Source organism: Idiotropiscis lumnitzeri, chromosome 16 (genome assembly GCF_059441095.1).
Source record: "Idiotropiscis lumnitzeri isolate Australia: NSW breed Sydney's pygmy pipehorse chromosome 16, RoL_Ilum_1.0, whole genome shotgun sequence".
Lineage (NCBI taxonomy): Eukaryota > Metazoa > Chordata > Actinopteri > Syngnathiformes > Syngnathidae > Idiotropiscis > Idiotropiscis lumnitzeri.
In genome coordinates this window covers 8335936-8408024 of record NC_142406.1, presented here as the reverse complement: position 1 = coordinate 8408024, position 72089 = coordinate 8335936, and the positions used below count along the sequence as shown (strand labels likewise).

Genomic DNA, 72089 nt, shown 5'->3' with positions numbered 1-72089 from the left:
ATCTCCCCTTGACTGGCCAAGGCTCTGTGAACTCTCGCTGCATCCGCAGGGTCCATGTTGGTCGGATTATTCTGTAAGGGGCTGCTTTTCCACCCGTGGCTGGAAAAGCAGTGTGGAAGGGACCCTTTAACCGCGGACACAGGAGATGCAGTGCTTAACAGAATGTTTATTAGCACAATGGTACTTACAATACAAACGGGCGCGGAGCCGACAAAGTCCAACATAAAGCGCTGGAGGGAAAGTCCACTCCAGGAGGAAAACATTAACGATAACGAAAAACGCTTGAAACGCAAGGGAATAGAACAAGAACGGAAATCGCTTGCCGCAGAAGAGCAAGGGGAGTCAATTGGGAACGAGCAAAGGAATCCGACAAGTACAGGGCACGAGACGTAGTCAATTGGCGTAACAAAGGTCATAACACGAGAATCAAGGAAACGAGGAATCAACACAGACGTGGCACGTAGCGAGAGCAATGAGGAAGGAATAATCCGACGCTGACCCCTCAGCGTCGGAGGCTTAAATACACTGAATAATCATGGCTAACGTGACACAGCTGTGTGGCCGGTGGGCGTGTCTCTCCGGCCGTGAAAACATGGCATGACGAGAATGCCGGGAGGCACGCCCACGGGCCAGCTGAGAACATAAACAAACTAAACACAAAGACACGTGGCATGACAAAACACGGATCATGACATGACCGGATTAGAAAAATAACACAATTGATAAGAACTTGAAAGAAAATCTGAAATCTCAATTGTGATAAAGTCACATATGATTTTGGAGTCGCTAATTTCAAGTAAGTGAGTATACAATATTTTATAAACTTCAAACTTGACAAGCTATTAACGGGAAAATATTGACTACATACTTCTAGGTAAGTGTTAGGGTTAAATTGACCAAAATAATAACTAGGAAGATGTGGATATGTTTAAAGATGATTCTTTTAATTATTTTTTACATAGCTTAATTCATATAGTGATAAACCAGAAACCGCCTCACAAAAAAGAACAATGGCTGAAAAGAGTGACTGACATTGTTTGTGTTCCAAAGATTCACTCCGCATGGAGACACACAAAAAAATATTCTTTCAAGAAGGAAAAACAACAATATTGCAAAAGTATCTTACAGTGAGACTGTGTGGAGAATATTTGTCAACGCTTCTCTTTTATTCATGGGGAAGGATTATGAAAATGCCGCCCCCACATTTAACTTCTGCAGCCGACCCGCATGATGTACCGGTCAGCCGGGATTCCCAGTCTCCACCAGCAACACCACAACAGCACCTGACAACCACAACACGCCATCGGAAGACCCCCGGTCTCACGCCGGTATTTTAGTGGATGACTCCTCTGTCCCGTGGATCATTCTCCAGCGCCAATGAAACCCTGAGCGAACCGCCCCACCACTGAGACCACCGGACAAAAAAGAATTCTCCTCTCATTCTTTCAATGATTTATTTCATACTTTATTAAGTTTAAAGTAGAAGAAATAAACTGTAAGCTAGTTAGCTAGTTTTGCCATAATGTGCCTTGTTTCAAGTACCCACTTCCTGTCGCCCATGACAAAAATGAGTTCTGTGTGAAAGTCGCGCCGCATTTAAAGCGAATGAGATGAGCCCCTTTGACTATTCTAGTTGGTTGAGGTCATTCCCACGGTGGTGCAAGAATTGCACTCTCATTTCCGCCGGCCTGCGCACCTCTGCGAAATTACTAACACTGGGTCTAACCCGCCTCTGCTTCCGCTACGCCTTTCACAGAACTAGACAAGAGTCTTGATGTTTTCTGAGCTGAAGTCAAACGATATGTTGAATCTCTTGTTTCAAGACACATATCGTACGAGAACATTTTAAGCAATATTTTAAAAATACGACAAAAGATAAAAATGTGGACGCTTTTCAAATATTTGACTTTGGAGGTTCCACTTTATTTGAGGTATAAATCCTATAGAAAACTAAAACATATTGAGTCAATTAATGCGATGATGAAGAAATGATATAATTCTGGACAAAGCATAACAGTGCATGCAGATTGTTGGCATGTGTTCAGTCGAAAACATATGTCATATTGTACCCAGTCATGTGCCTGCGTTTGCTATTTTCGGCGCTACCCCACAGTGCAGTTCATAAAGCCGGGGGAACAGCTCCATCCTTCAGTCAGGATTAGAGATCAGGGTAAAATAATGATATTCAGAGCAAAATAACAGTTTATTGCGCGTGTGACAAAAAGACTTGGAAACAATAGCAATCCAGACTCCAAACTGGCTTGCATGACTGTGACAAAGCGTGATATCATGGAGGGGTGTAATGCGACTCAAGAGACAAAAAGTCGTGACAGAGAAGGCTTTCATTTGTTTTTGGCCAATGTTGTGACAGTCATTGCAGGCTGCACAAAATGCATTCATGCGCTACGGTCCATGATCACAATAATATTTAAAGGAATACATCAAAGGGAATGAGAGTTATTTACAAAGGCCATTATTATTAGTTTGATTTTAGTTGTGACATCTTCTTGTCTTTTTTTCTGCTGCTGGACTTTTATATATATACAAATGTATTTTTATTCCATATTATTTGTTCTATTTCTGTGCTGGTTGACAGTCAATCCATTTTATTTCTGTTGATCGTTTTATCTCTGAGATGTTGGACAAATGTTTTTTTTTTTTTTTTTTTTTAGCATTGTTTCGTCAATCCTGCGGCAATCGCTTTATACAAGCCGTCTTTCCCTCTCATTTTACCCTCTGTCCTCTCTTTACCACTCTGTCACTACCCAACCAGTCAAGTCCGTTCAAAGTTTCTTCCTTAAAGCAATTTACGCACCCCTCTCTTGCCTCTGCAATTCCTGTTCATGAGGGGTTCATCCTGTTTAGTAGCGTGTTGGGAACATTCTTCTCGACATATAAAGTGCCTGCGATAACTTCTGCTGCAGACTATGGTGCTATATAGATAACATTGACTTGATTTAACTCACGGACGATTGACGACGTAAGAGGTGGGTCATAATGCCTACCAAAGCTGAAAAAAAAAATTAAAAAAAAAATAAATAAAAAAAAATAAATAAATAAAAATAAATAAATAAATTTTAGCAACTGAATGGAATGTTTCCTAAAAGCTGCAGCATGGAGGCCAAAACTTGTATACTGTAAGAAATTGTCAATATTTATGAACTTGAACGACAGATGTTAGAGCCTCAGTAAATCACATGTAGAAAAATCTGCAGGGAATCAGAACAAATCCATATCTGCCAATATCCCTTTGCGTGCCTTGAATCAATTTCCAAGAGATGCGCTGCTGGGGCTCATCTCAATTTTATTTGTACTGTGATGAATGACAAATGTTGCACTTTCTGACTCGCAATCAATTTGATGAACGCACACCTGAACTTCTGTTAGCGGGCAACCAAAAGGTTTTAGAGTTTTGAAGGTTAGCCATTAATTTATGTTTTGAAGTTGTTTTGTGAATTTAACTTGAAGGGTCCTACAGATTAAGCGCATTTGCTAAATGAAGTTAATCTCATGACCGGATTAGGAAAAATAACACAATTGATAAGAACTTGAAAGAAAATCTGAAATCTCAATTGTGATGATAAAGTCACATATGATTTTGGAGTCGCTAATTTCAAGTAAGTGAGTGAGTAAATAGGAACACTTCTTGTTAATTCGGCATATCCAGTCTAGCTGCTAAATGTTAAAAGGGCTTGACATAATGGATTTCGGTCTTTCAGTCTGAAGGTTGCCTGTTTGATCACTTGCTTCTTCAGTGTCCTTGATACTAAATCTGTAATCTCGGCTGATGCTGCGTCATCACTGTGTGTGTGTGTGTGTGTGTGTATGAAGTGTACTGTATTCAGAGACGCAATTTCTTTTTTTTTTTAATATAAATTATAGTTTTTAAATCACGTTAAAATGTTGGTGAATCTGGAGACCAGCTAACTAGAAAGACAGCCAGTGAGTCACCGGATGAACTATTGCAGAAAATTCAACGGCTGCCATAAATCAACACATCAGTGCGCGATGCGCTTGATGAGTCAGCGGAGATCACATTTAAAATGGTCATGGATGAGGAATGATGCTTGGGCTGCGGACGGTTTACTCGATGAACCACGAGTCGGTGAAGCCTGCAGGCACTGAGCAAACATGATTTTGTGGCTGCAGTGCATGAGAGAAGTGAGAAGACTAGCTGAGTGACCTACAAGGTCAAGGTCAGAACCATGCAGTGATTTAGTTTCACGTTACTTAGTAGTGGGTTTTCCCTTTTTTTTAACACCATAATATTTCCCATAAGTGAAATTCTCTGTTGACAACCAAATCAAAGCCACAACACAAATGTGGTTTTACATTTCTGAAGGGGTGAATTTTGTTGATTGCTGCAAATTGTCAGTTGGTGGCCTCATTGCAAGCCAGTGGCCAATCACAAAGATGAACAGTGGCGCTCCAGGGAGAATGTCAACCTGATCACAGCGCGCAGGACAACAGTAGCCACAGGGAAGGAGGACGACAGGAACAGCGAGCCTGCTTGTCGTGAGACGCATTGTACCTTTTCCCTTACTGTCCCTCATCATCTGTGCATCTGCAGGAGGATCCCCGATAAATTGTGAAGCAATGTGGCCCAAAATAGACATTTTGAGTCCACATGAATGCATGCTTTAAAAAAAAGTGGATGAGATATCCTACAGAACACTCGGGCATCATCCTGAACATGCCAAATAGTGATCCCAAACTTTTTCATGAACATTTAAAAAACATTGCTAACAGTTAGTTAAAGGTTCCAAGGCTCAAAGTAAGCGGTTTGGCATTGCAGTTTGCCAGGAATGATTTTTGCGCCAAACCACTGAAGAGCAATACTGCAAACAGCCATCTTTGTGGCAAGCAAGCACTTTGGTGTGTCATCAACATAGACGTTTGCCCGCCAATGTTCATTTGAACCCATCTTGGGTCATATGGCGTCTTTATAGAGATATTAATGTCCTATCTTATTAACATATTATCTCTTGGTTATTTGTGGAGATTGTCGAATTTGCAGCTTGTTTGAATTTTGTCCATTACACGCTAACTCGTTACATCTGTATTGTTTCGGATATTTTAAAAAAATAATAAAAAAAAAAAATCTTGGGTGAGATTGCATACTGATGAGTTAAAGCTACTGAGAACATTTTACGACCAACATTTTGAAGTAGATCTCCGTGTCCAGTATTCGATAAGGACGTTACATTAAAACAAACCGCTTTAGCACTTCTCCTAGGTCAAAATCGTTAAACCAACCTTGGGTGAATGTAGTCCAGTCTGCTCACAATCCACAGCGACTGGATTAGGAAAACTACAATTTTTTTTTTTTTTTTTAAGTCTGTTTTAACACGAAGATTGACAGCCGTTCTGTGTTGCACTAACACAACCCAAGTCATCACATTCTTTCGTGAACGTTTGCTTGGCCGCTCGAATGCACCATCACCACAGCCACAGGCAACAGTGGGAGCATAAAATAACTTCCTGGGCATGTTGCCTAGAGTGGTTTGTGAATTGCATTGATAGAAATACCCTTGCGCAAACACTCACAGGGTAGTTTTTATAGACGAGTCAATTGTCTATGTGCAAGACCCCATGGGAAGCAGCCCAATCACAACTGTGCACTTTATGTTCAGGGGAATTTATAAATCTCAGGGGAGCTCACTGGGATATTTCACCAACTTCTACCAATGGCACGTTTCGCCTTCAACCAGAGCTTTATTGATTTAGATCGTCTTATTACTTCATATGACTTGTGGTGAAAATTACTTCAACCTTTGTACCACTTTAGTGGCATTCAGCTTCAGACGTTTCACTGAATATGCATTTCCCCAGCAATCAAGTCGAGAACTTTTAGCGGTAGATGCCAAAGTTACTGGGATGAGACAAGGTGCACTTTCAGCACACTTGACTTTTACTGCCTGCAAACGTACTTGTGACTTATCGACCGTGGAACAGGTAATATATAGCATTTGGAATTATTTAGGGAGCAGCTTTTATTCTGAAAATGGACTCCAGCCTTTCACAGTCATTTTGCTTTGTTTTATTCAAATAATGGGTTCCGGCAGTTTCCATCACTTTAGGGCGCAATATCAAGTGGCCTAATGAATAGGAAATGGAAATGTCGGCCTGCCATGTTTATTCATTGTTGCTAACTCTGCCAAGGTGGCAGCGGGTTCACCTTTTTTGCTAATCATTTGAAGGACAAATTGTTTGTGTTGATGACACAGCAGTAAATGACTATGTTATATTTGAAATAAAACGTTCGCACAAACAGCACGTTGGAGCATAATTCCACAGTTGGTGTCACAGGGATGTTGTGAATAAATAAACACTAACCTCATCCTCTGAATTTCAATTCCATGATTTCTATTTAAAAAAGAAAAAAGCATGAACCTGTGTCAATTCCTGAATGGAGCCTCTACTTACGGTTATCATTTATGCAAATAAAGCTTTCAACAGTTGAACTTATTTGAGGCAACATTTTCGAATGATAAAGCAAGATATGGATTTGAAATAAACGTGCATTTGGAAAATGCTTCAATGGATCTTGTTCTGACCGGAGATAAGGGCTGGTTTGTTGTACACAAAGTGTTCAAAATGTCTGCGAGTAAACTTCAGAATTTTGCTGAACTGTGACATCAAAAGCTTCTCGTAACTAGTCCAAATCAGGTTTGGAATAGTTTAGAAGTTTTCAGTAGAGTTGGATTTTAATTAGTTTTGACATTTGTTTTTAAATTCAGTTAGTTTTAATTAGTAGTTTTTTGGACGGGTTTGTTATTATTTTTTTTTTTTATTCCTTTGAAAATGCTTTATTTTGGTTTTGTCTTGGTTTTAGTTTTTTTTTTAATATATGGAGTCAGTGCAAGTGCAACATATAAAAAAGGTTAGTTATAATTTTTGTGTAAAGAAAATGAAATTCCTTAACAACTGCTAGAGTTTCCTCATTACCAAAATAAATTAATTTAAAATTAATTGGAAAGCTCATGTATGAAATTTATTTACAAATGTAAAAATTAAACCACACTTTCTACAATTACACGTGAAACTTAGTGTTCCATGTTCTTCCAATTTTATTTTAGTAACTTTGTTAGTTTTCATAACCTTGCCACATACTAAAATTTTGGGCTAAAGCTATATTCACATAGCAGCTGAATTCCAATTTATTTTTTGCTATTATGTAATATGTATCAGAATTTTTTTCATGCAGTGTGAATGAATCCATCATGGGAACTCTTGAGAGTAGAGTCTTCACATTGACACTTTGTGGATTAATGCAAGAGAAAATGGGATATATTTAGTGTTTGTGAACTAACAATTCAAAATTGTAATGAAATTCGGTCTATATGTCTACTCTCAACCACAATAATGTCCAGAGAGGAAAAAAAATTGCAGTGGCGATGCTTGCACTGCACTTTTGTGGATTGTCACAAGGAGTAAACATGTCTGATTTGTGAGCTTTACCTCAAAATCAATCCACTGAATAAAACGGCTCTCCCGGCTACGGTCGTATTGACTGAGATGATTTGTTATGCTGCATGGTTGTGCCTCAAAATATGGTCATACACTGCATCATAAACCAGTTATTAGTTAAAAAAATTCAGATAAAATCGCAGGTGTATGATGAGGTTCTTTCATTTAGAGAGATAACGGAGTAATTCATTCAAAAGAATTATGGCGAGTGGTGTAAATACATCACATGAGCAATTAGATTCCACGTAACGAAACAAACTTCATCACAGCAAAGACGTATTATTGCAGATTTTCTTTTTCTGTTTAGAATGCAAAAAGCGTTTGAGGCAGTATTTCACAGGAATTAGTCTCGTCTAGACTGCTTTGTTTGTATTCCTTAACCTTGGCATATTTCAGCCTGCACAAGTGCATAAACATCAGATGGCAGTTTCAGAATGTCATTAAAGTTTGTTTTCTCCATTTTCTATTGTCGTGCAAGAATACAAAACTGAAAAATCAAGTGTTATTTTGCTGCTTTCAAATCAGAGGTTGTAATAACTTCCGATTAACTCGGCGTTGTCCATGATGCTTAAAATGTGAACAGCCTGATAGAGAGGACGGCTTAAATACTAATTCTAATTGAACCAGGACATTTATTGCGTTATAGATTTGTTGTCATTTTGGATTGATTGGACTGTCACTCCTTAAAACACAAATGTAAAACCTTCCAGGGACTGACACCTTATTGATTAGCAAAGATAGCCGAGGCAAGACGTTTGTATACACGCAGTGCTGTGAAAAAGTATTTACACCATTGATGATTTTAGATCTTTTTTTTTTTTTTGCACATTTCTCACATAAAAAAAATATATTTTACAATTGCAACTTACTAGATACAAAATGCAGTTTATAAATGATCATTTTATTTATTACACGCACACCCAAAAAAAATCTAATAAAATAAAAGCAGAAAAAGTACTTGCCCACCTCATGTCAACTGATGATGAAATATTTCACTGGCAACATCCAAGCCTGATTAGCGCAATATTTGCTGAACAAAGAAATCACTTATATTGTACTTGTCAGATGATGTGAGCTACAAGATCACAAAAATGAAACGTAGCATGCTAAAAAAATTCAAGAACCAAAGAAATTCAAGAACAAATGAGAAACAGGGATCGAAATCAGAATCTTGAAGTCCGGAAAATGTTGCAAAGCCATTTTTTCAACTTTGGGATTCCAACAAACCATAAATACAGAAAAGTGGTGTGATCTCCCAGGACTGATTGGACCAATGCTGAATTTGTGACTCTTTTATTAAAAAAAAAAAAAAAAAAAGAAACAAAGTAACAACATCCAGAATATCCCAAGTTATTTTCCTTCTGCAATAAAGACCTTGTTGGGTTTATTTTAGCTTTGACAGTTTTCAACTTATCTTTGTAAGGCTTTGTTCTTTATGACTTATTTGGGTTATGTTGAAACAACTGAAATTTTTATATTCCAGGAATTTCATCTAAGGTTCATAGTGGGATGTGAGCGCAAGTGCATGAACAAAACACGATATACCCTGACAGATACTTTTGAAGGATGGACAAATTTAAACATTTATATTCGGACCCACACCTATTGCCACAAAAAAAAAAAATTAAAAAAAAAAAAAAAAAAAAAAAAAGGGGGGGGGGGGCTACGATTTGACTTTAAATCGGCGAAGCAGTTCTGGCTTTCGGCCATGATGAAACATATTACAATTACACGATTACACGTGAGTTAAGCCATTGCAGGTGACCTGACAGTGGCAAACCTTCCCATGAGTGGTGGACCAATAGAGATTATTCAAGAGTGGGGTTACGACTCATCCAAGACTCATCGCTAATTAATGCAATACATTTGATTTCGCTAATTGTCGCAATTACTTTTTTTCACATAGGGCAAGATAAGTTTGTATTTAATATCCCCCTTGGTAAATCAAATACTCATTTAGAAACAGCATTTTCTATATCCTTGGGTTGTCTCAGTGTGATATTAAATTTTGGTGGTTTGATGAAATGAAACCATTGTGAGTGATAAATGTGAAATCAGCAAGGGGGCAAATACTTTTTCACAGCACTGTATTCATTTGTAACCACACACTGGTTAAAAGAGATAACACGGAAAATTTGGTTTTGGATTTGGGACGGATTATTAGCCTTTCCATTTATTACAATGGGAATCATCGCTTTGAATTATGAATCTTTCAGGTTAAAACGGGCTCACAGAAACAATTAAGTTCATAACTTGATGTTCCACTGTATGTGAAACACAGTTATGAGACAAAAAGAAAAGTTTTGAACAAGCAACCTCTAAAACCGTTCAAGTGCTAAATTTTGTAATTAAAATGTCCAATTATTTGAGTCAACTTATTTTTCTGAAATCAAGCACTTCATTTGAACTTAAATAATTTCCACTTTTTAGAGACTTGCTCTTATTTTGAAATCGATGTTTTTTTTGTCTGTTTTTATTTGCTGTTGAGTTTACCTTTTTCTTGATTTCTTTACTCAATTACTACTTAACATGATTTGTTTAGTTATTCGTTTTAATCATTTGGTGTTGTTTAGCAAGTAAGTTATTTGAAGTTATCGACATCGAATGAGCTACATGGACAACATGTAGGGTATGTGAAAATATTTTTGTCTTTACGTGCGTTTGCTTTGCCCCAACCCCCCCTCATAATTTGGGCTGTGATTCCACAAGAAGTCTTAGGTCGCCATGGTAACAAAAGCCGGACTTTCCATTTGGGCTGCGGTTAATACACGTTCACTTGCATGAGACAGGTCTGCCCTGTTCTTAATTGTTGTGGTAGCTTTCTTTTCGGAACGTCTCGGAATATAACAGTTCAGTTTGTCATGTTTCGTTTGCGCACATGCAAATCAAAGCTATTCTAACGACAGCATTACATCACCCGATGACACCAACACCACTTGTGCATTTTCCCGCTGAGAGTAAAATCAAGTAGTGGACAATGAACAGGAGAAAATACATTTTATTCAGTGCATGGTGCTCTTCTACTACGTCTTTCTCATGATGATGTGGGTCTACAATTAACAAAGAAGAGAAATGTTGCTCGCTTCCAACAAGAGAATAGAGAGCCACAATAGAGACAACAGCACACTGAACAATCAACTACCTTTGAAACAACTGTACAGAATATTGCAACATGTTGCAAAAAAACATTATGACATCAGCCATACTAAATATGTTGGCAGTGGTTTACCAAAGGGGAAATTTTGTAAAGGAGCTCTTAACACTAATTGAATGTAATGTAAAAATTTGTGTGTACAATAACATGAAAACTCACACAAAATGTACACCCTGCCATAAATTGTACAAAAGGATGGCATAGAAAATACATTTTTTGTCTGATTTATTAAAGGCATTTTTCATTTGCCCGTGCTATTTTGCTAAATCGACTAAATGTTAAATTTACGTTACGCTGTAATTCTGGAGTACTTTTTAAGTATCAAGTACAGAATGATCGACTGTACATCACTTGAGTGTTAAACCTTTCCAGCAATGCAAATCACATGACGTGGGATGTTACTTAGAAAAATACCAGTTTTTCGTATTCAAAAAATAGCTGGGAATCATTTGTAGATGTAGTTACACATGTACATGGAAAAAAAGTCGACATATATGCGAGTCTGTTCTAATTGAGGTAATTCGGCTCACTTGAGTAGAATATTTAATGGATAAAAACTTTTTAAACAGATTTGTACGATTGCGACTGTTGGTCATCATAAGTTTTGTAATCGGGATAAACAGTTCTGTAAATTCAAATCTGTTGGTATGGTAATTTGGGAATTAAAAGAATGACAATCAATGGAATTTGAGACGCCAAATGGAACGCAAGAGGTTTTAACATTCAGATGGTACGTAAACATATGTCATTATAATGGTGTTAATCATTTTATTAACCCTATTAACACGCACACACATTTTTTTTTGTGTGTGTACAGTGGCTCCTCTCAGGCCAAACATTTCTGAACAATAAAGTAGCACAAAAATGAACCATCATTCGGAAATAATCATCTTAGTGGGCATCTAAATGATGTTTTACATGTTGTCTAAGAGTAATGATGAGCATAGAGCGCACCTGGGGCCTGATGAAAGCTGCTCAATACAATACAGTCTATTTAAGTGAAAATACTCAGTCGCACGCAGTCATTGATCTCCTTCGGCACACACGAAAACATTCGATTGGTGTCTGGTCAAATTTACAGAATACCAGCTGTATGCAGTTATAGCAATGTAACAAGGAGCTGCCATCTTGGAAAATGTTTCCTCCCAAAAATAACATGGAATGAATACTTCAAAAACCTCCCAAAAAAATTAATTAAAAAAAAAATTAAATAAAAATAATTGATTGATTCTATTGCCCAGATTGCTCTTTTCACCAACACTGTTCTATTTGCGTTATTTAAGTCCAGGTTTTAAGTTCAAAGTCTTTTATGACTTATGAACAGAGCTGGGCAGTCCGTCCCAAGTTCTGGCCCTCCAGATGCCCATTTTCGGGGTGGGCGGCGAGGGGTGAGAAATTAAAAAAAAAAAAAAAAAGGTTTGGATTAACAAAGACCTGGCCCATGAATCGACCCTCGTGCGTGTGATGAACCTACTTGCAAAATGGGCAAACGACAAAATTTGCTTCTGAACGCGACAAAAGCACAGAGAATTTTTATGAATACGGCCGGAAGGTCGAGGCCGGAATCGTACTAAAATCGCGGCCGCTGGCCGGGGGACTAACCAGCAAAAAAGGGTCAAATGCCCAGCTCTGCCTTCGGTGCTGACTATTTTAAGTAAGGGTCACCGTAATGCATTAAATAAAACAAGTCAGGCGAATGTTACTTATTATCAATGCAGGGGTTCTTCATCTTCGTTCTGACATTGGCAACGTAATGCAAATTTGTAAATGAGTATCCTTACCACAGCAATAAAATCTTAATTGAGTGAGCGACTACTCTTTCATTGCGCCTTTTGGAACTTTGAACTTGGTATGTGGGAACCATGGCAAACTGACGACCCGCTGTACCGTCTTAATCAGCAGAAAATCGAATTCTTGGGCGATAGCGCTAATAGTTTTTGTACATCAAAGAGAAACAGTCCATTTAAATCCCTTAATCCCAAACGAAGCAAACAAAACAACAATCTTACCTCTTCTGCACTCTTGTCATGCTCGAGGCTACGAGAGAACATTTAAAAAAAAAAAAAAAAGTTACACTAGATTCGTCTGCCACACTCTGTAGAAATGACTCACATTGGATGTGGAAAATTGAATGGTGGAAATAATAAAACAACATTCGTACTTTGAGGACCTACAAACAAAATTACGCAAAAACAAGAGGTGAGAATAAATAAATGTAAATTCACAAACATTATAGCAAGTGTCAAACAAGTGGTTAAATAATGTGTTAAGACGGAAAATATATTTTTTTGACATTGAAAAACGAATATTTCTTCACATTAAAAGGAGGAAGGAGCAACTATACATGAATAAAATATACTGTACAAGAAAAGAAAGCGAACGGGAAGGGAACCTTGAGTCTTGATGTGTACAATCCCAAGAAAATCACCCACATTCCCTGCGTTTGGATTGCTAAAAAAAAAAAACTTGACTGCATTGCTCTGCATTGCCGGTAACCAATTCTGCTTGTAAGAAAAGCTATACAAAAATAAAGTTCAGTAATCTCAAAGATTAAAAGACCAAATGCCCCGTTGAAAATTTTTCGTAAAATCTCCAAAATGGAGACGTATCATTTCACAACTGTTGTACGTTATTTTGTTTCCTTACAAACATTTTTTTTTTTTAATTAAATTGTCCGTCGGTAGGTGTTTTGGCAGTAAGTAGAACAGGAAAGGGAATTGGTTGGATTCGTGGGAATTTTCCGGCGACTCTCCGGTGACCCTTGGAACACAACTTGACACTCACGGAGGTTAAAGTTCGTGGTTCCGTGAGGAAGTTAGTCCGTCTGATGCCGTCCGGTGCTTTATGTCGAAGGCAGTGCTGTTGGATGTGTCAGAGCTCTGAGGTAAGAAGGGTGTGATATGGGTGGGAGAGGGCTGATGGAGGCATCTGAGGAGATGAGAGTCGCAGGAAAAGGAAATTGATGGGAAATAGAGAAAGGATAGAATCAGCAACAACATCCCTCCAATTTGAATTTTTTTTTGAAGATCCTTGAGTTTTGGCTGAGAGGCGGAAAAAGTCTGAATTGTAATATCGGCATATGCCGATATTCGATTCTTGACAGCAGTATGATAACCGCGAGTAAAAACATCATGGCATTAAAATTGTTTCTCTTAAATAGAATTTCATCAAATATTTAGGAAAAATAAACAAATAAATAAAAAGAAAAATCGAACAATGTATTTTATTTTGTGGTCCAGGGACAAAGGACAAGATTTTTTATTTTTTTTTTAAATGGACTAAGCAAGGATGGAAGTGGGTTTTCATCCATCCTTTAAACACCCCTAACCGGGTCAAGTTACTATCTTGGTTGAGACTTAAACAGTTGTGAACAATTCAATCCACTCATAAAATACTCGCAGCCTGTTAAGAAAACTGTCTGTGTTGCATGCCTTCAAGACTGAAAGCCCAAAAAGGAATTAGGTAATCTACTACATGAGCCTCCCTCCCACAGTCATGTTTTGTTTTTGTTTTCAGAATCAGAATGCCCTTTATTGTAATTGTACTCGGTGCGCAACAAGATTAGAGAGCTTTGAGGTTAAAAGGTAAGGATGAAAGTACCTCAAAAGGACGACGACAGAGGGCGATTATTTTTAGGAGTAAGGACAGAGGGACGATGACAGAAGGGTGCCCAAATAACGGACGGAGGACGGTACAGCAAAATTAGGAACGCACAGAAATAGAAACGCAACCAAGTTAGATTTTAAAGAAATAGAAAATGCAAAAAAGAATCAGAAGTAAAAAGAATGGAAAAAAAAACATTTTTTAACATTATTCTTCAGATGTAATTCTTATTAAGTCGGCATGTCCTATCACTGTTGAGCTATTTTTATTTCAGGCATGTCACTCGTGCTGTTCTCGCAAGCCAACTAGTTCCTGCTGGCAAAATATTACAACACAGCGGCAGTCAGGCAATTTGCTTCCGCCTTCTGCTTCCCAGGAGTCGGTGACATAAGCACATTTCAGCAGGTTAACACACGTGCATCCTGTCCAGTAAAGCTTTTTGGGACCATCACCACAGATCGGAAAAAAAATATATAATATCTTTTATTCGCAGAAGTCCTATTCAGCTTATTTTGAATGAAGCGCAAATCTTGACACACTAACTGCAATGCTAATTTTTAGACTTGAACTACATTAATTTATAATCCCAATATATTTGTTATGGATCTTGGTGGGCAAACGATTTATTTATTTATTTTTATTTGTAATCACTGCAGAATCTTCAGTTATACAAACGTTGTTATGCGTCAAATCAACGTACAATTTTGTCTCACTGCTGTTTACATCTTGGCAGTCTCGCACAGTCTTTTGTTGGCCATTTTACAATAAGCATCCCAAAAATATTCATCACCAAAACAGAAGGTTAAATTCTAGCAATGTTCTGAATAAAATAAACAAAAATTCAAACATTACACAGAAAATAATCAGACGTTGAATGCAATAATGGAATAATTGCAATGCTTCCAAAAAGGTATGACACAACAAAATTTTCAGAGACCTAAAATAAAAAATAAAAATAATTTAAAAAAAACTGTGGAGGACTTTGATATAAATATTATGCTGACAGACTTTAAAACGTCATTCTAACACGTCTGTCAGCCGCCGATGACGTTGACCTCAGCAAAGTAGGGAATGCCCGTCCCACATCTCCACTAAAGAACAAAGTGGGAGGTAGGACTTTGTTTACATAGCCGCATAGTCAGCCCGCTAAACAGTTCCAGACTCCCAGCCTGGACCTTGAACGTCACATAAACAGGGCTCCGATTAAAGCCACATGGGCATCGTTATTTAACGTAGCTCATTCCGAGAGGCTTTATGTTGGAGTACACCACGCATTCTATTGGGACACAAACGTAATGCATACAGAGGTGCAACGTTTTATTTTCCGGTGTTTATCACCATCACAAATTTGCATAACCCATTTGTGCTCACTCAGTAATCAGAGAGAGCGCAACTAGCTCAGTTGCTCGCTTTTATTGTTACCGCGTTGGCTCATTAGAGGTCCATTTAGTGTTTAACTACTTGAGTGAAATGCGATCCGAGTGTCCCTGGTAGAGCAAACCCGTCTGGGCAATTTCATGTTTGCAAACGGGAGAAATTGTATAGCTACAGCTAAACAATGCACTTAATTCGAAATCACAGTCAAGTGCATCAAGTTTTATTTGTATACTTTTTTTGGGGCAGATTTTGTGAGATGTTGGTGGTTGAGTTGGAGCATAAAGTGAGAGCAGTCAATACTGAGGCGAGGTTCTTAGTTTTAAGAATTAAAGTTTCAAACAAAACCATCTGCATTATAGCATCTTAATGTCTTATGAAAAATAAACAAACTCAGATTTATAATATATGAATGTTTTTGGTCATTGTAATATAAGAAAACTGATTAATATACCGAACTGTGCCATTTGTGTATGCAAGTTCCTGAATGCATCATGTTGCCTGTGTATATTCTTGCTAATTTGTGAAAAATGAATATTAAGCTCAATCGCAAATTTCTTCTTCTACTTGCATCTTTGTAAATGTGCATCTCGATTCATGCACTGCACCACACTGCCTCTAAGAGGCCAAAGTCGGAACTGCAGGAAAAAAATAAAATGTCACCAATTCATTTTCTGGATGTTCTTTCATGGAATACTTAAAAATGAATTTTGGTAGCTGAAGAAATGCGCAGTTCTGAAATCAATGAATAATTGTGATTATTAATTGTGATTTCACAATCAATAATAAAAAAAATAATTTCCATAATCCCCCAACTCTATATGACGCATATATCATTTTTTGTCTTATACAATAGAAATGAAAATCAGCCATGTCGCTGAGTGTTTTGCAGTTCGATGAACTCAAGATTCTGTTGTGGGACATTATTTTTTAAATATTTCTTAAATGGTGAATAAAGGAATTGTCCTCACCGATGCAGGACTTCTGAAAGGGATCTTATGCCAAACTTGTGGCTCATTCTGTGTGATGCTAAAAACTTGAACATGATCCAACACTGTACCCGGAGAATAGATGATAAGAGGGACACGAACCTTTCAACTCGTCTTACTCAGGGGAAATCTCCGTTTCTTGGTGGACAACCACTTTGGTGACGGACATATCCGGGTGTTGTTCTTTCGCTTCTTTTATGGCCTGAGCCAAAGCCTGAACAAATGAAACAACAACCACAGCAGGCTTGATGCATGGCTTTAATTAAAACCGTTTTACTTGATATACATATGCAATTGCTGAATAAGGGGAAGGAAGCTTGCAAATGTTTCCTGCGTTATGAAAAATTAATTTTCCCATTAAAGTAAATATCGTGAAAATAGATAAATCCCAGTGTAGTGAAATCACCATGAAGGATTTTTTTTTTATTATAATATACATAACCTATGGAGTCTAACGAAACTTCAGCATCGCTAAATATTTGTCATAAAAATATAAAAATTATCTACAAAATATTTTAAATTTTGTGGCGATGATAATGGCTTTATCTCAAGGAACTCACATTTAATGTCAATAAAATGCAAATATTGGTCTTATATTTTCACACAAAGTGGACAAATGGTCACCTGCCTCGTTCCCTCACTGACGTAGTCAGGCGGAGATTTAAAAAATAAAAAGAAAAAAAAAAAAAGCAAGCCACGCCCATAAAACGAGCATTATTTAGATATGTTGAATGTAGTCATGAAATCACTTGTGAGATTTTAATCCAAACAAAGCACAATTTACCTTGTCATGATCAATTTCAGTATCTCCAGTGATGACGATCCTCTTCTCAATGCGAGTTTCGGAGATTCCTCCTTTCACCGTCTGCAATGGACACGACACGGCTGAAACCAAACATTTAAAGGAGGGTGGAGGGTTGTCGGGAGGAAATCAGACAAACAACGCTGCTAATTGCCAACATCGGCTATAAATCTAATTTTAATCTGATCACATTTTTAAAATTTTTGTTGCCCCTTCTTGCAGTCTGTAGGAGCTTTTCTTTTTTTTTTTTTTCTTCAACAAACTGAGTCGAATCATCTATGACACGAGTCACCGATTTGACCTACAGTGTGCAGTGCTTCATCTCCGAATGCCTCTTAGAGAGCATCATTACTCCAAATGTCAGGTCAGATGGTTAATGTCCTGTCAAATGAGGGATGTTGGAATGCGGCAGAGCCATGTTGTTGCTCGATGATATACACGGCTAGACCTTTGTGATCTGCGTAGTGGTTGTGGTGCTGATCGTCTCCGATGTGATGGTCTGGGCACTCAGCAGCACTCCCGAGTCCCGTTCTGCAAAGGTATCCACCGGCTGTGGCAGAGACACCTTTTCAGTGTTAGAGATGTTTTGGTTGCATGCATTCAGAAAATTCTAAATGTTTTTCATCCCCAGGCTCGGAATGCCTCTTACCTGGGCTGACTCATATGTAATGGTCTTGGTCTCAGTGTGAACCAAGGGGATGTCCTTGTAGGCCACGGTTCCTCGAAGAGAGTTGGTGACATCTGAGATGGTGATAGTTTGGGTCTTCAGCACCGGTGACTGCATAAAGCAAATAGTCAGAGACACGCTCAGTGAGAAATCGAGCAAGGACAATTTGAATACAATAAAGCTATTTAATAGAACCATGAAGCTGTGTTGCAACAAAAAAAAATATATAATATAAAATTAATAAATAAATAAATAATGATGAATAAGGATAAGTGATTAAATAAATCACCAAAGTTGTATATACTTAAGAAACAATTTAATCCCACATGATTTAGCACAAGCACCTGTTTTTACTCAGTTAATTTCAGGCTTTTTTCCCCCCCTTCAAACATATTTTAGCATTAGTCAAGTCAATAAAAACAGAGATGAACAATAAAGTGTCGTAAATCCTATTCGCTTGAAGTCTCTAGGAGTCTTGAATTGACACATTCCATCATTTGGATATTGTCTTTACCGGGGATGACAGAGCAGATTTGTTAAACAGTCTGTTTTTTTTTTAATGCAGAACGAAAAACATTAAAAAGTGTCTCAAAATCGTCCTTGTTCAAAGACAAAAGAAAAAAAAAATTCCAAGTCTTGTCATCTTTATGACAGTTGTCTCTAATAGATGTACATAGAGCATTTTATGCAGTAATAATAATGCATTAACTATCTTTACTTTACAGCCCTGGAATGTTGGTACTCTGCCTGAGTAGCAATTGTTTCGAAGTGGGCAATCGGAGATATTCGCTGTCGGCAGCACAATAAAAACACCCAGAGTGATGGGCAACATAAGGGAGGCAGCGCATGCATAAGGAGGCCTCGAAATGACTCTGAGTAATAACACCTGTCAGCTCAGTCAATACCGCAAGCATTTGTTTAAAGGGCCAGCGAGCTCAGTGAAAAGCATTTGGAAGATTGTGACTTACTAAAAATAGCACATCCAGATGATGCATACAATTGGATTTGAATGATGAGTGAGTGACCTCTGTGCTTTATCTTAACATTGGAAAGCAGTTATTTACCAAAGTTGGGCAGTCCGTCACGTGGGAGGAACGGTCCGACCCGCTGGCACATTTTGCATCGCATGGATGGCCAATGTAATCTCTAGGACTATCAGCTTTTTTTTTTTTTTTTTTTTTTTTTTTTTGCAAATAATGCCGTTTAAAATTCTCCCAAAATGTTCATGCTGCATATATATATATATATATATATATATATATATATATATATATATATATATATATATATATATATATATATATATGTGTATATACATAGATATATATACATATATATATATATATACACATATATACACACACACATATATATATATATATATATATATTTATATATACACATATATATATATACACATATACACATATATACACACATATATATATATATATATACATATACATATATATACATATACATAAATGTATATATACATATACATATACATATATATATATATATATATTTAACAATTTGATCATTACAAGTTGTGGAACAGACAACTCTAACATGTTGCCATCAAGTTTGAATTCAACTCAAGCAGACGATACACAGCAACATTTCTACACTGCTTTATTCCTCAACTTCAACATATTTGCATGCTTCGTCAGCCTTGTTAAATTAAAGGGGAAGTCAACCTAAAAAAAAAAATCTTGGCAATAAAATGTCTAAACGCCTTCACTAATCTGAACACGGCCTTCGGATTAAGATCGTGTTTGTGAAATATGAGTTAAGCAGCAAAATCCGCTCGTTTTTACCCATCTCAGGCGGCGGCCATTTTGTCACTTTCTGTTGACTGAAAATGACATTGCAGTTGCTCAGGACAAAGGTTACGACCGATCACGGTTCACCTGTTTTTTGAAGCCATGATTGGTCTTTATCTGAGCCTTGAGCAACTGTGATGTCATTTTCAGTCGACAGAAGTGACAAAATGGCCGCCGCCTGAGATGGGTAAAAATGGCTGGATTTTACTGCTCAACTCATATTCCGCAAACGCAATATTAATCAGAATGCGGTGTTTTGACGAGTGCATAGAACATATTCTTGCCAAGTACATTTTTGGGTTGAGTCCCCTTTACGCCTGATAAACCGAAACAATCAGCTAAAAACAACTGTTCCCAAGTACAGTGGAAAAAGCAATTCATTCTATTTTGTTTGGAAAAGGTATTGGGCCACTTTTGTTTCATTGTCACATGTATCGGATAACGCATCAGGTCATGTAGCAGACATATTGCGAAAGAACGGGTTGTTGAAGAGCATCCCCAATTGGAGCACAATACCGTAATGGAAGCTACTGTTGGAACAAATCAGTTTAGTGTCCTTTTGAGTGATGAATCACACTTCTCTACTTGGCAGTCTGATGGATGAGTTGAGGGTTGTTGAATGCCAAGAACATTACCTGCCAGTCTACATTGTGCCAACTTGAACGTCTGCTCGAGGAGGGATAAAGCTCAACTTGGCCACCACCTCGCATTCCTTATTGATTATTCATCTTCCCAAGGAATTTTAGACCCTTGTGGGAATCATTTTGGGAAGACCTTATTGAGTTACAGTACCATTGAAGAAAATTTTGTCCGAGGCCCAATACTTTTGTCCAAATTGTGTTATAGAGTGAGCAGACATGAGCAAACATTCAAGGGACAAACATGATTCTTTGCTTACAATTACATTAAAAGGAAGTCATCCCTTAGCCTCTCTGGTCAGTTTGCAGTAAAAGTTTGTATCTAAACGTTACAATTTTTTTTTTTTACAGTATCTTTAACCGTCATGCAGCCAACATTAAATTCTGTATATGGCAAATACAAAAATGTCCTCTATTGAGGCAATAACATACACTTATGTTGAAATACGTTATATTCGTAGTGGGCATTGCACCACATTGTCTTTTGCGGAAGTGAGTATTCCGTCTTGCTGATAATTGACGGGATACCTTTTTAAAAATGACAGAAATATTTATTTATTTATTTTTTTGGGTGGGGACAATGGATTTAAGTGACTGACGAGCACAATTCCCTTTGTCATGAAAAATTGCAACATCTAGTAAAACACCCACATCTGGTCTTATTATTTTAGTGCAACAACCCCGCCAAAAATGTGTTTCGCTTTAAAATAAATGCATATGCGCCATGCTTTTATCCTCAAAATGATTTGGAGTCTGACTTGGACATTTAAATGGCAAATGTCATTCAAGGCTTAATGAAATTAATATCTGAATCCAATTCGTACCAGAATGCTTGGGTTATAGTCCTGAGAAATGTATTAAATCCAGTGATTATGGTGGCCTTTGATTGTCTGCTTCAACTTGGTCCAACATGAATACGAGAATCATGCACGCCATTTAAAATTTGAATCACAAACCAAATTGTGTTTTCACAATAATGTCGAAGATGCGTGTTTGCTCCAAAACAATTGATTGAATTTTCAGATTCAATTATTGTCAATGGATCGACACTTTATACAGTTTTAACCAACAAGTATGCCGGAGATTATTCGAAATCTGTCAAACTATTAATTACAATAGATTTCTGTTAATGAATATGTAATCACTCAAAGAATGAGTTTTAAAAGCTGATCCGGGTTCGCTGGCAGGACGAACAGCAAAAAGTTGCAAACGGATCAGAGAGAAACAACATCCATACATGCTTACAGATCCAAATCAAACTTTGACTTGTTTTGCTCACAAATCTGCCGACGCATCAGGATGACCGAGGTAGACCGACAAAGACAGAAGCCTTTAGACAGCTGACTTGGACAATTTGAACTAATCAAGAATTTTTGTGTTTCAAATAAAAGCCAACCACAGCATGGTCAGAGCCATCGCAATCAGGCCTGACAGGAAGAAGGACATCCGAGAGTGGCGATAGTGTGTGTGGAGCCTGGAAGGGCTGACCTCACCAGAGCTGTCCAAGTGCCTGGCCTCATCTGGTACCCCGATAGCCACCTCTAAAGTGTGGCCACAGGCTTGTTCTTCCTCCTCCTCCTCTTCCTCCTCACCTTCATCTACCCAATGTACCTCACTGTCCTCGTCATCCAGCAGAAAACCATGCCTGAACAGCGGCGACTCCCCTGACGTCGGGGACAAGCTACATGCTCTTACCTTGGGTCCAAACAGTGACTGCTTCCCTCGCTGTGCTCAGCAGTGGAAGACCAGGAAAGACAAATAACAATGAACAAGACAAGTGGAATATGCTCAACTCACAGGAGGAGATAGGAAGTGGATCGAGGGGAAAAAGGAAATGGACCAAAAACATTTTTTTTTGGGGGGCGGGCTTTGGCGGCTTTGCAAGGAGTTGCTTTTGCTGCTATGATTTAGACAAAATATGACATGGACAAAAATATTTGAACTGTCACAGATGTTCTGGAAAGATTATAAATTTTGTGGTGGCTCTGCTGGAATTTTTGTCTATTCCTTTCAAAGTGAAGTTTGTGAGGTCAGGTGAGCGTCTATTTAATTGTATCGGCTACAGTGGAGCGGTTGTCGAGTAAGTCAAGTTGTGTACATTTTAAAATGGCTCATTTCATGCTCACGTTTAGCACAACCTGGCACATTTGTCACTTTTAAAATACTTCATATACAGATGAGTTTAACTGCTGAGCACTTAGTCCAAAAAAAAAAAAAAAAAAAAACATGACGGAGGTATGGTGGCAACTTTTGTGTTCTCAAATTATACCAGCGTCACTTTGAATTGGCACAGAACAATCACAAGTAAACATTTTTACAGCTTTCAAAATTCTTTATTAGTAATTTGTGGCAGAACCTGTCAAGATAACTTCCTATAGATTTATCTTTATCCAGATCCTCAGCAAAATGTGACAGGATTTTGTCTTAGACAGTTTTGACATTTTTTATGTATTACTGCTTGATTACTGTTTAATTACGTCAAATCACAGATGGGGAAAATGTTATTGAAATAAAAAAAAATACATAATAGTTGTTTTGGAGAAATGCATATTTAAAAAAAAAAAAAAAGTACCATTAACAAGAGTGTTTACCCAGTGATACAGTAGCTAAGATTTCTCATTTTCATCTTGCGTGTCATCATAATTCCCACCGTTCTGCAATAATATAAAACTGATCAGAGTTTTGCCTCAGGCAATGTTAAAAAAATAAAAATAAAAAGTCTCATTACGACAGAATTTAGCATGAGAGTGGGTAATTTTTTTATACTCCATTTGTGCAGATCTTGTCTGTGATTATAAAATGAGTCTTCAGCTTTAGATAAATGCTAACAAAGTTATTCTTTATTTCCCCATAAAGTTTATTAAGCGAGCTTTTATTTGTAAAAATAAATCTCTAAAACCCTTCCACAAATGTGCCGCTTCAATGTTATACTACAAAGTTTACTATGTTCTCAGGTAAATGGACAGAATACTTTGGAGTGAACAAAGTCTACTAGAACACTAATTGCCAGAAAGTCACATTTTCCACATCTTTACTGCTCTTCGGGATCTCATTTACAACTGGCAAGTTGGACTTCCACACTTTCATTAATCTCAGATTGTTTTGTTTACTAACCAAGTTCAAATGGGTCTTTTAGTTCCGTGTTTTTCATAATTAAATATATAAAACTGATTATAATTCCTCCAAGGGGATTTCAATTAATCTCTGCTATTTTTTTGTTTGGCACTGCACACACGGCAAACCAGATCAAACACATTATATTATTATAATAATATATATATATTTTTTTTTTTTTTAATTATTTTTATATTTGGGGGGGGCAATGAGGGACTAAGCACTCAGTCGTTAATCGAAATATGAGAATGAAGGCCACTATTTGTGATAATGGAGAATGAGGAATATCTCTAACTTATTTTATTTGGATGTGAATGTTAAACATTAAATTGACTATTTTTGGGCGTAGGACGGGACAACGATAGAGACAAAAAAAAAAAAAACAAGGACCAAGAAATGGTAGGAGAATGAGACAGACTACAGATGAGGGAAGGAAAGTCCTAGTTCTTATCTATAGGTCTGTCGTTTTTTTTTTCCATTGTTCTTTTTGCCCTTCCAACTCCAACCAGGCTCAAAACATGCAACAATATCATCCGGGTTAACCCAGCCATGCGGCTCATTGCTTGATGAAGCAAGATGACACACTGTGCAGCAGCCACTGGAAGAGCAAAGCCAGCGCAAGGCTATTAAAAAAAATAAAATTGGGATCCAAGAGCTGACACACACCATCAGTATGCTTCAAGGTGATTAGCAACATAGTTGACGTTCCAACTTTCCCCAATATGTTTCTCATTTATAATCTTTTGTTTTGTCTTGTGTATGTCCTACTTGGAACAAGACTCAAACTTTTTGCCTTTACACACCCTCGTACTGAATTTTTTTTAAATTTTGCAGCAAAGCGCAGTGCAAAGATGTTAGAAATGGGATGTCATTCTCGCCAGTAAGCCATGGCCTCGGGGTGCCATGCTGGGTTTGGCTGTGTTGACCTTTTCGCAGCCTGCGCCAAAGACGACGGAAATGCAATGCGCCTTTTTCCTCAGATGCAGCACACGGCTACTTTGTGTGTAGCTAGAGTGGCACAACTGTGCACATCCTCACATCAAACATGAAAGAAAATAAAAAACCAAGAACAAAAAGGCCCTTTGAGTTACTCATGCAGAAGCATTAGAATGACAGAAGCCGGCAGCGCCATCAAGTGGAATATTTGTGTATTGTTTAAAAAAAATTTAAAATATATATATTAGCAGGCTTTTGGATTGTTTGCCAACTCTCACCCTCACCATGCCTACATGCAAGTGTGTAAATCACATTTGAAACATTTCAAATACAAATTGAACACAAAGTTTTGACCTGCAGCAGGGTAGAATGATGAAATTTACATCACTGATAAAAAATGCCAATATAAAATGATATATCCCGACAACTTCTGAAAAACGAAATGGCTGTAACTTGAGTTGTCGCTTATTAAGATAATTGCAAACCTCCGCAGACAGCAGATATGTTAAAAAAGGCGGATTTATCAAACACAACATCTTGTGCTTGGATTAATGCAATCTTCACATTAATTCTGTATCTCTGTCCCAGAGGTTTAGCGTGACATATTCAGTGGGGCTTTCAAATATTTATAGTTAATTCCCTGCTTTTTCTTAATTGAGCCATTGACAATAAATAAATAAATAAATCGCTACCTTATTTAAAGTATACAGTACAGCACTGCCATGCCATTTTTGTCAAAACAACATGAAAACAAATAAAATCTGCTTGGGATTGTTTAGGGCTTAGCTCTAGAAGCATCTACAAAATATTCAGCTTTGTGTATGTGCGTTTGCTATTAAATAAAGTAAACAACCAAAGTCCAGGTAGTGTATATACTAATTAGTCACAAATTAAAATACGAAAGTAATTGTATTAAGTTTGTTGGAAGAAAAAATGCTGTTTGACAGCAACAACAGAGTCAGGTGTCATTCTCCACCGGCGCACTCACCGCTGGTTGCAGTTGGCCGTTGATGCTGGCCGTGCGGAAAGGCGAGTTGGTGGAAAGACGCTTGTCCCACTCACTGGGTCGGGGCTCCGGTACCGACTCCATGAAACTCCTCTTCAGCTCACTGATGCTTGTGTGGTGACGCATGATCTCCGTCTGGGTCTTATCCACATCCTTGAAAGAGAGCGAACAGGTTAGGTAACAGAAATGTGAAACATATAGAGTAAAAAAATGAGAAAAAAAAAATAAAGAAAAATGTCAGAGGAATAAGAACAAGAAAAAAAAAAAGGTTACATGAAAAATAAAAGTAAATGTGCATCCTGCCTGGTGTTATACAGCCCAAATTACTTCATGGTCATATAATGTCGTTTGTATAAACAACTAATAATCTTACTTCTGTAACTTGAGACACAAGCGGATGGATGGATACTAAATTAACAGAAGCCACCATGCCTCTCCTGGCATCCAAATCAAGAAACTCGATTATCTTGATGACATTCTGAGTTAACAGTCAAAGCAAAATAGCATCTGATGACCACAGGAAACATTTGAGTGATTATGCTTAATTAAAGCTCAGATAGGTTCCACCAAGCAGAAATGCACACACACCTGGCAAAATATCACGAGCACTTACACAATCAATCAAATCAAATCAAATATAAGAGCAAGAGAGTCAAACGGATATTCATTTCACAATGTTCAGAGCAGAAGTACAATGACACGGACAAACAATATGTGAGAGTTAACGAAGCAATGCAGATGAATGCGATGGAGAAACAAAAGCACCAGAAGTAACCATGACTTTTAAATAATGCGACTGCACAATGAGAACAACAGCGTCCACTGACACACACGCTGTATGACTGGGGAGCAGAACACATTTAATTATCTCGTTCCCCTAAGGAAGATTATCAGAACAGAGGACCAATTATGTCACTAAGCACATCATAATTAAATACTTGGAAAACACTTTTTGTACACTACTGTAGTCTAATAATTTCCATTCAGAAATTCTATTCGTAGTGATTAAAGGATGGATAAAAATCCATAATACTACATTAATACTTGACCGGTGTCTAATTGAAATTTCAGCTAGCAAGGTTGCTAATGGATGTAATACGGTACTTCACATGATTCATTTTCAGTCTGAGGAAATAAGTTAATTAAATTAATTCACAATATTTTGAGGACATAATTTCGCCTTTATTAGTGTATCAATCCAAAATAGCTTACTATTCCAGATCGCGATCCGCGTTTATATTAACAAGTATGAGATAGTTAATATGGACAAAGACATCAGGCAAGTAAGATAACATGGGATAAGACACTTTATACTTAACAACTGGAGACGTCTATTCAATTACGTAAGGTCGGATACATGCAAACTGTCCATTCAGACTGAGCTCGCATTGCAAAAAAATCAGATATGTATCCGAACTAGGACCACATATGAAAGTGGCGTAAATTGGATTAAAAAATGGAAATTGAGCCATTCAGAATGTCAAAAAAAGAAAAAAAAATCTTCATTACTTAGTGTACTGAAACTTTATGCTTACGAGGCTTTCCCAGGTTACTTTGTTGCAGTTACAAGTAGAACTTGTGACTTATCTTGTAGCAAGAGGGTGTAATCTAGCTACAGCGTTGTTGTTTCTATTTGTGTATTAAATTATTGCGACTTGGTGACATTCGTAGTAACAAAAGGTAGCGCAGTCAGTGCGATATATAATATGGTACAATTTAATGTTTTAGTAGTACATTAGTACAAGGTGGTGAAAGATTTAGATTAAGTTGTGGACACACTTAGTTGATTTCAAAACAGATCTGTGTTCCAGAGGAAATTATTGTGCTGGCCGGAATAGCGACCCAGAGCAGCGCTTATAGCATCCCGGCCCACCAGGAAATTGCCTGATCGTCAGATTACCCACTCCAGGTTTGACAGTTCATGTCATTGAGAGAATATAGAGATGCTAGGTTCCATGGCAGATCAAATTCCAGATCATTCTAGTACAAACCAAATCTAATTTAATCCTTAGATCAGGGGGTGGGCAAACTTTTGGATTGGCGGGCCACAATGGGTTCTAAAAATTGGACAGAGGGGCCGGACCAGGAGCAGATGGATGGAGTGTTTTTGGAACCTCACCTCATCGGAGAAAAAAATAATACATTTAATTTTAATTGAAAGTGAACAAGAGCATTACGACAAAATATATATCTTTGAAAAATCACACTAAAAACAATAACAAGGTTTACTCATTTAATTTTTTTCCAAGTTCGGCGGGCCGGATTAAAATGTTTAACAGGCCGCATGTGGCCCCCGGGCCTTAGTTTTCCCACATCTGCCTTAGATGGAATCTAAAACACTTCACTAGTATTGTTTCTTGCAACACAAGTGAGCTGCAAGCCCAGTTTAACATTAGGATTAAGGAGTCCATCTTGTTTTCTTTTTTAAATTAGGTTTGAAGTTTATTTTTTTCCAGACGCTTTACACTCCTTTACGGGGATGTAAAAAAAAAAAATTATCTGGAAAAAAGAAACATGAACAACACTAACGTGAGCATTAGAAACAACACCCAGTCATACTGAACATGAAAACAATACATGAAAATGACAATGTCAAAGAGAAGTGAAGTTACTTGCATCAGAGTCAGAGAGGAAAATGGTGCATGCCAAGCCTTTAGGGTTAAGCTGAAAACATTACAACGGATAAAGAGAAACAGAAGAGTCAAAGAAAAAAAAAAAGCTCTACAGCAATATGAAGCAGGCAGAAAAGGATGAGCACAACATTCAAAACAGAAGTGAAGACCATACAAACCTCCAACATTAAATTGCTATGTCTGATATAAATAGTTTCACCCTCAAGTTTCTTAGCCCGTTTCTGTAGAAAATGGGGAACACAGAACATTTGATTGATATTCGTTTTTGCACTCATTCACAACATTGAATATTGCATTTGCCTTGCAATGGAATCCAATCAGAAGCAGCAGCCAGGGTGAAAATCATGAACCCGGAAAAGTAAAAAGGTTGCCATGAAAACGGAGTGTGATGCAGACGCATTCAAAACACAAAAAAAAAAAAAGGTACCGTAAAAGTCCATACACACACCCTGAAGTTGTGTGTATGAAAGCAGTGAGCAGGGAGCCGCTAGCAACTGTGGTGGGAGTGAGAGCAACAAACACCGTTTGCATGCAAAGCCTGCTGCAGTGTATTCGAGTTGCAGAGTGGGCTACGGCCACCATTCATCAAAGTCGTCTTGCGTTTTTATAAAACGAGGTCGGCATAGAAATGGAAGATGACATCCGTCTTGATCACAAATTGCATGAAGTTGTTTTTATTTCATTAAAATGAATTTATAATAATGCATTTATTCCTTGGATTATTGTCCTTAAAGGGGGATGTCAAGCCCGCCCAAACATTTTTTGCAATAAAATGTCAAAACATGGCCATTTTGTCAATTCTGTCAAGTGAAAATGACATCACAGTTGCTCTGCGCAGATAACGACCAATCAAGGCTCAGTTTCAGAAGAGAGGAGAGCTGTGATTGGACGTTGAACAAAATGGCCGCCGTCTGAGATGGACAAAAGCGGGTGGATTTTATTGCTTAACTCACATTCAATAAACGCAATATTAATCAGAATGTTTTAGCAAGAAAGAAAGAAAATTTGTAGGTGGTCTTCCCCTTTATTGAAAAATTTGTAGTTATGAAAAAGTTAATAGACATTGGTTATCCTAATTATTATCTATAAACGACAGAAAAATATAAATGCACTTTTCTAATTCTGCACTCCGATCCAAGTCAAGTTTATTTGGATACACCAACCCCGAATCACAAAAGAGTCTGAATTAAAAATCCATTTCACAAAAAAGCAACAAAATAAATGGGCAGCCAACACATTCTCGTTGTGATACAAGAGTAAATCAAAAGTGGAACTGAGGCAAGCATGAACAAAGCGAGTTAGCAGACGCATGCTAACCTTCCTCACTCGCATCATCTCCGTCTTTGTTTTGTCCTGAGGAGAGTGCTGCTCTCCCCCCGGAGGAAAAAAAAATGTTACGATTGTGTTATGGTTCTGCTTCTCAAATCATTCCTAAAACTGATGAAGAAACCACTGAGTCTGTCCTGCCACAATGATGTTTTAATCTCATCATGTTGGGCTCATATTTGATTTGGTCCGATCATGCATCCCGTAAACAAACCTGGGTCTTTTTCTCTCGTTCCCCATTGGCGGCGGTCACAGAGGGGGAACGTCTCCGTTCTCGCCTGGCCAATGTCTGGTCGTACAGACACAGCTCACACGCATCAGGATCGAGTCCACGCAAACTTTTTATAGATATATTTCGACTTGAATAAAAAGCTGCAGGACTTATTTAAGATTCTTGGCATTGATACAAATAAGAAGCCTTAGTTGACATCAGTAGCGCAGTAATGGGCAATACCTTAATTTCTGGAGTGGACTCTGGTCTGGGGCTGTGTGTTTTGGTGGATTCCGTCTTCCGACTGTGGCCTTTGAGCTCTGCTTTCCTGTCAGCTGAGCGCTGGAACTTGGGTGTGGAGCTGCTGCTGCGGTTGGCGAGATGGAGGGTGTGTAACAGCGGCGATGGCGTGTTTTCGCCGGGAGATAGCGGTGACATGATGGGTGCGCTGACTGGGCGGGTGGATTTGTTGTCTGGCGTGGACGCCATGGCTTGAGTAAACACAAAAAGGGAGATATTAAAGAGAAGAAAATTTAATAAGTGTTTGCATTCGTTTTTCCGAGTTCTGTTCGAAACCAACCAGAAAAGTGAGATGCAAATAAAGGGGCAATTGTAATGCAGTCAATTCGTAATGCAATGCAAAAATCATGATTATTACGACTCCCACACAGAACATATTAGGGAAGGGACAAGACGTACATTTGGCTTGTCTGTAAACAAGCTAAGTGCAACTCAGCTTCTTGCTAGCAGAATTAAAAAAAAAAAAAAATGCTAGCGTAGTGCAAATGCAACATTTAAACAGCACTTTTTTCCCAATGCCATTCAAACTTATAAATTTAGAACTTGTAACTCAGGACATGTAGTGTATCACTAAAGTTGTAGAACATTTAATTACGGTAAATATTTGTTTGGCAACGCTAGTAAATCTAATACAACCAAAATGAAAAAATTGTAAGCACCGTTGTAACTGAGCACACTTTTTTGTCACATGTAATCTTGAAACCATGTCATGATGACCGTTACGTATATGTTTGTTTTTTATGCTATGCTATAATGACCATACACCAGGTGTGGACAAACTATGGCCCGGTGGCCAGATGCGGTCCGTTAAGCGTTTCAATCCGGCCCGCCAAACTTGAAAAAAAATTAAATGAATAAACCTTGTTAACCATTTATTTTCTAAATACTGTGGTTTTTCAAATATATATATATATTGTTGTAATACTTTTGTTCACTTTCATTTCCAATGAAATGTATCCATCTGCTCCTGTCAAATTTTAGAACCCATTGAGGCCCCCAAATCAAAAAGTTTGCCCATATACAATCAGACTGTCTGTTTTTTTATGATTAAATGTTTATTTTTATCATTATTTTTATTATTATTATTATTTTATTAAAAAAATGAAAAATCTGAACAAACAAATACCAAGACTACTCTACCTCCATCCATGCTGCGGGAGTTCCTCTTACTAGAAGTGCGCTGGAAAAGAGGAGCTGGTCTGTCAATAAGAGAGCTGGCCTGTTTGGTCTGAACCTGAGTCCGACCGCTGTACCGAAATTTGGAACCCAGAGCTAGAAATTTCCTGGGAGTTGCGACCAGCTCTGTGGATGTCAGCCTGCACACACATAAAGTTCGCTGTTGGAATCATGTGAACTTCAAACTGTGAACACATTCTCGTGAGGAGGATGTCGAAACATCCTAATACGATACCTGAAAAAGGTGTGATGTTCCACAGACACTTTCCACAGTTTCTTGGCCGCTTTATAATTCGGTAGTTTGAAGCCTATAGCGCTCTCATATTGTTCTACCTGATAGAGAAGATGGCAAGATTACTGACCACAACCTGAAGACGTTTAAAACAGTTTGCAGAAGAGACTGATTGTGAACCTCTGACGGCCGTATCTTGATGAAGAAATTGCAGCGCTTGTATGAGACCTTCAGGACTTTGGGCCAAGGAAAACGATTGATCCTCAGTTTGTCTTTATAAACCATCAGCCCATTGGAGCAAACTCCAAGCATGATGTCAACACCATCGAGATCCTGGCACACAAAAAGATTCGGTATTATCAATGTGTTATGGTAATGTTTCTTTTTTTTTAAATTCACTGCATCATGAATGATTGAAAATTTCGAACATTGCTAAATTTAATTGGATTGCATTAGATAGCGGCCAGAAATGTGCTTTGCAGTTTGAATGCGTGTCCTGTACTGTTTACTATTATCCACAAGGGGGCAGCATACTCTTCTAAAAGGCACCACAACGGAATTAAATCCCTGGTCTGATGCAAACAGATTGACCTGATTTCTGCTATAAAGTCTGACAAGTCACATGTCTTCCTGTTGTTGGACCCACACAGGCAGCATCATGACATGTGATGAGATGCCGGATGTGTTTTTTCTCCTATGCATGCCATTTGTTGATCAGTATAATATTGTTACAGACTGAGGAGATCAAAGCATCATAAAAAACATATTATTTATTCACTTTATCATGGAACTACATCAACTCTGCTCACCTTAGCCCGGTGGAGGTCAACTCCATACATGGACAGCTTCTTTGCGTTCTCCAGGAACATCATGTCAGCCTGAGCTGGACTCATTGACCTGCAAAATCAAAGCAGAGTCAACTCAACACGCAAAGATGCAGGATCAGAGCTTTATAAGTAGAATGAACATGACTTGATTTATTGTGACTGAAACACTGCAAATAACACAAAAAAATTTAGGTTACCATTTTATCCTGAGATGGATCATTTCAAGCGCTCATATATGAATATGCCATATTGAAGCATGACTTGAATTTATCCGAGCACTTCCTCCAATGACGAACGGCGCCAGAGTTCTGACCTGTAAGTGTGGTGCAGCTCCATCATCTTGGCCTCAAGCTCCTTGGTCTGCCCATTCGCCATCTTCATCTCCTTAGCATAGTCACTGCCATGCACTTCAGGGTCATACTCGCCCAGCTCGGACTGCAGCGCGTAGGAGCCAAGCACGGCCAGGGTGACAAAAGAACAGGGAAGACGCCCTTGCAGGATGTCCTTCCGCAGTTGGAGACATAGGTAATACCTTGAAAATTAAAATGGGAATAAATAACGCAAGACTTGAGCTCAGAAAAAAATCATTAGAAATAACAAAAAATTTAAATAATACATCTCACCTCAACTGTATTCATAAAGCACTTTAAAGGGGAAGTCAACCCTCCAAAAATATTTGCAAAAAAATTTTCTATGCGCCTTCATGAGTCTAAACATGGCATTCTGATTAATATTATGCTTGTGGAATACGAGTTATGGAGCAAAATCCACCCATTTTAGGCATCTTAGGGGGTGGCCATTTTGTCACTTCTGTCAACTGAAAATGACATCACAGTTGCTCAGGGCTCAGCTAACGCACAATTTGACCACACCCATTATCTAAAACGCTTATCCCCTTTTCAGGATTTTTTTTCCAATGACACCCAAAACTTCAGGCAAGATTTCAGTATAGTGCGTTGACAAGCTGCTAAAACAAGCTTATTTAATCTTATTTGCTTATTCTGGCGCTTACACCACAAAATCAGAGAAGAATTTACGTTACATTAGGTCATTACCTGTCAAGCAATTTGCTTAAATGGTAATTAATAGCTGCAAAATGCAATGTGTCAAGACTCAGGCATACTGCATTTAATTAAAAAAAAAAAAAAAAGCTATTTTGATTGACCATTAATGTCCAGTGTGACCACTCCCACAGCGACGCTGACCTCCCTGTTCGCTGGCCAGCGCTCGCCGGTGAAATTACCATCACCGCTCTAACCAGCCTCAGCGCAGGTAAGCCAAGCATGGCACAGCTGACCATGACAAGTTTCAATGGTTAGTCTTTTTATGCATCTATATGGCCATTGACAATTATAAATGATAACTTCTTAAAAAAAATGACTGGACAGTTTTTATGACTTTCAAGGGAAAAATGTTTCAAATTTTGAGGTGGACCAGGCTCCCTAAAAGTGTTAGGATAGAGGTTACATGTACCCCACCTGAGACAAATAAAGGCTATCCAAAATAAGCTTTCAATGCAGTAAAACAATGTTAGTCTGACCCAACTGCACTTATTCTATACCTGGTGATGTCTTCAGACAATTGGGCTGGATCCGGAGGGTAGAATTTCACATTGAACGTGAAATCATAGTTGGTACCTTGAAAAGGGATAACAAATGATATTGGAATAGCCTTAAACGAAGAAAAAAAATGATGGACGCATTCGGGGCTCATATTGAGCTTACCTTGCACTTGCCTGCGGATCTCCTTGGCCAGGTCCATCCAAGTCTGAAAAAGGAAACCAAACATGTCAGCACTCAGAAGTTAATCTTCTTCATAATGACATTTTAACATATTCAAAGCTGCTTTTGATCCTTTTGAGATGGAACGCTGAGTTCGCCATTGCTCGCTGTCAGTTCGACACCGGCTCACCTTGACTTTGGGTGTCTCCCAGATGACCAGCCCATAATAGTCCCTCTCCAGCAGATTGAGGTGATCGCATACTTTTGTGAACAGCTCCTGGCCTTTGGCGTGTTTCTGACACAAGCACAAAAAGAACAAGACACAATTTCATTTAGTGTTCGTCTGATAATGTTACAGACAGTGACTTACAGGGAACGGTAATTTCATTTTAGTGTCAAACATGGCTGAGCGGATGGTGAGAACAGCGGATCGGGCTCAGGGGAACGCTGTCCTTGCCCAAAGGACCGCTAACAGCTTTTAGTCAGACTGAAGCAGGTGCTCAGCAAATGAAAGATGGTTCTTTCTAAAAATAGCACAAAGGAGACCTGTAGTTTTGCCTTTCTATGAGCATATTTATTAGATTTATGATTGCGGCTCCCGGAAGATGAATTGAGCTATTCTGTGTGATAACAGAAACATGATCCAATTGAAAGTGTTCCATTTAGGTTTTTTTTCTTGGTTTATTGGAGTGATGTTGAGGTCTTGATGGATAGCTAACAATGACCTGCTGGCAGGAAGTCACCACTTTATTTTATTTTATTTTTTAACAAAAATTGTCAACGGCTAGAAGGAAGATAACGTGGTACGATTGTGATTGTTCATGGTTCGACCTACGGTCAGGTTATAGAAGTGGCCCATTGAAGTGTACTTAAATTCTTAAGGATTGTGATTGAAGGGCTTTGGAGTGTTTAAGGCGAGATTTCACTTCACTTCAATATAGTTAATGGTACCATTTATGTTTGAAGTTGATAAGTGTGTGATAGGAATTTTAGTGGCTAAAACACTTCTAGCAATTTTTTAATTTATTTTTTTTGTTCCTTCCAAGACCTCAGTTCAGCAATCATCAATTGAATGAGTCGACATGATTTTAGTGACATTTCCAAAAAAAACTTACCTGACACTATTTTCTTTTCACAGTGATGCTTACCGGTAATTTGCCTGACTTTCATGTCGGCAGCGGGGATACAGTTCCAACTCATTGACTGCGCGTTTGTGAATGTAAATGGTTATCTGACTTAATATGGCAGCAGTGTCAAAATGACAGCCAGGGGGCCATTTGCTGGCCGATGTCCTTTTAACTATGATTACCAATTGACTCATCCGTGTCGTTTGTCTGCAATGTACTACTTACTTTTTACACTGGGAGACAAGAAGAATTATTTTTCATCTCTCATTTCTTGTTTTCCACTAATCACAATGGGCCCAATTTTAATTCCCAGCGCTCGTCTAGCACTAAGTGCAGTTTATTAACTGTGTACATGGGTGGATTTTTCTTTTTGCTAATTTCCTAGCCTTAAGTAGGAAAGGGCGTTTGCGCCGTTGTGGGTTGGAACACAGCTGACTCCCGGCCAGTCGGAACTGTGCACTTTAATTACATTAGCTCTCAGTTTTCTATGACACAAAAATGTTTCTTACATCCAATTCACACTCATACAGAGTGTCATCCAGCACGGTGACTTTAATCTGCATGGTTTTCGGACGACGTGCAGCTTTGGGAGTTTTGGGATCCTCCTCTGCGGCCTTCTCTTCTTTCTCTCCGTTATTGCTACCTTCAGAACCAGCCTCCCTTCCTTCCTCCTTCCCCTTCTCCTCCTCTTCCGTCTTTTTTTCCTCGTCTTTCTCCAGTGTTGCCACCTCTGCTTTCTCCTTGTTGAGCTCTTTGTCTTTTCCACCCTCCTCCTCCTCTTCCTCCTCCTCAGCTTCTTTCTTCTCTACCTGGGCAGCCTGAGGAAGAAATTAAAAAAAAAAAATGCAGGCAGGCTACAATTAGGGCTGTGCAATTATGTGGAAAAAAAAATAAAAATCATGATTATTTTCATTGATATTGAAATCATCATTAACAGAAATTAAAAATGAGTCGATTTCAAAGCTTAATCTGAATTCAATTACTAATGCTCTACTACTCGAAGCTGCTATCACCCCCAACATGCCTTGTCGTGAAGCACAAAAAGAGCTAAATATCTTGTGGAGTTTTCCTCATCATAGTTATCTTATGTTTTTTTTTTATGGTTATTTTTATTTTCAAATATCAAGACAAACCAGAAAACCAGAGACCTTGGATTATTATTATTATTATTATTATTATTATCATCCTATTTTAGGTCATATCACATTGAAATGTATGTTGGTGTGACCTTAAAAATGCCTTGAAAACTAAACTTGAAATATTAACTCAAAGGTTAACCAGAAAATAAATTGGTAACAAAGTAAAATAAAAATATATGAAAATAATAGCATTAAAAACAATAAATACAATTAAATATTGGATGTTCCTGCTGTGAGTGCATTGGCCTTTTAGGGGCAGTGTGGATTCCACACTTATATGATTTGAATTAAATATTTTCACAGATTAGGAAGTAACGTATGCTTTTTAGTCAGGGTTAATTTTAGTTAGTTTTAAATTCGGGTTAATATTTTTTTGGAAGGAATATCACTCGCAGAAGTTGATGCTAATTTGTCATTAGCATGTCCATGGAATTTTATATTGACTTTAGCATTAGCACTAGGGATGTTTCTAAAACAAAGCACGTCTTGTATTTAATCTCAACTTTTTGTTGTGAATTTCCTTTTACAGCAAATTCCAACGAGGGTGTCATTAAATATTTTAAAGCAGACTCCGGGAGGGCAGAATAACATACAGAACACGTCACACGCTTGCTGCACAAGTAAGACGGTGCATTTAACATTTTTTTCACACTATGGGAAATGGCAAACGTAGTAATTAATTAAAGATTAATACGATTAATCGGGCCACAGCATCAAGTAGGACAGACTATTCTATCTTGATTATGGAATTACAACAGATGAAGATAAACTGACGTGGGGGGGTGTGTGTTCCTGACCTGGGCCTCAGCGCTGCTGACTGAGTGCTGGTCGTGAGCCACCTCTCCCTCAATCTTCAGCTCAGGTTCAGGGTCAGCGATGGGAGCTTTTGCTTCCTCTTCCTCCTTCTCCCCTCCCTCGCTCTCGCACTGCGAGCGTCTCTTCAGGAAGGAGGAGAAAAGGCGAGAGAGGCCACGGCCGGCAGAGTTGCGGTTGCGAGGTCGCAGGTGTTCCTCTTCTGGAGAGGACGGCTTTGCGTCCTGGCCGCCCTCCTCTTGCTGCCTTGGCTTCTTCTGGTGACTCTCTGCTTCGTCTGTTGTCATGGTGACCACTGTGAAAGCATCACGGTGAAACAAAGACAATGAGAGAAGAATGATCATGAGGTTAGTCTTAGTATTATAATAGAAATGAAATATTTTTTTTTTCAATACTTGTTTTATGTTCCCTGTTTCAGTCTTGCTCATTAGGTTTTCATTTCCTCCTGTTCTCATCAACCCAGTTTTGTGCGTCTACAAATCGGCTCGATTCTGTTCAATTTCACTTGTATTTAGTTCCTTGCGTTCCTTTGGTCTTTGTTTGTTGTTTCTGCTGTTAACTTGTTACTGTCAGTTGTCCGTTCTGTCCAGTCATTTTTTTTTTACTTTTGTAGTATATTTTGATTATTCCAAAAGGTCTTGTTAGCCTTTGTGATTTTTTAGAGGCTTTTTTCATGACATATCAGGCTGCAAATAAGGTTGGTACAATTGAAGCCATCATTTGATTGGCTACAAAGACAACTATAAATTACAACTATGGGTTGTGTGGCTCTTTGTAAGAGTAATAAGAATATAACATTTTATCTGGAGCAGTGGCTGCATCAGCAGGAGAGTGAAAGCTCCTTTGCTCCGCCTAATAATATGAGCTGAAGAGTCAATTAACTTCAAATAGAAATTGCAACCAGCCAATTGAGTGAGCCGTTATAATCAAGTTTCTGTGTTGCTTGAAATATTTTTTCTTTATTGGTCGTCACTTGAGAAGGTTCTATTTTGTCTTTCATCAGCACAATGCAGAAAATAATGGAGACATTCATGGAATGTGAATTTTCCATGTAATTGTAATTGGCACAATCTTTGGCTGGGCAGGTCACAAATCTCTTCTCTATGCTTTGTATTCTCATACAATTACGTATATAATCAAATAAGTTATCGTAAAAAATACAATCCATAAATTACTGCAGTGATTAAACATGCATAGCAACAACAACAACTGATAAATTCCCACTGGAATTTGGTCACATACTGGGGGGGGCTTCACTATAGTTTTTCTGTTGACACATCTGCCAGTTGTTGAAAGACAACTGTTCATTTGGTGCTAATGAGGGGTCACTGACCTTCAAAGACCCCGGTGATTGTGATAAAACATGATAAAACAGGAGGTCGGTGGCATGATCATTAGTTTTGCTCCTCGTCTCCCATCTGATTAACAGCAGTAGATTTGGCTTCAGGCCAGAGTCGCCATAAGGACAGCTGTGTCCTCAAATTTACATTTTGCCACCTACAATGCGGCCAATTCTTTGGAGCAGATTTTTGCTGCGGCGAAAACAATCTGGTCGAACAGGATTTGCACCTCTGTCATCAATCAGCGATGTTGAACGGTAAAAAGTGCGGGAGAGACTTTTCTTTGATCAGTTTGTTTGCTGGATGAACATGGCAAGCGGAAGTTTCTGCAATCAACAACATAGACTCTGACAAGAATGAGGCAAAATTTAAATGGAAAAAAAAAAGTTTTCGTGAAATGACAGTGTGATGTCACACTATGAAAGTTGTTGTGACAGAAAAAAAAAGTTTTTTGGTGTGCCAAAAATCAAAATCAATGAATTAGAATTTCAATGGAGAAGCAGTAGTTCTGCTCCGCTGCTCCTGCTTAAAGATAACGGGCAATAAATATTTTCATTTTATTTCATTATATTGTAAAATTTTAACCACTGGCCCGTAACTTTTTTTTTTTCGGGGTGGGGCTGGAATGGATTAATTGCATTTCCATTCATTTCAGTGGGAACCATTACCTTACTTTATGAACATTTTAGGCCATAAAAAGGCTCATGGGAACAATGAAGTTAATAAGGTTGAGGTTCCACTGTACTTAATTTAAGCTATTTGTGTTTTATCCATTGATATGCATTACTTCTGGCTTCAATGTTTTGACAATGAAAAGCACTTGTTCTTAAAAGGTATGGTAAGAAAAGCACTGTAAAAAAAAAAAAAAAAGGGAGCGAGATTATGTGAACAGCAGGTATAGTCAGCAGCTGCCAGAACACCAGGCTAAATGTAATAACAGCATCACAGTGGTGAGGTCAAAGGGTCAAGGATTCAGCGCCCTGCAGAAAGATTCAAGAGGACATTCACCTCTGGCGTCGAAGGTAATTTTGGAGATTAGAAAGAGGTTGTGATTCAATTTCCAATCCCGAAATATGACGTGAACTGCATTATTTCCATGGCAACGGAGCAGATTCAATTTGTTAATGAAGACAGTGATTGTCGCGGAAAAAAAGCGAGAGCTCCGCCTTTATTTTTGGACAACCCCCCATTATAGTCACAGGACATTTTTTTTTAGGAGGTAAACTATATAATTCCCCAGTGACGTGGTATTTTTTTTCCACATTAGCAATTTGATTATGTGGGGAGCTGATAAATTATTAAAACATTTTGTGTCAAATTCAGGTCACTGACGGCATAGACATTTACTTGCCTCGCCAGTGCTGGCTCAAGATCAGCACAGACAGCAATTTTTAAGGACTTAACGATGGATTTGAAAGTACCGATACTGGGCCTAGATACTGGCCTTATTTTAAGGACAGCCTTGCAGCTTTCCGATACCAGCCACTGATACTAAAGGCAAAAATAAATAAATAAATAAATACATAAATATGACATCAAGTAAATCCTCCTTGGCAGTATTTGGTGCTATACGGTATTTTTTGTCATTATGTTAAATGAAATTACAGATATTAAAAACAAAAATTATAAAGGCTCATCTCATATCTACCAAGACACACCTAGATGATCCCGAAAGCTTTTAGATAAATATTCTGCGAATTTGAGTCTATTGAGTGAAGCTTTTTGGATCGTGGGCCAACATGGATGTTTGGGGAATTTGAGAGAAACCAGGGGTACGGAAAAAAAACACGGTAGAAACCAGAAAGACCCGGGCAGAGATTGAGATCCAAACTCAGAACCAATGCGTGCTTAACCAAATGCTCCACCATACAAAACCATTTTGGGAATTAATTATTGTCCAATCACTTGTTCGTAAAAAGCACTGCTCGAGTACACCTTGGACTGAAATTAGTACCAACATAAAATTAGTCTTGTCTGGTCCACCAAATTATCAAACCACTTAAGATTCTGCTCTTACCAGGACAATAACATTTGCCGCCTTATATAAAACTGATCCATCTTTTGTTTTCATTGATCATGGCAGAAAGGATTCGAGAACTGATTTTGGGAGCATCCAGCGAGTCCCTCGGCAAGACCCGTTAAGCCATGAGTGTCAAACTCAAGGCCTGGGGGCCAGATCTGCCCCACAACAATTAATTACTGGCTTCTGCCTTCAAAATTATTTCTTCATAAATTTGTTGTGTATATGTGATGATATAAAGGCAATCATACATTTATATGGCTTCACAGTCATAAGTCTCAAAAACGGCTTGCTTTACACTATTCGCCTTTTTTCTAGCGACCGTCATGAAGAGAGTTGCGTCAAACCTTTTTTTGGACAATACCGCAAAAGGTGAAAACTGCCAACCTGTGAAGCTGCGAGTAGCCTGCAGTGCTGAGGTTTTGCTGCCACCGCCACACAAGTGCTGACAGGGCAGACACAATGAAAGTGTGGGCTCCGAATCACCAGGTGTACCAAGAGAAGGGAGGGCAACTAAACAGTGCTTTTCATAAAGACAACATATTCTCACGGCTGAGTGTTCAGTCAGCATGTGCTGGAACACAGCAGCATGTGGCTGCTGAAGCTGACCGTGTGCACTTTTTAGTCCGGGGAAGCGCTGCAGATTTTTGTCTGCCAAATCCATTGTCAAACGAGGTTTGCAGGAGGTGCTAAATAGCCGTACTGGATGTGGGTAGGAACATGATAAGCACAATTGTACGCATTTAAAAACCAGGAAAGGCAATCTGAAATACACTACACAGTCAATTATACCTCAAAAGGATATTTTTTAAAGACTGCGACAGATTTAAAACAACCAATAAGAGACAGATGGCGATTTTGCAGGAAGGTGTCAAACAGGAGAGACCAACATCACTCAGATCCTTTAGGAACTCCGAGCAAATCCCCAACACCGTCAGCGCCCCGCCGTCGAGAGACACCTTGGTGATCTCAACCCCAACAATAGAAGATCCCAGACTCTGCTTCCTCATGGGAAAACCTTTTGTCGGAATTGACGGGGTATTCACTCCACTGACTCACGTCTCGAGCTAAAGTCAGCAGGGCCTCATAGTGATATGTTGGAGTTGAACTGCTTCCCCCTCCTGAGACACCCGATGGTGGACCAGAATTTACTCAAAGACATCCAAAATGCTGCTCTACATGGCCTCACTGAACGCCCGAACACCAAGACTGTGTTCCGCTTGGCCAGCTAGTATCCATCAGCTGCCACTGGAGCCCCACAGGTCAAAAAGGACAGATGAGGCTTGACGTCATCCCTCACTTCTGGTGTCCACCAACGCACTACGACACACATCGGCCATCTTGCGGCCACTACGCCGGTCGGGCGGCTCAACAATGGACGCGCGGCACTCGGTCTCGGACTCAAAGTCCCCCCAACTCACCCGAGACGTAGGTGAAGTTCTGCTGGAGGTGGGAGTAGAAACCCCGAAGGCGGAGGACAATCAGTGTGTGAAGGCGAGCCAGACTATTCATAATCAGACCTTCTCGACCTCACACTTCAGCTCAGGTGCCGTCACTACCAGAGATGTGACATTCCATGTCTCTAGATCCAGCATCCACAGTCGGGGATCCGACCACCAAGATCCCTGCATTTGTCCGCCACGCAGCTCACTCTCCACGCAACCCCCCTTTCGGTCCTTCCACAAGTGGCGAGACCATGGGAAGTAATTAAGGCATGTTTAGAATTCTCCATGAGACTTACAGAAATCATTTCAACTATCAGCCCGTCAGCTCCAGATGTCAGGCTACTGAGCTGATTTAAAGTCGAGGCCTTGATTTGGCCAGCTGCTTTAAGAACATACGACACTGACCATTCAGTACAATGCCATGTTTTCAAATCACTAAATTTATATGTTCCAGGGTTTAATAAAAAAAATAAAAAATTCCACCACACGTTATTGTATTGTTGTTATGAAACAGAATTTCTGACATCATTTTATGCTGGATTAAAGCCTTCAACTTGAAAATTTGTCGTCATCTCCAAGAATCATTAGAAATGCATTTGTGAACATTAAGTACGCGGAAGGATAGCAGTGTTGATGCCTGCATGCTAGCTTGAGTCAGAGTGCAGAAAGTGAGCTTAAAAACAGAAAGCGGCTTTAAAATTAATCGGGCCCTGTGTGGGATTAAAGGACACTGCGCGCTGATGTGGAGTGCAGCCATCCTCTCCACCATCACAAACGCACACGAGCTGTGGGGAAAATCCAGAAACTAGCCTGACCCACATGAAATCAGAGACGGCAAACATTTTGGAAAATGTTTCCAATTTTGCCTTCTCACCATCATAAGAGCATTATAATGTGAGAAAAATTATTAATAGGTGTGTACAAATTCCCACGTTGTGAATTTACCCTGAATGCACCGTGTTGCTTGCAGCAAGCGTGCGACGGGCATTTTATCACTCAGAGTGATGGCACCAAGTAACAAGAGAATTCAATATTTTCTTAAAAGATAATCGCCAGTCTCAATAATCAAAATGATTTTGAGTTTCCTCAAGAGACCCGTTTCCATGCACACAAATGAAAAGTTGATCAATTCCTGCCAAAAACTTTTCAATGTTGAATCAATCTAGACTACAAAGGCACTGGGATAAAAATAAATATGTTCAACAACTGTCGTTTCACTTTGTTTTGTTCACCAAAGTCTCTTCAAATAATCCACTGACCTCTGCGTGCGGAGTGAAAGTGATAAATATAGACCCATACTAATTTTAGCTGAAAACAACTGCTTCAGAATAATTTGGCTGGCACACTGACAAGTTATAAGGAAAATAATCGACAATTAAGTTCTGTAATGTTATTGACTATTTCTGCAGCTTTTTTTTCTGCTTGCATCTAAATGACATGACTGACACATGTTGACAGTCAGCCATCCGCCACATTATAAATAAAGACGCTAAAAAAAACCCAACAGAAATTACACTGACATTGAGTAATACCAGCATTAGCGGCTAATGGCTAGCAGTGAGCCGCTACGCGAGTGTCTGATATAGGCTGGCAAGAGCCATCGGACTACTTGACAAAGGCAGTTTAATAAGCGAAAATTATTCTGATAGACCGATATGATTTTTTTCAGGGCCGATACCGATACCGATTATTGGTAGTCATGGCGGCTATACCTTCCTCTGCTCGCGGGAGCTCTCCCGTGGTGCGTGTGACGAGGTAAAAAGCAAACAGGCAGCTTACTGCTGATTGGCTGCACAAGTAACCAATTTATGGGTGGGCCAATCTGCTTCTGCAGGCAGGGCCACGAGCACAGCAGAGAGTGAGAATTGTGCTGCAGCAAGACAAAATAAACCAGCTTTTATTTTATGGGCCATTAAATAATCATAAAAAAAAGGCAATAAAAAAAAGTCCGATGCCGATAATTGTCAAAATGTCAAATATCGCCCTGATAATCATTTTAACACTAGTTCCGACAGATACATTTTTTTTCAACAATAATACCCTACTATCTACAATCGCTACTGTACGGGTCTCGCCTGTAGTCACTCATCTTCTAAATCTTCTACGTATGGCAATATTCATTTCTGTTCTGTTTATATGTTCAATAAAAAAATCATCATCATCATCATCATCTATGCGGCTATGCAGGTTAAATTTAAATTGAAAAAAATTATTGAAAAATGAAAACCAATTGGGTGTTCATTAATCTGTTATTTTCACTTCTGTAGTCATAATTGTGAAGGTGTTTTTATCTAGCCAGAGTACTTGAATATTCAACAGAATTTTCATTTGGATATCCGAATACCAAAATATTCGATAGTTGCAATCCTAAAGATAATCCACCCAAACATAAGAGGACGTAAACTTCGGTTTGAGGCTTGTTTAACCTTCACAAGAGCATTTAGTCAAAACACTGTGACTAAAAATCAGACATGCACCAATAGATCACCTAAAAAAAAACTACTGTTTTAAAATATTGGACTCTTGAGGTTGTTGTGAATTACAGCAAATGAGTGGATTACATGACTTCCCCTACAGGAGTCACGCATTATGAGAAAACAGTTATTGTCTGATTAGTGGCTCCACACTTCTCCAGTCTCTAATGTCATGCCTCATCAACGTCGGCTCCCGCTCATCAGCCTCCAAAATGTGAGCCATAAATGCCTCACAACACTTTTTCCACACTTTCCCCTGTTGACAGCCCACACTCAAGTCACATTTTCACTATGCCTCAGGACATGTTTTCAGTTTAAGCATTATGCCACCAGCCACCAGGGGGCAGGTGAGATGCTTTTCCTTCGCTGTCACGTTATTCATTTCTGGTCGTTTCCATGGACAACCGTGACAATGTCTGTGAATGTGTCATTGTGCAGTCACTTTAGTGGCACAATACACTGATGACACATCCTGGATCATCATTTATTATACAATGGCTACTTTACACCCATCCCACAAAATATGAATTCATTAGTATTATGACTATGGTATTATTAAAAGGCTTGGCATATACAGTGATATAACCGAACCACATTAGCCTGAGTGTTGTATTTCATTTTATGGCTAGCCAATTTAACGACACACACGCCTTATGTTGACTACGAATGCATCAATAACAGCTTCAGAAAACAACCCTTGAACTCTTACAATTTTAGCAGGAACTAAATGAGTATTTTCAATTTTTGGGGAGACGATAAAGGAAACTTTGTCCAATTAGATGATCAATACGTTTCCAGCTGCTTAAATGACATGTTGCCTTAAGGCGCAAACATAAAATCCAGTGGAGGTTGACAAAGACAGGTGGAACCCACAGACAATAAATAAATAAATACACACAAAAATAAGAGCTACAAACGACAAAGAATAATAATTAAATAATAGTCGGCGGCTATATTCCTGCTCCAACACGCCTCCAGATAGAATCATTTCTCATATTAGGGATAATGCGCCTAAAATTAACACACTTTAATAGCTTTCTAATTTTGGACAAAGACAGCGTAAAAAAATATAGAATATCTTTTTGTTTTAAGACGGCCCACTATTGAATCACATCTGCTCATGTGCGCACTGGTAACAGCATCGACTAAGAGGCGCGCTCCGCTCAACGAGCCCCAAACCAAAAGAAAGAAAAATCAAAATACGACATTTGTCCGATATAGCCTGCGTATGTGTTTTTTAAGTAAAAAATAAATAATTAAATAAAACGGATCGTTTCAGAACGGAAACAATAAAAGGGGCGGTGGGTGCACCTGTCTGCAAATGGCGCTGAATGTGAAAAATATGTCAACAGATTCTCTGTGTTTTGGCTCGCAGAGATGTTAGAAAACACTCACCCGTTCAGCTCTGATCATCCAGCAGGAGATAACAACGTCAGGGTGTAAAAGTCGGTTCTGATAAGTTATAGATCCCTTTTATTTGTAGAATTAGCCAAGTAGTGATTCATAAGCGTTCATCAAGCAGCTTGCAATGTGTTTGGGTACCAGTTGGCAGATCTATCCCTCCGCTTTGTCTTACAGGCACGAGAAAAGCCGAAACCGCAAACTTGCTGTTGTTTTGGAACAGCCCACAGCTGGGGCCAATATTTTTCAATCAGAGCTAATAGGATCTGCGGAGGTTTTCCATAGGACCACACACGCTCTAACCTGATGAGATGCATGACAAAAAAAAATCACATTAAATATGGACAAAATATGTGCTCTTACTATTTAATTCATGACACCTTTTTCAAACCATGTATAAAAGATCCACTATCATAAAGCACAAACAAAGGGGTTGAACAAACGACAACAAAAAAAAACCATACTGTGATTTTAATCAACCTTAAAATATTTTCTTTGTAATTATTTTTAATTTATCAAGGTGATTACTCACATTAAAGCACAGACGATATTAGGTAAACAAGATGGCAGTTATAACACAACTATGAACATAATTGCTGAAGTAGCAAATTTATTCAACGAGAAACACATTGAGAGTGAGAAAGATTCGTTTCAGTGGAATGAATCACAAATGAAATTCATCGTGACAAATTATCATTTCTGGTGCATAATTACTCAACAATAACTAGGATAGCGACTAAAAAGACACGGTTCTCAAAGATAGTAGTCAGAGGAATTTAATGCATACAATGCGAACACCTACCACTACGAATTAAATTTTAAATCATGTAGATAAACGCGGATTACAATCAGCATACTATAAGTGTAAAAAAGAATACACCACATATATATGGTGAGAAAAAGGAATATGTTTTCATGCTCTTTGCTGTTAATTTTGCATATGTGTTCTTAAACTCAAATATCTACTGTAGTGCCATCAACCTGTTGTATAATTTGATCACTACGCCTGTAAGACAACACTCGGGGTATAAACGATGGCATCCTTTGTGGAGAGGATGGGATGGGGGGGTTGACTGCTATGAAATGAAGCAAGTGTATTTGTGGATTGAGCCAATGGGAGCAGTCTAGGGAGAAGCATGCACCAATCACCGTCCTTTGTGTTGCTGTACTTTGCGGAGCTTTACCATCAGTAACCAAGGATGCTGATGATCCCCAAGTCATATCAAAATCAATACATCCATATTCACTCAGTGATTGGAACTGTATGAGAAAAGAGGGAGAGCGTGGGGGCTAAAATCATTTAAATAAATTCAAAAGGAAAGGGCTGGTTGCTAATTTGATTCCCAGGGAGCCGATCTATTTATTATTTAACAGCCTGTGTGAGGCTGAGAGGATCATCATCGCGACGATTGTGTTCGGACTGCATTGGTTATATAATGTAATATGGTAGCGCTGGTTGCCTAGCGAAGGCATGTTAAATGTGATTCACGGTAATATCTCCCTGAATGGCACTTACTATGTGTACATAAATAATATTATTTACACAAAGACTAAAATAATGTTCTTAAAAAGGAGCACTGCAGTATTATATCCTTCAACATCATAAAAGCATGCCATTACATGTAAATAATGTCCTTTTGATTTCATGCATCAGATGCGACTACATTTTTAAGATCATGAACCACAATCAAGGGTCGTAGCCCATTATCACATTCTTTCACCACCGCTGTCACATGATAAATTGCTATAATTCATCATCAAGAATTATGTTGAAATCGGGTAGGTCATTTGTTGCATATATTTAGTAACACGAATATACACTTTACATAATTAGTTAATTAATGAAGTAATTTTAGTCAGGAATTGCTCGATCCGCGAAAGGAAAAACATATTTTAAATAGTTTTGAAGAAAAAAAATTTAAATCCCCAAAAATTCTTAAATAAAAGAGGGATATAGCACCAGTGTGCATTTTCCACAAAAAACGTGGGTTGCCCCCCAAAATAGAATACATCAATAGGCATGTTTTTTTGTTGTTGTTTTTTTTTTTTGAGTATGCAGGTCTCCAGTGTCATTTCAAAACTTAAAATACCATCCAAATACAATAGAATATGAATTCCCCATACAATCCAATATCAAATACCTTTCAAACAGATAACATGAAAGTCTGAGCTCAATATTTTTCATCAAAACTAAAACCTAAGAAACACATCAGCTGCAACACAATGCTCATTCAGCACAAAAGGGGACCAAGCAAGCAGCTAAGTATAGCCCAGACGTATATAAAGTGGCCTTCTACCCATGCAGCAGTCTGCCTTTAATTGGCATACCTAAGCCACTTTGAATGCTTTAGTCTGGGGACAACGCTCCTTGCACCAGCAGAGCGTACAGTTAGCTTTCTTTATATACATCTTTACACCCCACCCCCCATCATAGCACAAAAGGCCACCCTTTGCCCTCGCAGCCCACTCCCCATGTTCACCATCATAGCAGCGTCCCCTCCTCCCAGTGTGAGGAGCAGGTGCTGAGCCAGACTGTCTGCCGAGGTGAAGTGACAGCAGTGAGCGCCACAGCTCCCTGGGGGGAGGCTGGGAGGATGCCACCCTTTAACATTAACACACCACCTTTCGCTCAAGATGGCATACGCGAGAGAATGCTTCATATTTGTGGAAAAACATGAAAAAAGAAACATATGTATGTATATTAGGGTTGAATATTCATCAAATTCAAATTGACATTGCAATGTTGTAGAATGCAAGTTTCAAATTGCAAAGGCAACAATTTTTCGGAAAAAAAACAAAACAAAAAACTTAGCAGCCGACAGAAATTATGAGTTCATCATGTTATGCAAATATAATGATTCTAATTTTAACAAAAGTGATTAATTTTTAGACTAAAGCCCATAATGGTAATTGAAGCCTTTGGGATTATGTTGCGTAAACCACTCTGGTCGTAGTGACCCTTTTCTTTTTTTTTTTTTTAAGATAGTGAAGCAAAACAAAGGTTAAATATGTAATAACTGTAATTCATGACTATTTTCATTATTCTGAGAAAAAAATATTTTGCCCAGACAACATTTATAAATAACTTGATTCCATTAAAAAAATGAAAATACTCTAATCATTTGTGGAAAAACTTAATGCTATCGACTCTGTACATAATCAATAGGTTTGAAACTGATCAATTGACATTTTATTGCACGCCATCAATTCTGAAAATTTAATTTTAAATAATTTTTTTTTTTAAGTCTTTTGTGAACTGCCAATTTCCAAAAATTAAACATAATGACTTCATGGGTAGCACAGTGTATGACCAGTTCGATTCTGGCTTTGGGCCTTCCTATGTGGAGTTTGCATGATCTCCCCGTGCCTGCGTGGGTTTTCTCCGGGTACTCCATTTTCCTCCGACATTCCAAAAACAGGCATGGTAGGTTAATTGGGACACTCTAAACTGTCCCTTGGTGTGATTGGTTGTTCGTCTACGTGCCGTGTGCCCTGCGATTGGCTGGCAACCTGTTCAGGGTGTACGCCGCTTTCCGTCCGAAGACAGCTGGGATAGGCTCCAGCACCCCGCGACCCTCGTGAGGAGAAGCGACTTATATAAACGGATGGATGGACTTTATGGGCGGGTTAGGGTTCTACAATAACCAAATGTCAAGCTATCCTTTCTGTACCACTTATCCTCACTATTCACAATTTTCCTTGCCAACACTGAACAAAGTAGAGCACCACAGAATTCAAAAGGAGACGGACCCCAACAGGGAACAAGGTATACCACTGAGCCAACTAGGATCCACATCCTGTCACATCTACTGATCCACAATCACACTGCATGTGAAATAAATACCAGAGATGCACACCCACAATAACTATATCCACTCACGCATTTTATATGTGCTCAAAGTACAATATTAAACAATGGACATCTCTGAAATCAATCGTGTCCATTCAAATGTCCCCAAAAACATCACTATACAGGATTATGTCATACATTCATGTCTGTTTTTAAATAAGGCATGTTTGACCCACTTTAAATGTATAGCCATTTGGCATTAACATAAGAAACAGAATCACCCACAAAATCACTTGAGCTAGTTCAACTTTCGTTTTTTTATGCAGTTATGTTTGAGTCACGAAGTGCCTAGGGATAAGAACCAACTCTACATGTCGATAGTGGTTTAAACATGATGTCATATGATGATAATCCATTCTAAATTAGACCACCTGTTTAGTTATTTAATCTGTATTGCTCTCTGCTGCGACCTGCTGGACACATTTGGTACCGCAGGAAAAACTGAAAATCGACTGCATTGCAACACTTCCTGCACAAATACTTCAAAAATTAACCTGTGTTGTGTGGGCTGAATGCAAATGCTCAAATGACTACATAAAAGGAACCAAGTTCGCTGATTCCTTCCAAATATTGTTGTTCACTGAAATACTCAAATTGTATAATCGCAGGATGCAAAACTATCTGCATGTCCAAAACATCAATTGTAAATTGTTTAGTATAGTACAGAGAGGTGCTAGCTAATAAATATGGTTAATAATCAACATTAATGAAGATAATGTGTGTCAATTAAAATTTAATATTCACATATATATAAACGAAGTTAATTATACATGTGAATATAATATCAAAACAATTGCACTCTGTTAATGTCATAAAAATTAACAGCGCTGCACTGTCAACTCAATAATTGATAATAGGAGGCGGCAATGCTCTTTTACTCACCATTTCGCCAGAGGGAGGATTTTAGATGTCATCATCAGAGTTGCATAAAGTGGAGCAAAAAAGAAGAGATGGAAAAAAAAAAGGTTATCAGATTTCATCAGCAACTCATTGAGTCACTTCCAAAACATTAAGTTCATGTTTAGGTTGTTATTATTCAATGTAACTGCCATATTCATAATCTTGTCATTTAATAAATTAGATCTGAAATTTCCTGTGTTGTTTTTTAATTAAATGCTCAAGCATGCTGGATAAAGAAAAAAAAAAGAGTGGCCCAACATTGTGCGTTTTGCAAGGCAGCAAGTGCTGATTCGCCCCTCAAGTTCAGTACATGGAGTGACAGTGTCAATGCTGTCTCAGCCGGGTCACATCTTTGAAGATGAAATCTTTTGAAATAAACTTAATATGTGTGCCCTGCAAGTAAACTGACACAGCTCATTTTGGTTTCTCCTCTATTAAACATGCAATGGAAATACATTAAAAAAAAGTCTACACACCCCTGTTCAAATGCCAGGTTTTGTGATTTCCTGGATTTCCTATTACACAACGAGCATTTTGCTCTGGTTTCCTTTATCAATGTTTCTGACACTCAGCATCATTTTAAAGTCATAGATCATATTTAATCAAAATATATTTGTCACAAACGGCTATGATCTAAAAAAAACCTTTAAAAAAAAAAAGCACAAAAAAAAAGGGCATTTGGAATAGTCAAGAACACAATTTATTTAACAGAAGTATAACGGACAGGATTACAAAAAAAACCCCAAAAAAACTAAACACAACTGGGAATGAACTCACCAAAATAGCAAACAATTCTGGGAAACGTGACAAGAACAGCAACAGAAATAATGATCTGACAAAGACCGAAAGAAATCAAGGAAGAAATACAAACAAACTGACGACGACGTACACCTGTACAAGACATGAATAGCTGAAGGGAGCTGACACAAGGGAACGGGCTGATGAGAATAAAACCTGACGAGCAAGACAGACATGGAAGGAGACGTCGGGAAAACAATGATTTCTTTTGACCATGTTACATTTCCCCATGTGTTTGTCATGGGAGATGAAGCAAAGGTTGAACCTTTAGGCCGGAATTCCAAAAGTTATTTTGTGTTATGTACAAACGCAATAAGTCAGTGTTAGCAAAGAGATTTCAGCCTTCTGCCAGGAAGCAACAAAAATGTTAGGAAAATGTCTACTGGAACAACCTTACTTTATTTGCAGTTAATCAGACACTTGAAATATTGATAAGACCTTAATTTTTTTTTCTTTTTAAATCTGTTGCTCAAGTAACAGATCCCAATAATGGTAAATTTTAACTGACTTATAGTGGTCAATTTTTTCTAATCACAAAAACACAGCATTAAAGGGGAAGTCAACCCAAAAATTTTCTTGGCAAGAATTTCTTCTACGCACACCCTCTAGTTGAAACATTGCGTTCTGATCGATATTGAGTTTGGAGAATATGAGTTAAACCGTACAATCCCGATGTTTTTAGTCATCTGAGGAGGCGGCCATTTTGTCACCTCCTTTTTACTGAAAATGACATCACAGTTGCTCAGTGCTCAGCCAAATTATACCACAGCTTCAGAAAACTGGTGAGCCGTGATTAGTGGATTGTTTGAGCCCTGAACAACTGTGATGTCATTTACTGTGGACAGAAGTGACAAAATGGCCGCCCCATGAGATGACTAAAAATGATTCATATTCCACAAAGGAAATATTCATTAAAATGTCCTATTTAGACTAGTGAAGGTTATTTGAGATTAAAATATTCAGCATAACATTCTCTCAAATTTAACCAAATATATATAAAATGTACTCCATCAAATTTACTCTGTTTGAGGCGACTTACCTTTCAAGCAGAATGCAATGACAATTGGAGGTAAACATGCAGTGAAACATGAATCACTAATTGATACAAATTCAAAGATCTTAAAGACAGCATAAAAGTTTATTCCTGGAACCATTTGTTAATCTATTTGATTATTGTATAATTCGGAAATCCGCTGATTCTGTTTTATGATGTCTGCAGTGCCTCGAAGTGCTGTACTCTGATTGTTTCAAGATGCACTGTGGGAGTGTAGAGTTAAACGGACCGGGAAGTTCTGCAGGCAAAAGTGTGTGGGCCACAACAGCTCTCATAGTTCATGACAAGAAATGTATCAGCCGTGGCGCAGCAGCACACACACTCTTCCCGTGTCCAAAACCAATAATGCACAATTTAGAATCTTTGCAATGAAAAAGGGTCTAATGATTTTTTTTTTATTTAGTTGGCTTGAGCTACCAGAAATACTATATGAGGATAATTATTATGTTACTAGTATCAAAATTAGACATTAATGAGCACCTGAATGCTCAATTATATTTTAGAAATGTATTTTAGAAGTGTTCAGAATGACACTAGCACTTCAAAGGTGTGACAAAAAATAAAAAAATAAAAATAAAAATAAAAATAAAAAAATATAATATAAAATAATAAATTAAAAACAAAATAAAAATAAAAATCTTTGACAGACAATATAAAATAAAATAAAAAATGATAGCGAATAGCTTATAGTATCGTATAGTTAATAGTTTTATTTACCTGTGATATTGTTCTTCTCCTGCACTCGGAATGTCATTTGTCATCCACTCAGCAGTTTACATTTCTTCTCATATGAAAGCCATCCTCACCGGCTGCCAGCACATCTCCAGGTCTCCACGTCCACGCACCGGAATTACGCGTGGGAGTGGTCGCTCAGACGCCGCTGCATCAAGCTGACATGAACACCGGAAACACCTTCAAAATACACACCAACTATCTTAAAAGTTCATCTCCTGCAATCGTATTTGCAGAATGGAGGACATCCTGTTGGAGTCCATAGTGTACAAATGCATCAGCTGTCCTGAGCTATGGAGAGAAAAAGCTGCATGGTGGATGAGGTTGCTGTGTGTGAGTCTGATGATGGAGCAGGCAGGCAGGCAGGCAGGCAGGCAGGCAGGGCAGATGAGGCGATCGCACTGCAGCAAAGCTCGCAGTCAGCAGCAGCATCCGCCTCAGATCCACAATGGCTTTTATGCACCAAATCCTCCTCATTGGCACACTGAGAGAATGGTGGTTTGAGCAGGGATAGCAGCGGTGGGAAGTAACAAAGTACAAATACTTTACTGAAGTCGAGTATTTTTCTTTGGAGTACTTCCTCCCTATGCATGAAATTTCAAATATATTTCAATCCATGCGTAAATGCATAAATTGTCCTGAGACCAAATGTAACTGATTCCTAAATAATCCCCAAAGTGTTTTTTTTTCCCCTTCCCTTTTGTCCCATTTGTCGTGTAAGATTTAAATCAGCTTTTTGGTATAATTTTTGCTAAATTAAAATAGGTGTGAGTAAAATTAATAAGTAATAAATAAATAAATAAAAATCAATTAATCAAAAAATAAACATTAACTATTGGGATTTTTTTTTATTCATACAATCAACTGTTTTAATTAATTAAATGCACACTGTGTGTCGCAGAAAAGTGTATTTAGTTGTATATAAAGTATAAAGTAGTGGGGCAAACTTAGTGTTTCTGAATGTGTTGTATGGTGGTCTACCAAAGCTTAATTGATTACAATTTTTTTTTTTTTTAAATGCTTTGTTGTTAGAACTCTGAAGTCAAAACCAAACTTGAGACTCAAAAGAGAAAACACATATTATAGATATTTGCATTATACTGTATATAATATTAACATGAATACTTTTAAGCTAATAGACCACTACTGGCTGATGTCCATCCATCCATTATCTGCCGCTTATCCGGGGTTGGGTCGCGGGGGCAGCAGCTTCAGCAGGGAAGCCCAGACTTCCCGCTCCCCAGCCACATCTTCCAGCTCTGCCGGAGGGATGCCCAGGCGTTCCCAGGCCAGCCGGGAGACGTAGTCTCTCCAGCGTGCCCTGGGTCGTCCTCTGGGCCTTCTGCCGGAGGGACATGCCCGGAACACCTCACCAGGGAGGCGTCCAGAAGGCATCCGAAACAGATGCCCGAGCCACCTCATCTGGCTCCTCTCTACGTGGAGGAGCAGCGGCTCGACACTGAGTACCTCCCGGATGGTCGAGCTTCTCACCCTATCTCTAAGGGAGAGCCCACACACCCTGCGGAGGAAACTCATTTCGGCCGCTTGTATCCGAGATCTTGTTCTTTCGGTTGCGACCCACAGCTCGTGACCATAGGTGAGGGTAGGAACGAAGATCGACCGGTAAATCGAGAGCATCGCCTTCTGGCTCAGCTCCCTCTTCACCACGACAGACTGATACAGCGTCCGCATCACAGCGGAGGCTGCACCGATCCGCCTGTCGATCTCTCGCTCCATCCTCCCCTCACTCGTAAACAAGACCCCAAGATACTTAAACTCCTCCACTTGGGGCAAGATCTCCTCCCCGACCTGGAGAGGGCACTCCACCCTTTTCTGACTGAGAACCATGGTCTCAGATTTGGAGGTGCTGATCTTCATCCCAACCGCTTCACACACGGCTGCAAACCGCTCCAATGAAAGTTGGAGATCACGGCTTGACAAAGCCAACAGTACCACATCATCTGCAAAAAGCAGAGATGAAATACTGAGGTCACCAAACCGGATCCCCTCATCGCCTCGACTGCGCCTAGAAATTCTGTCCATAAAAGTTATGAACAGAATCGGTGACAAAGGGCAGCCTTGGCGCAGTCCAACTGTCAGGTTCGCCAATTTGACATATAGTGTTCGTGAGCTAAAAGGAGAGACAAACAGCTCTTGTGGAGACAGAAAGGTTAAACAAAGTTTATTTGACAACTTTATCTCCCTCTGTTCCTCGATGCTTTTCACACATTCCCTTTTATAACATCGGGGAATCAGATTACACTCAAGGGTGGTACAGTTCGTCTTCTCAAAAGCTGGTTCAGTCCGGTTTATCATTGGGGTGTCGCCATGGATCGCAGCTGACTTTGACGTCAACATCCTTTTTCAGGACCCAGTTGCTTGCTTCAGACTTCGATGCCAACTTATCAGGGCTCTTCAAGATGTTGTTTACTTCAACCTCACTTCTGAAGAAGTGCCACCGCCCCGCCAATTGCAGACACCTCCCTGCAGTAGAGGTGTCTCCCTGTATCACCCCTCACACTGCAAACACTCAGCATAGTTCACTATATTAAACTGCAACATGTTATATGCACTACATATTAAAATAAGCTGCATCACGGCAAATGTATAATAACCTCTTAATATTATTCTAACACCAACCCTCACTGGAAACGAATCCGACTTACTGCCGGCAATGCGGACCAAACTCGGACATCGTGGTACAGGGACCCAACTGCCCGTATCAAGGGGCTCGGTACCCCGTACTCCCGAAGCACGCTCCACAGAACTCCCTGCGGGACACGGTCGAACGCCTTCTCCAAGTCCACAAAGCACATGTAGACTGGTTGGGCGAACTCCCATGCACCCTCAAGGACCCTGTAGAGAGTGTAGAGCTGGTCCACTGTTCCACGGCCAGGACGGAAACCGCACTGCTCCTCTTGGATCTGAGATTCAACCTCCCGACGGACCCTCCTCACCAGTACCCCTGAGTAGACCTTTCCAGGGAGGCTGAGGAGTGTGATTCCTCTATAATTGGAACACACCCTCCGGTAGCCCTTCCTAAAAAGGGGGACCACCACCCCGGTCTGCCAATCCAGAGGCACTGTCCCCGATGTCCACGCAATGTTGCAGAGGCGTGTCAACCATGACAGCCCCATGGCTGATGTCGCAGAATTTAGTTCTGATTCCCGGTTCGGTTTTGTGCGTAAATTTTCTGTCCAGACATTTATTAATTTGACTGCTATTTTGCCCTAACGTGGTTGCAGCTAGACTTCTGTAAAAAGTGTGTTTCACGATTGCATGTAAATCTTACGTTAGCTTAGCAATTAGCATGGCTTCTCGATCCCTCCTCAGCTCCCCTTCTTGAGAACGATACTGCACAAGTGTCGCTCATTTTTCTCCATGGAGGCGATGATTACTAAGTTAGGAGTGACTCCTCAATTTATTTAGCTGCACTAGTAGCCAGGTGTAGCTCGTTGCTAGCTAGCAGGGGCGTGCATAGGGCGGAGCTGACAGGGGGGATTTGGGATCCACTTGAACTGACAAGAATGAGCATAGTGCACTTTATACATTAACCCCAAAGAACAAGACCAACATTCTGCATATCTATAAAAATATACTTTGTTTATTGGAAAAAGAGACAAAAGTGCAACAGACAAGAACTCATTAGTATCTTAGTCAGGTGGTTACAGTGGAAAAACTAAAACAATACAATACAGTCAGCGTTAAACATAACTTATAGTACAAAACTGTACACAGTCTCAAAGTATTCACAATCGGTATGTATTTGCTTGCTGCCAAATTTGTCTAATATATATATTTGTTTTTAAATATAATGTAAATAATCAAGTCATATTAGCAATCGCTTTGTCATGCTACAAGTGCGTCTTTTGATCAGTCAGGATGCAAATACGTGTTTTATGAAAGGCCAAATGAATGTTGTCGAGTCGCAACAATGTCTGAATCTAAGACTTTTTTTTTCATAATAAACTACACGTCGAGAGTTATCCTGTCATATGTAGATACCCTCAATCTATCAGCATCTCCACATTCTTGTGGCTTTTTGTCAATTACAATTGCTTGTTGGGCACATCAATACAAACTTTGCACGCCAACTTGTCTGCACGTGGCCGGAAGTGGCCATATTGGGAAATGATTTTCAAAGCATGTTGTCATCATAAACAAGAAAAAGGTTGCAAATAATACATGCGACAATATCGTGATCATGGTCGAGGGGCGCTGCAGCCCGTCACAACCGACTCCTGGATACACACTCACATTCACATCGTCACTGGAAGGAACTGAACCCATACGGACTGCACAAAGTCAGGCAAATGTACCAATTAGTTACCGGGTGTACGTAGTTTTGACAATTTTTTTACATCAATAACCTGAATACTTTTCCTTCGGGCCAAATATACAACAAGAGCGACAAAGGGTCTGTTCACGAACTATAAACCGAGAACATGCTGTCAGACGAGGGATACAGTAGTAGTCGATACGACAAAAATAGGGTCTTTAAAGGCACCACTCGGGAGATTAGCTAATTTGCATATTAAGATACAATGATGAGTTGTGTACCTCTTGGTTATGCGAAAGAAAAATGTAGCTCATCAAAGACGTGAGGGTTGACATCGAGGTGGGAAAAGCTGCCAATGAATCACTTTCGTTTTCAGATTTTAGATACTTCCTGTTTTTGAAACACCAAATAGAAATGGCATTATGATTAGGATTCCTTACAAGGTTTTCCTTACTCAACTCAACCAATAATACTCACACACTAATTTTTTTTTCATTAGGGCGCTATGTTGAAAGGCATGGTCATATTGGAATTAATGGAGTTAAGAATCGAGGAGAACTAAGAGGTCAGTGCTAAACCCATACAGTCTTCCAATCAAACGTCTATAACAGGGGTGGGCAAATATTTTGATTGGCGGGCCACAATGGGTTCTAAAATTTGACATAGGGGCCGGACCAGGAGCAGATGGATGGAGTGTTTTGGTAAACTCACCTCATCGGAGAAAAAAAAAGTAATTTGAAATGAAAGTGAACAAAAGCATTACAACAATATATGTGTCTTTGAAAAACCACAGTATTTAGAAAATATAACATTAACAAGGTTTATTCATTGAATTTTTTTTTTAGAGTTCGTCTGGCCGGATTAAAACGTTTAACGGTCCGCATGTCGCCCTCGGGCGGTAGTTTGCCCACGCCTGGTCTATAAGATATTACGAAAAGATTTTCCAATTGGATTGGGTCTCTGAAACAATTTTAAGAATAACATCTCAGAGCAAGATGTACCGTCCTCTAAACTAAATTAACGACAACAAATATCCTATTCCTCGTCTTTAGGTGAAATTGTGTGTTTGTAGTGGTCAGATGGGGGGCAAAAGGTGGACAGGATGCAGTCCAAATCAAAAAGCCGTCTCAATATCACATATTGTGGTCGTAGTCACCGATCATTCTCCGTGTGTTGGAAGCCAAGAAGATGTCATTGTCCCTTGGGCAGTCAAAGTGGCAGGAGCATGTCTTGATGAACATCATCTTTTTCCTGAACACGTCACCTTCTGGACAGCGGAACTCCACCTCGGCGGTGATGGTGGTGTGAGGTGTGCAGCATCGGTTGTCGGTACAAACGCCGCAGAACTTTGGTTTGTATAACCTGGTGCTGGTGCACCCCGATAACTCGAACCGCATCCCTTGCTGGGCCTTCGGTGTTCGAACGCATTTCTTGCCACGCTGTGATAGAGAATGATCTTATCAATACATCATAATCGGAAGGTGATTCGAAGTCAATTGTTGATATTCAAGGATTTTAACGATTTCGAAACACATTCAGTTGATTTTGTGCCAGAGATGATATACCCTTGGTTGGTACAAACCAGATGTCTTCAATCCTGTTCCTCGAGGTCCGATGACCTGCCTGTTTTTCATCCCTCCCTGCTGCAACACACCTGATTCAAATGATCCGGATCGTTATCCAGCTTCTGCAGACCTTGCCGATTATCTGAGCCTTTGAATCAGGAGCGTTGCATCAGGGATAGATGGCAGGACAGCGGACCTCGAGGAACAGGATTGAAGACCCTTGGTTTGGACAAACACCCGGTCACACTTAGATTTAGACCTATAGATAATTTCGATAACCCAACATGCATATTTTGGGAATGTCGGAGTATTCAGAGAAAACCACATTACAGAGAGAACAATCAAACACCAGAGAGGAAGACAAATGTTCTCTTATCAATCCACCAAACAAACAAAGAAGTTCGCAAACCTTAATTTCTTTCTCCTGTTGACTGTCGCAGGGCCGAATCATACAGACCCTTGTCTGTCTCTCCAGCTGACAGCGCTGGTTATCGTTGGTGATGCGGGATGACACGCCCATTCCGCAGGTGGAAGAGCACTCGCTCCACTCTGTCGTCTGGACTATGCAGTTATCTCTGGGACTCTCTGGTTCCAAACCTTGAAGGGGCACCTCTCTGAAGCCTGGGATGGGTTGTGAAGAGGGCAGTGGGTGAATCTGAGAACCTCCTGCGAGGACAGAGGTGCACATTTAGAGATTTGAGTCAAAGTTTATTATATTAAAAGAACAAAACGGTATTGATACTATGAGTGACAAATTCACATTATTGATCACAAGATAATTTTAATGATGCATAAAGTGACAACATCTGTACGCACCGCCCATCACGGACTGATAGTGGTGGTCCTGCGGCGTCTGGTCGCACACCCACTCCTCGCAACACTTTCCTGGGATTTGGATGCGCCGAGGGTACGGACAGTCCGGGGATGGAAACCGGACAATACTGGGGCACGTCGGCACACATCCGATCTCGCCATTCATACACACGCATTGGTGTTTACAGCTCGGTTGGAAGGACTCTCCGCTGTGGTAGATGACGCCACCCAGGTCACATGGCTGACCCTCTTGAGCTATGGACAAATATGCAGACAGAGAGCTTAGTTACTTAGCTTACCTTGAAAGTTGTAGCTACTGTATATATGTATATATATTAGGGGTGTTACAAAAAGTGAGTTGAATCCAATTGGCTTTGATTTAATGATTAACTCATTCACTGCCATTGACGGGTATAGAAGACCAAAAAAAAAAATCCATTCATTTTACCTGGACTGGCAGTGAACGAGTTTAAAATGTAATCATTGCATCGTTACATCGGGGTTGTCTCCCAAGCTGAAGGTTGTGGGTTCGACCATCAACTCTTCTGACCATGTCGAAGTTCCCTTGTTTGAACCTAAATTGGACATGGCAGCGCCCTGCATGGTCGAATTATGAATGGATGAATGCGAGTCATCAGATAGTGTCGATAAAAGCCCTCTGTAAGTGCACTGTATTTACTTTTTATCTTGAATCATATCACCCCCGTATTCATTAAGATATCGTATCAAATCGTCTTTAATGAGAGACGCACACCAGTATAAATCGATTTGGTGCTGCTGATGATTCGTTCTTTCTTTGACGTTAATTAACTTGAATAGTGTTGGTCAACAAATCCCAGTAGTATCTGAAGGATCTGTAAAGTAATAAATTATCACACACTTCAAAGAAGAAAGAAAGGCGTGGTTGTGACGTTACCCATGCAGATGCCAGTGTCAGTGTCGCTCAGCAGTGCGTAGTCACAGTAGAGCTCCTTGTGGTGGTCGCAGGGCTCCAGGAGGTTGCAGGGCTCCCCTAACTGCCTGGCACACACTTTACAGCAACCACAGCCGTCTAGCACCAAGCTAGTGCCTATCGGGCAGGGAGGGGGGTCTTCAGGGCAGGCACAGGGCTGAGAGCACTCCTGGGCCAATGTCTGCAACAGAACATTGAAGGTCGCGGTAGTTTTAGTTTGATACGTAATGAAAAGTTGCAAGCTTCAACTATTAATAATAAATATGTACAGTATGTGGATAATTTGATTTATTTTTGTTTGTAGCAAGGAAATATTTAAAATACACAAATTAGACACTTGTGTGGGAGTTATAATTATTACAACATAGGTAGGAAATAACGTATAACGGTATCTGCGAAGTGCTCTTCATCATAATAAAAAGTATTTTTAATATTTCTGATTCATTTCCCTCTTTAAACGTGGATAAAAAAAGCGCAGTACAACTTAAAAACATCCACAAGAGGGCGACATCACACTCCACTCACGTTGGAGCATTCCTTCAATGTTTTGGTTGTATAGTACAGTATTTCTATGCAGGTACATACATACGGGAAATAATATCATTTATGTTCAAAGCCAATAAGTAATTTCCATATTCCAAGATCAGATGCTGCAGATGTCATATATATGTTATTACACTGTAATAAAATGACTAAATGGTCTTAATATGACTCAAAGCCAGTAACTTTGACAACAAATGATGCTGGATGGCCGAGTAAAAACTCACCGATGCAACTAAGAGCAAAAGAAGAGAGAGCATTGCTGAAGTTTCCGTAGACATGGTTCCTCACGATCTGGTCTTCACTCTGTTGTATGTTGTATTGGTTCCTGTGGCAGGAGGCTGGGTCTTGTTTGTGCTCCTTAGCTGACTGATGAAAGGATGGTGGGGGACTCTAGCTTAAATACCAGCCCAGTGGGTGTAGCCAGAGGAACAAGAGCCCATGCCACTCTGCACTGAGAGGTGAAAACATTCTGATTCAAAAAGTCCTACATGCCTGCTCAATAATTAGTTCCTATGGGCGGGGTGGACAAAATGCCACAAGCAAGAAGTGTGCCAGCTGCAGAAAGCAGCGAAGGCTTTGTTCCAATTAACATGTGGCGGCATGAGAAGGGTCTCGTACATGGTACCTGACACCAACCCCGGGGAAGAAAAACAACCCCAGTTTGAATGTTAATGTTCTGCCCACAGAATATGAAAAATGATGTCATGAGTCGAGGTGATGGGTTTGGGAAATGAAGATGACGCGTCCCAAACACTGACAAAGTGCAGCACAAGCAAGGGCTGGCGAACGTCCACGGGCAGACTCACTTTCAGAGGAGTTTGCATCAATTTGCAGTGTACAAACTGGCTGAGTTAAAACAGTGCAGTGACACAAGCTGTCATTTGCGACTTAAAGTATTTGCCAAAGTAGCGTAAGTAGGTTTTTGACATTAGGAAGTCACTGCACCGTGCAAGATCTTTAACAATGTTGACATGAGTATTATCAAGCCCATGTGAGGTAATACCAAATGTAAACAACTAAATTTGAAATACAGTGATCAAAATGTTCCATTAAGTGTACATACACCTGCGTCCGAAATCTTGATTACTCATCAGATCTTTTTCCAGTTATTCATCCATTTTCGACCAATTATTATTATTCACCACTTATCCAGTGCTATAGCAAAATGTTTTCCGACCACCAGGGGTCTCACTCATGCGTTTCAACACATAAACAAATTACTGAGAGGTCCAATGGACAAGTCAAAAATATTGTACAAGCAGTGTCTGTGTTTACAGTAAACAAATCATGTTTGTCCAGAATTTCAATATTCGTTGATTATCAACCCAAAAATGTACATTGTAAAATTAACCTACAACCGTGTTTTTTTTCTTTTGTCGGCATAAAAAGCAAATTTACACCAAATGACATTAAATAATATTTAACAAAAAATAGATTTGGCTCAGGTACTTTTTGTTTTTTTTTTTCTCTGCGAAGTACATGTAGTGCCATCTAGTGGCTGATAGTGGAATTACACCCAATATAATCATGAAGTATCAAAACAGTGTTATAAACTGCACAGAGAAGAAATCTGAGAAATTAGAGGAACCGTAAACATAGGACCCGTGATGGAGGGGAGGTTTACTCGAATCGTTTTGTTCAAAATTTGAACCCTTCAGGTTAACAGCTTTTCTCTGTGTGTCACGCAAAAAGTCTTATTATACTGAATATGGTTACGCCTCATACCTTGCATGAGGAGGTTTTGACAGATTTTACACAGAGAATTTTCATTGTCCTAACACTCAGAAGTGTGAAACTTTAGAATCATTTCTTATTTTATAGAATTCTTCTCCCTGTATGACCCAAGACCGAATGGTTATCAGATTTTTTTTGCACGCAAGGTCGCCCCCGACCAAAAGAACCATTTAGCTCAAACTTGCTGATTAAGCCTCACAGATGGTTTGGATTGAGCTCTGATGACGTTCTCACCGCAAACAACCAATTTGAGGAAGACAAGAGGCCACCCAAGGGTCACAGCGTGGGTTGTTTTGGTTTGTGCCCAAGCACAATGGCAGTGTTCAGACCTGCATAAATGAATCGCACAAGAGGGGAAAAACCCAACAAAACACAGGTTGGAAAACACTGAGTTTGCTGACCTGTCCACTCCACGAGGATTAAACCCGGAAAACCCAGAAGGAATTAAGAGAATGTGCGTGAGCCGTTACAAAACATCTTGAGGAGGAAGCTGTGATGGATGGTTAGTTCCCTGATGATATGGATGCATTAGACAGCGCCTCCCGTGTCAGCCCACAAACCCGGAGGTCCTCTTTGATCCATTTACTCCGAGTCATTGACCTTTGACATTTGGATGCCTTCGTTGCAGTCATCCTGGCTGATATTTTCCGCTTCTGCTACCCAGGATTCTATTGTACTTCTTGACGCACAGCTGGTGCATGTGACTTTCTTTTTAAGTCTAAACTTTATTATACAGCAGAGATGAGGAATAGTTCAATTTAAACCGACATGGTGATTAATGGAGCGTTATCATTAAGGAGTGGAAATAAGCACAAATTTATGTAAGTCTGCAAACATTGCATCCTGACGCGTGGTAGGAAACCGCCTCCCCACAGTAACCACATTATTACATGTTATTTGTCTCTTTTCTCTTGCCACAAACATTGCATAATCCCCTCCGGTTCTGACTGCAGACTAATAGCTGCCATGCCAGACAGCTGACTTGATGCCTGCTGAATGACGTACATCCACCTGGCAGAGCATCGACTTTGACCTGTCATAAATCACCTTTGTGTTCTTCCTCACACAGGCGTGAGGTTCTCCTGCCGTGTGCTAAACAAACAGACTGTGTATTGTTGTCCGGTCAAATACTCAGCTCAGATGTCCTCATTGTGGAGTTTTGCGGTAATTCATGCTGCTTAACACATTTTGTCATAAGAAATGAAATATAACCTTCATTTATTACGCAGGCTTTTAAGTCTTACATTTTTCACTTTCAGACAAGGAAACGCTCTCCAAACAATCTCTCAGGGTGACTAGGGCAGATTTGATTTAGTATAATTTTCATGTACTGACAAAATCCGAACAATCCTGTAACGAATGAAAAATAAGAAAAGTGAGGGCACTAATGGATGAACTGATCAATGGCTTTTTCACGACCATCATCTTCATACATGGTTGTGTTTATTTTGTTTATTAATTTGTGCCCAAAATCAGCTCTAACAAATTCCAGCTCACCTCTCAAAATGAATGTGTCTGTGCCAGTTTGGATTTCTAAGGATGTTTAATCAGGATTAAAAAAAAAAAATCGCAATGATAATTTTGCAGACAAGCACGGGTCGGCATATCCTCCAGGAGAAGGGCTGCGCCGCAGTGGGAGTGATCACAGCCAACCTCAATCTTGGCCAATCAAAATGTCTCAATTCATTCCCTTTGGACGAGGCACACTTTTGGTAAAACCAGAAGCACTTTTTTTATCTTTTCATTTACATTTCATTGTGACGCACCTGTGTTGCATAATAGTGAGCAACACAACAAAAGCACGAGGGTCATCGTTTGAAAACAACAACTCAAAACTGATCACACTTGCAGGTAAAAGTTTGCTTTTGCAAACGTTCTCACCACAAAAAGAGCCTGGGATTTTGTGAGTGTAAACCAACAAAACAAAAGAATAACAATACACACCTTGTGCAAAGAGCTCTTTTACTTAAAACATCCCATACAAAGATGGCACCAAACTGCTTAAAAGCAAACAAAAATGTAGTGAAAAAACTAACTTTGTGCACATCTTCAGAAAAATCCAATCACTTAAAGATCGTATTATTTAATATTGTATTTTTATGCATAAAAACTTTAGGGTATTTGAGTTGTAAGGGATCGCTTTAATAAAATAAATGCATTCATACATTTTGACCTAGTGACCTTTATATTCCCATCACATGCAGGTCAGTAAATCTGAGTTGGGAGCAATGGAACGCCTCAACATCTCCATCTGCCAGTCAAATATGCATACATTCATGCTCCATTTTCTTCAGAATTTGGAATCCGCCACCCCCACGCCTCCTCATGCTTTTGCGTCATTCATCCCTATGCTTCAGTTATACATTAAATCCTTGTTCTAGCCCAGTGGTTCCCAAATGTTGTCCCCTAGGGACCTGCATTCTTCAATTTTCTCAAAGTCACGTAAAGAACATGAATTAAAAAAAAAAAAAAACTTGGTGCCATTCGGAGCATCTTATTAAGAAGTTAAGAATGAAGATGACAACCATCCATCCATTCTCGACTGCTTATGCGGTTGAGGGTCCGTGTGTGGCAGACTTGGGGCGAAAGGTGGACGACACCTTCAACTGATTGCCACTCAGTCGGAGGGCTTTTCCAAAAAAAAAAAAAAAAATATGGCCAAAAAAATTCACTCACCAAATATTACGGAACTAGTAGAAGAAGCAGTGCCGACTTCCATGCAGAGCCGGGCACATGACCCTTTTTTGCCGGTCAGTCCCCGCTTTCTGAGTCGATTTCTGACTGGCTTTGTGGACTTTACATTATTTTTCTTGAAATGACGTCTCACTTCCTGGTTTGTCGCTTGCCAGCGTCTCACTTTGGAAATAAAAATAATACTTTGTTAAATTTATGAAATGGACATTTATTTATTATATTGTTGTATTCTGTTTAATGACTTGACTTTGATTCCATTTGGCATTTCTTGAAATCACTTCACACTAAGTGTTTAACTTTGGTCCTTTTGGTGTTCATATGCGCTGGAAGTAAAGCAAGCCACCTGACTCTACGGCTTGTTGGTCACAGCAGGATATGCAGAGTTAATTACATCCTGTGTTACAGTACAACAACTGAAGTGAGTGAAGGTGTTTGACTGGAATTGGAGCTCAGCTTGGTGATTTTGGCTGCGGCTTAGCTCCGTTCAGCCAAATGCACTGAAGCAAACTTTAATAGGCTCTTATTCGCACAAACTTCCGACGCATGAGTCAGTCGTGTTGTCTTAAAAGACTTTGAATTGAATCAAAACATTCTCGTTCCCTCCGCCAAGCATGAAAGTGACAGCTCATGTTTTGATTGGCGTCGGTTGTTTGGTTAGGTATTCGGACTTTGCAAAGACTACAACTGTCCGATTCCCATGAAATTTAGTGAAGGGGTGGTACATTTTGGTGCACAGCTGGTACAGGGCGTGTCGCGAGGAATTTTGCACTTTTTCATGTTACAAATCTCTCAAATCCCCAAAATAACGATGGACGGCATAGTCATGCTAATTATTCAGGTAGTATTTTCAAATTGGTGAATGACTAAGTTTCAGTGGGGCCAATTAATTTTTTTCATGTAGGGTGTTTGTCACTTTGAATAGAAAAGATCTAACACAAATTTAGTCAATTAAACCTGTTCTAATCCCAAATCAGCCAATTTGAGTGGATGTTAGCAAACATGGGTGGCACGTGGTCTCCATTTGCCCACGACGTCATCCGCAAGGGGAGATCTTGCAGTTTACCTACCGACGTCATGCACCTACCCAAGCGAGTCTATTTCCGTTTCAATCTTGATTTTAATGCATGGCGCTAGGATTGGCCAGAAAAAGGCTACTTCCATCCCACAGCGGCGCACAAACGTCTATCAAAATACCCAAAGAACGAAAACTCCACCGATGCGCAGATTTAGACGTCACTTTACACTAGACTGGTGCTGGGAACAAAAATAGGGCCAAGCCCTGCCCATGAACCAAGAAGAAGACCAATAAACAATCATAGATATGGTGCCAGAAGGATTTTACGTTTGTTAAGTCTGTGCGCTACTGAGTGACATTAGACTAACAATTGCTAAATCATCAAACCTCACGGTGGTCTGAGAGTTTTTGCACGGTCTGTATATGTAACTCCAAAATATTGTGAATCATTCATTTCCCTACCCTTGACAGTACGTGAGGGCGGCTGTCTTACTTTCCCAAAACCAGCAGCTGAGCATCGAAACCCAGTCTGGGTCATGACCTTACATCATTCTTTTTATCTCAGCTGACTCGTATTTCCCGTGTCATGACTTCACCTGTTCAAGCCCTGACCAGTGTTATTCGAGCCAGATTAGCCTGTGACCCAGGAGGGTGGGGTGCGCCTACATGTGTGGTTGGGCTGGACAAGCTGATTACATTGAGCAATATTTCTTGCTGAAATATAAAGCCAGGTTCTTTGATTTAAGTTTTCCTTCCATCTGTTGCAATGAAATGAAAATGGATACAATGGCATAAAGCGATAATGGTTTATAATCCACAAGTCTGATACAACGAAAGTCTTATTGTAATTAATTTCAAATGTATAATGTAATTTCTGAGACTCGTTACTTTGAACAAATATACAACTGTACACATAATTTGTATACACAAAGTGAAGAAATGAGACGAAGCCCAACTATTGAGTTGGACAGGTTGTAAAAAGTTTTGAAATCATTTTTCGCTAAAATCTTTGCATGCGGGGTGGAGTTGAATTTAGCCTGGGTGGTTAGTGGGTGTTATGGAGAGTTTTCTAGTACACATTACAGTCTAATATAATGAGGTGAATGGGTATTTTATCGTTTTGGGTTTGTGGTTTGAACAATTGAATTAGAAAATTATTTACCATGTACCATACTCAATTGCCTTACCTGGACAAGTAAATGCAAAAAAAAAATTGAAAATAATTTTAGTGAAATAAAGCAAGGAATGAATTCAACGACAAAAAGAAATAATTTCTGAAAGGTAACCGGTGAGAATAAAATTTATAAATGATCACTAGGGCATTAGCTATACTACGGTCCACTGTGAAGACCGTCATCAACAAGTCGGGAAAATGTGGCACGCAAGTGAAAGCTGCTCAAGTTGGTTGCCAAGAGGCCTTCAGTAACATGGAGGGAGCTGCAGGAATTTCTGGCAAGTCCTGATTGTATACTTTCTGGGACAGCAACTTCTTGTATGCTTCTGGCGAGAGAGTCGGGTGGTCAGATGGAAGCGTTTTCTTATAAAGAAAAACATTCAAGCTGGACATATTTTGGCAAAAACATACACCAAGGCTCACAGAAGCATGGGTTGACTTAATAAGATCCAAGAGGAACTTACGGGCCATCATTTCAAAAGTTTTTTTTTTTTTTTTTCCAGCTGGAATTGGGCCTCTATTTAGTTGTAAGATTTTGGCACAAAACCACCGGGCGGGCACCTGTTAAAAAAGTTGGGGATTAAAAAATTGCGCAATTCTGAGTGATCCAAATTATCGTCCAATGATTCTCAAAGTGCGTTACAACTACCAATAGCGCTACAAAGAGATACGTTAGCTTGTTTGTGTTAATGTTAGCGTCAATATGGATGTGATGCGCACCTGTTTCCTCTGACCCCACGATTCCAACACCTCTGATTGATTATTTTGGCAGTGTGGTCCTCTGGAAAATTGTCTGTAGAAAATCAGTTCCGACAATTTTTATGAAAAGGCTGGAGGGTCGAGGCCGCGTGGTTCCCGAGATAGCATCTGGATGGCGGGGGACTGACCGGCAAAAAAGGGTCAAGTGCCCAACTTTGAATGATTTGTAATGATATTAAACGATGTGGAATGGGAATTATTATTATTTTAATTTTTTTTGGGCAATGTGGACATTTTTGGTATGTTGAAATACATGAATCTGTTTGGTAGAATGTCATTGAGAATGGATTGACATTTTTGGAGTGGGAATTTGAATGGCAAAAAATTTGGAATTTTTGGACAATGAGAATTTTTGGCAAATTGAAAATTGGGATCACGGTCAATAGAATGAACGGAATGTTTTGAATTTCAAATGAGTCATGTGACTCTGTTACACTCAATCTCCCAATAGGAATTAATGTTGACATTTTTGTTGAAAATAACTGCTTATTTCAGTTATGAGAAAATAGATTTTTTTAAATTTTGGAATAAGTTGAAATTGAAATCATGTGTGTGGGATGAATCATTATTATGTGGGAAGTAGATCCATGTCACAATAATAGAGGGAAGAAAAATATAAATAATGTGTGAATGTTTTCAGCATTCACAAAAATACAAAAAGTCCAAATATCAGAATCACCGAGCTAAGAATGATTCAGAATATGGTGTCATACTGTAGCTGCTCTGAAATTTATTTGGGTGACTTATGCAATCATTGTCTGGCTAAAATAAAAAATTGCATGTAAAAATAGAGGACATCTTAGTGGTCTCTACCTCAAGTATGGATGTTTTTAACAGCCAGGCAAAACATTAGATCTTGTTCTACGTAGACAGTGATGTTGATGAAAATCAAAAGAAAAAAAACAGTGTTTTTATAGCCTTCTATTTCTACCATATGCCCCCAACACGTGCACACGCACACGCACTTGTGTCCCCACATTTTGCCATCCGGTGGAGGAAAACATCTCATTCATCATGGATCCGGCTTCGTTTCCCAAGAACTGGACCAGCTCTTTGAACTTCCTCTACAAATTTATGTCAATATTATTCAGGTGATTACGAAGCGAAAAGGCTTTAAAACTGGATTTGCAGTAAAGCGGGGAAAAACGTGAGCTGGAAAGTGCAAAAGTTGGCACAGTTGGATTTAGGTTTTGTGCTGAGGCGATCGAGGCATATGTGCTCTCCCCAGACATGAGTTCAACTGTAATCTTTGGTTTTATCGTGATGCTTGTTATTTTACAGTCTGCTCTGGTTGGCCGAGTAACCCTCTATTCAGTCCTCCGCAGTTCTGTTTTGTTTGCCTATCACCAAATAACAGCATCCTTGTCCTTTCGCTAAAGCTTTTGCACACTTTGTTTCAGGGGATCCCGAATGATTTTTGATCAAGCATGTCCGACTTCTGTCCTCGAGGTCCGCTGTCCAGCCTGTTTTCCGCCCCTCTCTGCTGCAACACATCTGATTGAAATTGTGAATTCTGATTGATTTGCTTATATTGGGTTGATTCAAAAAGGGAATGAAAAAAAAAACACGTGGCGATGAGATGGGCATTCGTCACTGGTGAGGAACAAAATAATTTCCTGATCCACGTTACGTTCACAGTTAAAGTGTAACATGTTTTCCAAATGGATCTCTCAGGAATTCACATCGAAGGAAAACTTCATGATCTGGAAATTAAGGCCACCCTCAGACTTCACAGAATCATGTTTCTTTGATGGTTGCGCGCAAATTTCCGAGTTATGCATGGTGGGTGTGTCAGAAATCCAGATGGGAGAATCTCCCCGTACCTCAAAGAAAGAAATTGTTTTAAGAACGAATAGCCTGCTCCATCGTATGTCTTCCATTTTGTAGCACAATGATAAATGATTTAAATAAAAAAATGAGAGTTCGAGAACAGCAAGCACACCAGCAAACGTTCCTCAACATTCTTGTCTTATCTGCATTTCTTCAAGAGGTTTCCCCGAAACAACACCACCATGATTCTTCAGTATCACAACCATCAGTTTTTCTGAGTTGCTTTGGTTCATTTCTCACATCAGAATTGAATTTCTCAGAACTACTTAAAGCCATCTAAAAACAGATTCTCATTTCTATGAACAAGTTGCAAATGTTCTTGCAAATTCATTGCTGGCTTCTTCAAGTCGTGATCGCCAAGTCTTACGGCAGTGGTTCGCAGCCCAGTGTGAATCAGTTGGGATGAAAATCGGCACCTCCAAATCTGAGACCACGGTCCTCAATCGGAAAGGGTGGAGTGCCCTCTCCGGGTCGGGGAAGAGTTCGTCCCCCAAGTGGAAGAGTTCAACTATCTTGGGGTCTTGTTTACAAGTGAGGATGCGGACTCTGTATCGTTCCGTCGTGATGACGATTTATCTGTCGATCTACGTTCCTACCCTCACCTATGGTCGTCAATTGTGGGTCATGACCGAAAGAATAAAATCTCAGACACAACAGACATGAGTTAATCGTTCCCCCTTATAAGACACGCAAGACAAAATATGAAATTGTTGGAAATTTTCAATTTAAAGCCTCGACAAGTAAGTCACTTTGCATCAGCAATAAGTCATCAAATCAGGTTTTTATTTTTTTTTAAAAATGCAACACACAAATTGCTGCGATTAACAACGTAGCCGGGCCTGAGATGACTCACATATTCCTTGTCAGTGTTCTCCATTTTACATCTCAGAAAGCTGACTGCAGCACGTTGCATATTTTTCTCAATTTGAGGCCAGCGGGAGACCTAACTGGGGTTACAAAAACGCCTTGTCTTTAATGAGGTGAGGTGGATGGCTAAAAATAGCCCGCTGGATGGAACCACAGTGGTACCCTCCTCCTCTGTTCACTCAGGATGTTGTTTAAGTCTGCTACATTCCTTACACGCTTAGCCAGCCTGCAAATTTCTCTCTTCCCGTTCTCGCTGTTTTTCGGCATCCGCCCTCTAATGCTGTCAGAACACGGTGTACCAGCTGTGCTCAAACACTTGTTTGTATACATTCTACCTGCCTTAATCTTTTCTCGACTTGACACTATGATTCCGACTCTCATATATTGCTCGAAAGAGGTCCCGCAAGAATTCTGTCGCCCTTTTAGACAGACTTCACTCAACTTTTTCCATTGAGGTCTGCAAACAGTTAGCGATGTGTTTGCGTGTGCGTGTCTGCGTGTAATCTTGTAAAACTGAAACTTTTCTCATAACATCACGATTGTCATGTCTTGTCTTCTCATCCCAGTCGATTAACTTCCTCTGCGTGAGTGTAATTACTAAAAGAATGTACCCGTGGAAGAAAAGCATTTATAACATTGAATTTGAAAATGCTCCATTTTGAAATTCGGCTTGAAATTATTAACACTTGGGGCTGCCCATTAATTTTGTATGCAGCATAACAGCTAAATGCTGCTTCACCATGTTTTCTTAATTGACCTGCATAAA

At 39.4% G+C, this 72089-nt stretch overlaps 2 protein-coding genes across 12 annotated transcripts; both read right to left on the bottom strand.

Moving 5' to 3' along the window:
• Positions 1 to 12298: 12298 nt before the first annotated feature.
• On the bottom strand, positions 12299 to 53457 carry epb41a (erythrocyte membrane protein band 4.1a). 11 transcript variants are annotated; one of them, XM_088318751.1, is made up of 22 exons: positions 53084 to 53457; positions 37069 to 37361; positions 35642 to 35950; positions 34196 to 34300; positions 34009 to 34051; positions 33846 to 33921; positions 32598 to 32816; positions 32267 to 32354; positions 31638 to 31790; positions 31461 to 31558; positions 31190 to 31365; positions 29993 to 30240; positions 29753 to 29827; positions 29530 to 29577; positions 28371 to 28433; positions 28196 to 28243; positions 25562 to 25732; positions 18042 to 18170; positions 17841 to 17957; positions 17375 to 17455; positions 16693 to 16804; positions 12299 to 13552 (listed from the first exon to the last, which is right to left on the bottom strand). In XM_088318751.1, exons 1-21 carry the CDS (start codon positions 53118 to 53120, stop codon positions 16706 to 16708), a joined length of 2676 nt encoding a protein of 891 aa, XP_088174877.1. In that variant the 5' UTR covers positions 53121 to 53457; the 3' UTR covers positions 12299 to 13552; positions 16693 to 16705. The 11 variants fall into 11 exon arrangements, with proteins under 11 accessions (XP_088174877.1, XP_088174878.1, XP_088174879.1 ...); XM_088318752.1 differs by having other exon boundaries at positions 17841 to 17942; XM_088318753.1 differs by lacking the exon at positions 53084 to 53457 and adding an exon at positions 45759 to 45938 and having other exon boundaries at positions 37069 to 37379.
• Positions 53458 to 56682: 3225 nt separating this feature from the next.
• On the bottom strand, positions 56683 to 61683 carry ccn2b (cellular communication network factor 2b). The gene is made up of 5 exons (XM_088319540.1): positions 61475 to 61683; positions 60672 to 60888; positions 59759 to 60010; positions 59352 to 59608; positions 56683 to 58816 (listed from the first exon to the last, which is right to left on the bottom strand). The coding sequence occupies exons 1-5, from the start codon at positions 61526 to 61528 to the stop codon at positions 58511 to 58513; spliced, it is 1086 nt and encodes a 361-aa protein (XP_088175666.1). The 5' UTR covers positions 61529 to 61683; the 3' UTR covers positions 56683 to 58510.
• Positions 61684 to 72089: the final 10406 nt, after the last annotated feature.

Bases quoted from the DNA above. Each gene is read 5' to 3' on its own strand.
- epb41a (XM_088318751.1), bottom strand. From the start codon at position 53,120: ATGACATTCCGAGTGCAGGAGAAGAACAATATCACAG. The intron at 35,951-37,068 runs GTCAGGAACACA...TTTCTTCCTCAG, and splicing joins TCAGCAGCGCTGAGGCCCAG to GCTGCCCAGGTAGAGAAGAA. The intron at 28,244-28,370 runs GTTTGTATGGTC...TAATGTTTTCAG, and splicing joins ATAGCAATTTAATGTTGGAG to CTTAACCCTAAAGGCTTGGC.
- ccn2b (XM_088319540.1), bottom strand. From the start codon at position 61,528: ATGTCTACGGAAACTTCAGCAATGCTCTCTCTTCTTTTGCTCTTAGTT. The intron at 59,609-59,758 runs GTGCGTACAGAT...CTGTCCTCGCAG, and splicing joins CTATCAGTCCGTGATGGGCG to GAGGTTCTCAGATTCACCCA. The intron at 58,817-59,351 runs GTTTGCGAACTT...TCTCTATCACAG, and splicing joins AACAGGAGAAAGAAATTAAG to CGTGGCAAGAAATGCGTTCG.